General features: G+C 39.4%; 2 protein-coding genes across 15 annotated transcripts in view; one reads left to right on the forward strand and one right to left on the reverse strand.

Moving 5' to 3' along the window:
- Positions 1-639: 639 nt before the first annotated feature.
- On the forward strand, positions 640-49,543 carry LOC105058117 (protein VERNALIZATION 1). Of its 5 annotated transcripts, XM_073249220.1 has the most exons (9): positions 13,465-13,482; positions 13,556-13,605; positions 25,570-25,648; positions 25,757-25,821; positions 25,901-26,000; positions 26,229-26,270; positions 47,284-47,325; positions 47,428-47,555; positions 49,067-49,543. In XM_073249220.1, the coding sequence occupies exons 1-9, from the start codon at positions 13,480-13,482 to the stop codon at positions 49,125-49,127; spliced, it is 570 nt and encodes a 189-aa protein (XP_073105321.1). In that variant the 5' UTR covers positions 13,465-13,479; the 3' UTR covers positions 49,128-49,543. The 5 variants fall into 5 exon arrangements, 4 of the variants coding, with proteins under 4 accessions (XP_073105323.1, XP_010939217.1, XP_073105321.1 ...); XM_010940915.4 differs by lacking the exons at positions 13,465-13,482; positions 13,556-13,605 and adding an exon at positions 644-1,017; XM_073249219.1 differs by lacking the exon at positions 13,465-13,482 and having other exon boundaries at positions 13,520-13,605.
- Positions 49,544-69,767: 20,224 nt separating this feature from the next.
- LOC105058118 (E3 ubiquitin-protein ligase At3g02290) overlaps positions 69,768-72,089 on the reverse strand; it is a 10,290-nt gene continuing 7,968 nt past the window's right edge. For 9 of the 10 annotated variants that reach the window (XR_012137195.1, XR_003802624.2, XR_003802625.2 and 6 more), the window contains one exon: positions 69,768-70,090. Coding sequence is in view for 3 of the 10 variants with exons in the window: in XM_029268380.2 (XP_029124213.1) it covers positions 70,064-70,090 (27 nt within the window). In the remaining 7 variants the exon portion in view is untranslated. The remainder of the gene's footprint in view (positions 70,091-72,089) is intronic. The other variant, XM_073249427.1, reaches the window with a different exon arrangement.

A 72,089-nucleotide genomic window follows, 5' to 3' on the forward strand; every position in this document is an offset into this window, starting at 1 on the left:
TTCATTTTTTAATATATATTGTAAACTTGTTCGATGTATTCTAATAATAAGAGTTTTTGATTTTTATTTTTTTTAAAAAATAAATATTAGATAATAATAGGGTAACAATAATATTGTGAAAATAGCAATAATGATGACGGTAGTGTTATAGAGACGTTGATGGTGATGATAATAAAATACATAAATTTTTATTTAAAAATATTTTTTTTAAATAATAAAAATAAATTTTAAGAAATAAAAAAAAATATGGAATATATATTTTTTTTGTCTCAATTTCCGTGAGTTATTCTCACTTCACCTGGGAAGTGGGACCCAGCGTAATAGCGAGATGGGGGTGGGGGGGACGGGGGGTGTGTGGAGATGGTGCGGCTTTCGTGGTAAGTGGGCGAGAAAAGAGTTGGTGGGGCCCCGGCTCGCGGCATACAAATGAGCGCGCGATGTGGCGCATCCAATCAGTACGGAGGGGGACGTGCGCTCGACTCGGTGGCCGTCGGGGGCGGCAAAGATGACCGCACAGTGTCAGCCAATGGGAATTTGAAAAGTGTCCTTCCGGATTCCACTAACCAATCAAAAATCGACAACGAAATGCCAAAAGCCGAAACAATCCTGCCTCCTCCGATCTAAGCCCCTGCCTCTCCCCTTACCCCGGTTATTTATTTCCCAAACAAGCACACGAGCGCACAGGGGAGAGGGCGAGCGTCTCTGTCCGTCCTCTGCAGTTGCTCGCCCCTCTCCTTATTTCGGACCCCGTCTTTCTCCGCGGGGATAAGAATTTTGGCTTGTTTTCTTTGGATCCATCGATCGATATAACGAGATAGAGAAGGAATCAAGGATGGGGAGAGGGAGGGTGCAGCTGAAGAGGATCGAGAACGAGATAAACAGGCAGGTGACGTTCTCGAAACGCCGGTCGGGGCTGCTGAAGAAGGCGCACGAGATCTCGGTGCTCTGTGACGCCGAGGTCGCCGTCGTCGTCTTCTCTACCAAGGGCAAGCTCTACGAGTACTCCACCGACTCCAGGTACACGTCCCTCGAGATCTTTCCCCCACGACCCATCTCTTCTTGTTTTTTATTCGATGTTGAATGCTAATATTGCTTCCACTTGCCTGCTTCTCGTTCTTGATGTTTTATGTCTGATGATGAGAGAATAGGTACAGAAATGAAGGAAAGAGAAGAATTTTTAGTTGCGATTTTTTTTTTTTTTTTGCTCTTCCGTTTTTGTGTAGAAATTTGAGGCTTTCGAGGAAAATAAGTAATGGATGAAATCTGTTTCTCTTTTAAGGAATCAACGATCAGTTCGATCGCGTTTGATCTTCGTAGTTGATTAAAAAATAAGCAAGAGAAAAAAAAAGTGGGGGGGGGGATGGTAGATTTCTAAGACGTCATTTTCACTTTTTTTTTTAATGAATAATTTCTGCGCTTTGGAAAGAAATAGTAGTCATATATGTAATGATTCTTTAGAGGTGCAAGAAATGATTTATCGGCTATTTATTTTCCTTCTGGTTGCTGGTGATGGTACGATAACTGCTACAGTTCTCCATCTCTATTGGCTCTGTTTTGCTCAGTTAATTTCACATAACGGATATTTTTGGTCAGCTCCTGTTAGCACAGGACGCTAGCCCTGTTGCAGTTCCGAGCAAGTGGAGAAGTCTTGCTTCCTGCTGCTTGTACTTAGGTGAATAGTAGGATAGGCTCTTAATGAAGAGCCATGTGATTTTCAGATGGATTGCTATGGTGTTTTGGTCCTTTGATTCTCGTTTCACAGTTGATACAAGTTCTGATACTTCTCTTCCGGAGGTTGTATTGTTTCTGTATGCGTCTAACTAATGCATGGGGTCTGTATTATTGTTCTCTGTGAACTGTTTCCGCTTTTATATGCTCGTCTGATGATTCAAGATGTCTGGTTCTTGTCTTCTTGATCTTGGACGGTTGGATATGGCGATTGAAGTATTTTTTTTTTTCTTTTTGCTTTCTTGTCCATACTTCTATAAGCATGGTTCAAAGTTGGTGGCTGGAACTTGTTAATGGTGAGGGATATGGTTGTAGAATTATCCTTCATAATAGGCTATTCAGCTCATGACTGTGTTTACTTGTATTGGTGGCTCTGCAGCCAAGAAGTGCTCCTTCGAAACCTCTTAGTTCTTCCTTTACCATTCTTTTATTTTCCTGCTTGTCCTTTTGTCAACTTGCTTCTCGAGTCATTTTCAGATCACTGGGGCTTCATTTCTTGACACCCGCTCACTCCCAAAAATTAGATTTGACATAAGTTAGAGAACGCCTGTCAAAATGAAATCTTTGCAAGTGCATAGAGATCGGCATGTGCCAACTTCACGTACATCTTGCTTTCTAGTTTTATGATTCATGTAGTTTCTTACTGTTGAAATAACTGTTCTCATGACTTCCAATCCGTTCTTGAACCATAGCCTTTTGCGGTCACTACAAAAAATTCAGTATTTTAGAGATGAAATATTTGGTCACAAAATTATTTACTCTAAAAATTTTAGTGACTAATAATATTTCATCTCTAGATGGTCAATAAAGGCCTTGTGGCTAAAAGTTTTAGTGATCAAAACATAAAGTTGCCAAGAAAACTATTACGTTTAGTAACGAAACATAAATGGCCGTTAAAGGTAAATATTAATGATAATTTTATTTGAAACAACAGATTGAGAAATCATCATTAAAAGTTTAAAAATAATGTTGCCTACTACTTAACTGTCATGACAATATTAGTTTCTAATATGAAGCATGATTTATTATATATTTATTTAAATTTTTTTATACATTACACAATATACTTATTTCAAATATATTATGATATTTCATATTTTAATAATTAATTATTTTTAAAAAAATAATCCTCCTTTTTAATGAAAATAAAAATAAATAAATTTATTTTTTTAGTTATAATATTCTTAAAACCTCTTATTTGTTTAAATGTATCAATAATCTTAACACATTTGCATTATCATATATATATATATATATATATATATTAAAGTCCTTTAAAAGTATATAATTCATGATTTTTTTTATTCATGCTTTAAGTAAAAAGTAATATATTTAATACATAATATTTTTAATACTTTATATTATATATTTTATTTAAGTAATTTTAATTCTTTTATATACTTTTAAGGTAAATCAAGTTGGATCATGTTATGCCTCGAACCCAATATTCGGGTCGGATACGTAATGGCCGCACACTCCTTAGAGCAAGCCTTAAAGAATATGCAAGGCTAAAAGTAATTCATTACAGTCTCAACATCTATAATATCTGATTCCAATAATAATTAGTAAAACTTATATAATTACAAATAAAATTTTTTCAATTCTCTGATCAGGTATCATGACACTCTATTTATATATCTGCGAGCACCCACAAATTCAAACCATAGCCAACTATGAGCATTCTGTAACTCTGAGAAGAAAAAAGAAAAATGAAGGGATGTAAGCTTTACAGCCCAGTAAAAATTCTCATATCGCACCAATATAATAATATAATCTGAAAATAAGAATAAGCAATAAAACATAAAATCTCATGTTCAATATCTAGAATACTGCAAACATCTATAAATTATTTATCTTGTCAAAAAAGATGCATCATCATATGTTAATAAGTGAAATACTTTTGTTCAACAATTGTTTCATGTCTTATCTATCATTTCTCTTTTCATTATCACATAATTTTTAACCTTTTTTTTCTGGCTCTGGACTAACCAAGTTTATACCTCAGTCATCATCGAAATCAATTTTCACTTAAAAACCTTTCAAGGCTGTCCCAGGATGAGTTTCTGGCCGGCTGTCCCACGTATGAAAGTCCGTAAGAGGCTGTCCCAGGCATAAGCTCCTGGCGGGCTGTCCCAGACATGAGCTCCTGGCTGGTTGATCCATCTATAAGCCAGTGGGGGCTGTCCTAGGCATAAGCTCCTGACGGACTGTCCTAGGTATAAGCTCCTGATGGACTGTTCCACATGACAAGGCTAGTCAATACTATATCTCTCTTTTCATTTAATCATTATGTATTGATTTCATCAAATCAATTCTGACTTATATTATGATCAATTTAGATATATCATATCCATATAATCATGCCATCAATCTCTGATACATATATATTGACATAACATACTCATGCTCAAAATCAAATAACTGTATCTCAGGTATAATAAATTCATTGATCTCAAATCCGACGATGCAAAATCAATGCAAGACTAACATTTAAATAGCATATATATAATGGTGATCATGTACAGGGATTCTTACCTTTATCAATGACTAATCTAAGTACAGAAATCAATGTTCTTCTTTGATTTATAAATTTTACAAATAAGATATTTCACTCGACATCTTATGCAGACAATCTTATCTCTTCATAACCCTGATCAAATATAAAAATCATATATGGAGAAATTATCGATAATTGATCCTAATAACACAAATCCAGGACCTCTCCTAGGATTAACCAAAATTGAAATTGATCTAGATATCTGGACCCTCCATTGGTCCATAAGACTTCTAGAGAAAGAAAATCCATGAAGAGAAAAAATTCTAGAGAGAAAAAATTCTAGAGATAGAAAATAGAGAGAGAATCTTCGTATCCTTCAAATGAGGCAATCATGGTCGAGATCATCAGAGGTCCTATCAAGATAACTCAATATGGATTAATCATGATCGATGCTATCAATTTTGAATAAGGATCGGACCAGGATTCAATCTATTGTACGAATTTTGGAGCAATCTCAAATCATCATATTATCATCTCAAATTTATCCTAGGATCCATGATGAAATCAGAGAGAGAGAGAATGACCCTAGAGAGATAAAATCCATAGAGAGAGAAAGAAAAGATCTAGAGAGAGAAAATAGAGAGAGAAATTGGAGAGAGAAAGGTAGAGAGAGGAGAGAGGAAAGAGAGAGAGAGGAGGGAGAGGAGAGAGAAAATTCTCTTATTCTTTTTTTTCTATATATTTTTCTTTTTCTTTTTCTTCTTCTTTCTTTTTTTTTCTTTTCTTCTTTCTCTTCCCGATCGAACAGAGGATGGACCAAGGGGGACTCGATGGCTTGGCTCCAATGAGGAGCGGCAGCTTGGTCAGATGTCTGACAGTGACGGTCAACGACGGTGAGGCAAGGGATGGCTGGCGGCAAGGTTCGACCGGTAAGAAATAAAAAAAAATCAAAAAAATAGGGTACCGTCATTTTTTTTATTTTTCGATCATTGGTCGGTCACCTGCGACCAATACCTTCATGAAAGAGAGATAAAGGGACGAGGGTCCTATCCTAGGGGTGAGACACCGCAACCGACGGCGTCGGTGGCCGAAAAAGAAAGGAAGGTGGCCCGATCGAACAGGGGCTCACTCTTTTCATGGATTTTTTGGCGATCCCGATGGCCGGTGAGGGTCTAAAGCCATGGAAAGAAAGGAAAGAGGGAGAAGAAGAAGAATTGAAGCTTTATCTGAGCTTCGGTGGCCTCTCCAACCTTCGATTTCTGACAAACACGAGAAGAGGATGTCGCAACTTCCATGGAGAAAAGAGGAGGAATCGAGCTCAACGATCACCGTGGAAGCTCTTGAGAGAGGGGGGAGGCTTGTTTATAAGGCGTTCTAGAGCTTCAGTGGTCTTAGGACTCTTTTTCGTCCGGGATTCATCAGAGAAGAAGATTTTTCATTTTTTATTTTTTATTTTTTGTATGGGCTTTGGTCTTTTATATAGGCTTGGTCCAAAGCTCAAATGGGCCGGGTGTCACATTCTCCCCTCTTCAAATAATTTCATCCTCGAAATTAAGTTATGTCATTTGAGATACATATTTCAAAGTATACATTCTTCATATCATTCTCAAGCTTTTAATAGTCTGTTTTACATAATATTTGTTTCACAAGATTTTGATATAATAAAATTATGTGAGGTCTCAAACTCATTCTCTTCATACTGATTTTTTTTTTTGAAGAACAATAACATTTTGATCTTGTATTAAAATATCCTAGTTTTTTATCTAATACATTCCACTCAAAGTTCATAATTGTCTCAGACTACCTATGATGTAAAAATAAAAAAAGGTCGAACATTGGACACTCTTCATAATCATCGATTTCTTTCTTCTCTTGACCTTTCAATTAATTTAATAGATAGACTTTCATCTTAAAAAAATATCAATCTTCTATGTCAGTTCGAGTAACAATATTAAATTTAAAAAAATATGAGATCTGTGTCAAGACATTCTAGGTTTGAACTAATAACAGAACTATCAAGCTGTTAATAATAAACTTGAGATATCTAAAATTTTTTGGCATTATCTACAATGAAGCAACCTACTAACAAAAATTATCCGGCTATGATCAGATTAGATCAAAATCAATAGCATTCTTTCATTATCAATAAAATCCTTCCTTATTTGCAACTAATATATTCCATCATAATATCTTTTGAATCAAAAAATTAATATTTTTAATCAATTTAATCCATCATGCTTTTGCTACGTACTCTGATCTTAATTTATCAAATTATATAGGTTTATCAAAAGATAAGAATATCTTTGTATGTTAGATCAATCAAAGATAGATCCAACTTTCAAATTTTTATATAGATCTTAGAGCAAAACTTTTAAGTTTCTTTATTTTTACTATCCCTTGGGCATAGCACATCAAAATACAATCTTGATCCACTTAGAAAAGTAAACTTTTGACTTGAAATTCAATGCAACTTGAAAGATAAAAAAATCAGATCCAAATATGATATTTTGAATAACCAAAGATTTTATCAAGATGTGTATCATATATTCTCATAATAAAATTCAAATATATTTTTCATCTAAATTGAGTCTCATATATGATCTCTTATAGATTCAATACTCAAAAATATTTCTCTCTCATATGATGAAATTTCTTCTTAGACCACATCCTAACTAACTTCTTTTCGATAAATTTAAAATTTGTAATACTCAGATAATTAATATCAGAATCAGAAAAGTTATCATGATCTCCACCCATATGAGTTTAGCATTTCAAAATCGAGTATACCCAACATAACATATCAAGACCTCTCACTTCATTCTAAGGTCAACACTTCTCATACTCAGGTCAATCGTATTAATTGAAATCTAAGATATAACTCATCAATTCTATTATAGATATCATATACCTCTTATATATAAATTTCATCACAGTATTTATTGATTCGAAATTTAAATATTGAATCCTTTCTTTTATGTCTATCATATTCCTTATGATCATAATCTAAGTTCAAATAGCACTAAAGTCACAATTCTGAATAATTATAACCTTAATACCACTTAAGTCATATTCTCTAGTGATCATAACTTAAACTCTAATATCATTTTATCACATTCTCAATGATCATAACCTTAAACTCTGATATTATCTATCATACTCTATTGATTATAATCCTAGAGTTTTGATATCACTTATGTCACAATCCCTAGTGACTTTAAATCTGAGCTCTAGTATTATTCTGTCATATTCTAACCACTTGTATCATAGTCCTCAAATAATCATAATTTAAGCTCTGATATCACTCTGTTATATCCTATTGATCATACATAAAGTTTTAATATCACTTCATAATCTCAGTGATCTTAAACCTAAGCTTTAATATTATTCTATCATATCCTAATTACTTATATCCTAGTTTCCAAATGATCATAACCTAGGCTTTGATACTATTCTGTCACATCCTAATCATTTATATCATAATTCTCAAATGATCATAACCTAAGCTCTAATACCATTCTGTCATGCCCTGAACCTAATATTTAGGTCGGATACATGATGGCCGCACACTCCTTAGAACAAGCCTTAAAGAATATGTAAGGCCAAAAGTAATTCATTACAATCTCAACATCCATAATATCTGATTTCAATAATAATTAGTAAAATTTATATAATTATAAATAATTTTTTTTCAATCCTCTGATCAGGTATCATGATACTCTATCTATATATCTGCTCACCCGCAAATCCAAACCATAGCCAACCATGAGCATTCTGTAACTCTGAGAAGAAAAAAGATAAATGAAAGGATGTGAGCTTTACAGTCCAGTAAAAATTTTTATATTACACCAATATAATAATATAATTTAAAAATAAGAATAAACAATAAAATATAAAATCTTATATTCAATATCCAGAATACTGCAAATATCTATGAATTATCTATCTTGTCAAAAGAGATGCATCACCATATGTTAATAGGTGAAATACTTTTGTTCAACAATTATTTCATGTCTTATCTTTCATTTCTCTTTTCATTATCACATAATTTTTAATCTTTTTTTTCTGACTCTGGACTAACCAAGTCTATACCTCAGTCATCATTCGAATCAATTTTTACTTAAAAGCCTTTCAAGGCTGTCTCAGGATGAGCTCCTGGCTGGTTGTCCTACGTACGAAAGTCCGTGAGAAGTTGTCCCAAACAAGCTCCTGGCGGACTGTCCCATGCATGAGCTCCTGGCCGGCTGATCCACCTATAAGCCAGTGGGGACTGTCCCAGGCATAAGCTCCTGACGGGCTGTCCTAGGCATAAGCTCCTGGTGGGCTATTCCACATGACAAGGCTAGTCCATACCATATCTCTCTTTTTCATTTAATCATTATGTATTGATTTCATCAAATCAATTCCAACTTACATTATGATCAATTTAGATATGTCATATCCATATAATCATGCTATCAATCTCTAATACATATATATTGACATAACATACTCATGCTCAAAATCAAATAACAGTATCTCAGATATAATAAATTCATCGATCTTCAATCTGACGATGGAAAACCAATGATGCAAGACCAACAGTAAAATAGCATATATATAATGGTGATCATGTACAGGAATTCTTACCTTTACCGATGACTGATCCAAGTACAGAAATCAATATTCTTCTTTGATTTATGAATTTTGCAAATAAGATATTTCACTCGACATCTTATGCAGATAATTTTATCTCTTCATGATCCTGATCAAATATAAAAATTATATATGGAGAAATTATCAATAATTGATCCTAATAACACAAATCCAGGACCTCTCCTAGGATTAACCAAAATTGATATTTATCTAAATATCTGGACCCTCCATTGGTCCATAAGACTTTTAGAGAAAGAAAATCTATGAAGAGAGAGAAAATTCTAGAAAGAGAATTTTAGAGATAGAAAATAGAGAGAATCTTTGTATCCTTCAGATGAGGCAATCATGGTCGAGATCATTAGAGGTCCTATCAGGGTGACTCAATATGGATTAAACATGATCGATGTTATCAATTTCGAATAAAGATCGGATCGAAATTCAATCTACTGCACGAATTTTGGAGCAATCTCAGGTGGTCATATTTTTATCTCAAGTTTATCCTAGGATCCATGATGAAATCAGAGAGAGAGAATGACCCTAGAGAGACAAAATCCATAAAGAGAGAGAAAATAGAGAGAGAAAATAGAGAGAGAATTTAGAGAGAGAAATTGGAGAGAGAAAGGTAGAGAGGAGAGAGGAAAGAGAGAGAAAGGAGGGAGAGGAGAGAGAAAAAATTCTCTCATTCTTTTTTTTCTATTTTTCTCTTTTTCTTTTTCTTTTTCTTTTTCTTCTTTCTTTCTTTTTCTTTTCTTCTTTCTCTTCCTGGCCGAACAGAGGATGGACCAAGGGGGACTTGGTGGCTTGGCTTCGGTGAGGGGCGGCGGCTTGGCCGGATGTCCGGCAGTGACGGTCGACGATGGTGAGGCAAGGGATGGCTGGCGGCAAGGTTCGGACAATAAGAAATCAAGAAAAATAAAAAAAATAGGGTACTGCCGTTTTTCTTTTATTTTTCGATCATTGGTCGGTCACCGACGGCCAATACCTTCAGGAAAGAGAGATAAAGGGATGAGGGTCCTATCCTAAGGGTGAGACGCCGCAATCGACGGTGCTGGTGGCCGGAAAAGAAAGGAAGGTGGCCCGGCCGAATAGGAGTTCATCCTCTTCATGGATTTTCTGACGATTCCAATAATCGGTGAGGGTCTAAAGCCATAGGGAGAAAAGAAAGAGGGAGACGAAAAAAAATTGAAGCCTTACCTGAGCTCCGGTGGCCTCTCCGACCTCCGATTTTCGATGAACATGAGAAGAGGATGCCGCGGCTTCCACGGAGAAAAGAGGAGAAATCAAGAACAACGATCGCCGTGGAGGCTCTTGAGGGAAGGGGGAGGCTTGTTTATAGGGGGTCCTAGAGCTCTAGTGTTCTTAGGACTCTTTTCCGTCTGGGATTCATCGGAGAAGAAGACTCCCCACGGTTCTTAAGGGAGGGGGGAGGCTTGTTTATAGGGGGTCCTAGAGCTCCAGTGATCCTAGGACTTTTTTCCGTCCGGGATTCATCAGAGAAGAAGACTCCCATTGGAGTCTTCTTCCCATTTCCTTTTTTTTTTTTGTATGGGCTTTGGTCTTTTATATGGGCTTGGTCCAAGGCCCAAGTGGGCCGGGTGTCCTAGATCAATGGTCCAAATTCTTATCTTAATTGAGTCTCCATACAAGTTTTCATTAATTATATCTTAGACCATTACCTAGTTATGGTGCATTGTCTGCAATCTTGATAATAGATTTCATATTAAAAATTATTTTCTTCTAATTGTTAAACTGTCTCAACTCATGTAACTTGTTTATTAGTTGAAAATAATATATTTAACCTATTAAAAAATTTCAGGCAAAAGCATAAAATATAATCAATTTCATAAAATTTATTATTCCTCCAATAAGTATTAAACATTTTTTTTTCACAAAAGTAGATAAAATATATTATGCACTCTCCTATATTAATGAATTATTTATAATATATTTTAATTACTTGAAAGTTGTATATAAACTATTATGAAATAATTTAGAAGTATCAAATTGAATCCAACCTACACTTTTCCAACATTTACATGATTAGAGTGATTGTGAAATAACTTTTAATAACACTCCTGACTAACCACTGCAATAGATGTTATATATCTTTTGGGCAATAGCGTTAAGCACAGTATATGGATTCATGTTGGTCATGAATGGTGCATTGCTTACAATCTTGATAGTAGATTTCATATTAAAAATTATTTTCTTCTAATTGTTAAACTATCTCGACTCATATAATTTGTTTATTAAATAGATCAAATCAAATTAAATTGAAAATAATATATTTAGTCTATTAAAAATTTCAGATAAAAGCATAATATATAATCAATTTCATGAAATTTATTATCCCTCTAATAAGTATTAAACATTCTTTTTTCACAAAAGTAGATAAAATATATTATGTACCTTCCTTTATTAATGAATTATTTATAATGTCTTTAATTACTTAAAAGTTTCTAATGTATATAAAACTATTATGAAATAAATTAAAAGTCCCAAATCGAATCCAACCTACACTTTTTCAACATTTAACTGATTAGAGTGATCATGAGATAACATTGAGTAACACTTTTGACTTCCCACTATAACAGATGTTATATATCTTTTGGGCAATAGCTTTAAGCATGGTATTTAGATTCATGTTGGTCTGGAAAAACAAACTGGTAAGAGCAAGGACAAAGAAGAAGATTAACTCTAGAATTAGGGTACAAAGAAATGATGAGGATAAAAAAAGAAAACAAATCTAATTTAAAAAAGGCTAATGTACTATAACAAGGTGTGCTCAGGAAAGATCCTTATTGCGAAAACTCAAGGTGATCCAATTGCACTTCTTATTTTGATAAACAATTCATGCAATGGGTATACTGTTGCCACCTTTTATGGTCAAAGAGGTATAATTGGGCTGTGCTTTAAATAAACATATGGGTCAATCTTGATATGTTTTATAAATTTCAGTAGTTTGATGCATTTGAAAAACTCATCAAGTGTCTAATCGAAATCATTTGGTGTTAGATATATCTCATCATGTTTCTAATCTTTGCTTGAATTTTCATGATTTGGATTGGTTTTAACAATATACCAACAAAAAATTAAGGTCCATGCTTTATTTTAGTGATTAGCACATGAATTGTTAAAATGCTATTATATTTTGATTGTTTTGCTGATGATATTGTCGTCTCGCTGTTGATGTATAAGGTTTTAGTGACGATATAATGTATAAGATTTTCTCTCAAGAAGATTGACATGTGTCTTACTTCAGCAAATATTCGAATGGAAGCCACCTCAATTACTCTATCCACGATGTAAAGTTTTATATTATTTTTCAAGCTTTACAACATTGGAAGATGTACCTCCAACAATGTGACTTTTTGTTCTATTCCGACCATGAGGCATTGTCCGTCCTTCAATCATCGCTTTAGTCACCAATATAGAAGATAGGCTATATTTCTTTAAAGGTTCAACTTTGTGATCAAGTGCAAGTCTAGCATGTTGAACCCTATGGCTGCCAACATATTCTATTTAGTAAATTCTGATCTTCCTTTGATCATGGTGATAATCCTAACTTTGTAATCCCAAATTATTTCATGAGAAAGATCATCCAAGTACTGCACTCTGAAGGTGCTAGAAGGACAACCCAGCAACCCAACATTCTTAGATGTTGCAAGCTGAGTTGATGGTCTCCCTTTCTTTGTTAGATAAACACAAGGCTTTGAACTTTTATGTTGTACATATGAGATCAATATCTCTAGCTCCAAAGTGGTTTCCAATAGATGGTATCACGTCATTTATTGTCCAGTATGAAACATATCCACTGTGCATATGTAAAGTAGACTATTTTGATGATTGTGAAAATTGCTACTTCAATCCATCATTGAATACTACACATAATAGCAACCATATGAGTGTGATATCCAATCTTACTCGTAGTTGTGAACAACTTTTTAGTGTCCAGAACAATCCCTCCCTGCAGAATAAAAATCCATCCACTTGGTCATTCTACCAATAGTGACACTTTTGAACTATTTTCTCGTTCATACATGTCACAACCCTCTAACTTTGATGTCCATATATAGAAGATATACTCATGATATGTCTTAAAATAATATGTCTAATATACCCAATAGCTTTCGGGGCATTACACTATTTTTAACAATCAAACCTTTTGTGGATTGGTTCTCTCAATTCCTTTTCTTATGCCATATTGAAGGCCTATTCTTCTATTTATTAATATGATTTTCATCATTTATTTTTGTTTAAACTTGATTATTTTCTTAGATCAAACATAGATTGCCCAAATATATATATATATATATATATATATATATATATATATATATATATATATATATATATATATATATATATATATTCATTTATGAGCAACTGTTGACATATCAGTTTGTCCATGACACCTAATTTTCTTTCATTCTTCCCTTTGAATGTTAACATGTTTTCCTCATATTTGTTTTGCACATATCCCTTTGATCACCTATTTCATCATTTATTCTTCTTTAAGGGACTATTCTCTTAATGTTTTCTCTTTTTTGAGGCAATTTTACCATAACCTGAGATGTTTTGTTAGCAGGTGTTTGGCCTTCTAAATTTCATGAATCCTATATATGGTATGCTCTTACCTATTATTCGCTCATTTTCTCCTCGCTATTATGACATCGGATGGCTCTATCTTATTTTCAGTCAAAAAGTCTGATTATACCATGGTCTGTTATTCCATCCTGTATTATCCGGTATGTGGGATATCATATTGTACCAATTTCGTACTAATATATTGTCTCGTTTCGTATCGAACCACATACCGATATTGTAATAAGATGGTACTGATATGGAATCTAGTACGGAGATGGTGAATTTTGGATTATACTATCCTCTTATTTTCTTCAAATTCTTCTCATGTTTACCTTTTGTTACTAGTTTATTTTGTTTTCCCTTTTCCTCTATGCATACTTTGCCAACTTATCAGTATAAGTTCTTTCATAAATTATTTTTTTTTACAACATTTGATCCATCTGCTTTTTGTCAAAAATTTTAATGTTAAAAGTTTTCTAAGTCAAAAACTTTTAAAGCTCTTTGATCTAGCCATAGGCATAAGATTCTCATATCTTAAAAGTCAAAGCATTTGTTTGTTGTTAAATTTCCATGATTTCGTCAAATGTCATTCTTGGACATGGCTTATGAGTTTGTAAAGTTTCATAAATTATTTGTGGAGGGAAATTAATGAGTGCTGAATGAAATTTGATCTTTTCTCATGTTTGCTTTTGATGCACTTGATCTAGAAGGATCACCGGACCCGCTATAGATCCCTCTTGTCACTTTAGTTAGATCTAGAAAGGATCTAGCAGCATAACCTGCAACATCTAGAACTCCATCATGAACTAGAACTTTAAGAAGTTGTAACATTCCAATATAGGAGGAATTTAGTGATGTGATAGAGATAAAGTTGGATAAATTGAGATCTAACTCTATGATAAATTTTATCTCCATATAAAATTTTTAATATTTAGGAAAACTTCTTTCTCTTTTAACTAGAAAAGGAATCTGACTTAGATTTTGAAAGGGTAAACCTTAGTAGTATAAAAAAGGCTTTGTACAACGAATTTGTGCTTATTGATTGGAAGAAAGTAAATGGAGTTTTACCTACTTTTCACCTAATTCCTCTTTTACTGAAAAGAAGAATTCAGCATGGATTTGGAAAATTGAATCTCACTAACAATTTTTGAGGAATGAAGAAAAGCTTGGAGCCCTTTCACCACTTTAATATTTTGTTATTGGAGTCTAGTTTAAAGAGGTTTGAGTTGCATAGCTTGAAGGTCCTATTGGATCAAGTTGGTATTGGAGTCTAGTTTTCTATCACTATATAGCCTTAGTGTATAGTTCAAACTCACATGCAGTAAAAGCAAATGAGAGAAAAGCTTTCAATAGTCAAGGTAAACCAAAGAATAAAAGTAAGGACGGCATCTACCTTGGCAAATGATTTTGTGAAAAATCATTTCAGCCAACTGGAGAATATCACTCAACTCACAAAGCTCATGACCCAACTGATGCCTACAACTATAGAACCTAGTAATCCTTTCACAAAGCCTTCTCCAGCATCTGGTGATGACAATGATTCTTTCAATAAAGGGGAGTATTGGTCTACGACTTTAGTATAGCAAGGGCAAAATTTTTCCAAAAGGGGGAGTCCTGATCTAGGAGGATCATCAAACATGCTATAGATCACTCTAGTCATTTTGGATAGGTCTAGATTGGGTTTAGGAGCAAAATTGACCTCATCCAAAGCTTGATCATTAAGGTTTTAGAAAGGTATAACTTCCTAAACCTCGAGGATTTAAATGACATGATAAGAGAAAAGTTAATATAGGAGTTGAAAACTCGTTTTAAGATCAGGTTTGTCCAAATGTAGAATTTTTTTACTATCTTCTACCTTGAGGAATCCGACCTAGATTCTGAATTGGTGAATTTCACTAATACAAAACGAGGCCTTATGAAGTTTACTTTCTACCCAATTTTCCTTTTCATCTAAAAGAGAAATTCAATCCAGATTTGGAGACTTAAACCTCACTAATATAAATAGAGAACCTATTTAATAGTTATGAGGAATAAGAAAAAGCAAAATGATCTAGAGCATTATTTGTAGCATTATTATTTTATTATTATTTTTGTGAGGTTCAAGTTGAGTGGATTGAAGGAGCCGCTCCCTACTCTCTCTCAATGGATCATCATCCGTATCTTTATATGCCTTGCTCTATGAAGATAATTCAAAATATCATTCTGTGAATATTAACTGCTATCATGCATCCAATTTCAACTTAATTTAGATGCTTATGGATTGGCACTTGATGCCATACGTGATCAATCTTTGTAAATTGACTTTTGTAAAATATCATTTTTTTGTAGATTCTAGATTATCATAGTGTGAAGAATCATGGAGGATGATTTCAATTTAACAGTTATTCCTAGTGCTTATCTCTATGATGGTTTCTGATTATATTTAAGGAGCCATTCAATTAAACTTGACTAGTGATGTCATATGTTTAAGCTTAGAATCTTGAGAGACCATGATTCCAAGTAACTACAATACTTGAGTAAATCAAGTTGCCATGAATCAACTAGCTGTGAATTTCATTATGATGAAAAAAGAGGAATAAACTAGACAATAAATTTTCTATAAATGATGATAATATGGAAATTAAGATATGACCAAGGTTTCAAATACTATTGGAATGGGATAGTATAAATGGTACCATATCATTTTATCAAGTTATTGCACCAATGCAAAATGTTTGGTAACTAGTACCATACCATTTAGCAAGCAAAAGATATATGGTCTAGTATTGATATTTGAAACCTCAAATATGATCTTCTAGATGCATTTGACTATGATCTTCCTAAAATAAGTGATTCAACTACCACGTAGCTTTGCATAGGAGTTTGGAAAAGGGTTACAACTTTTAGAAATGGTTGGGCTGAACCAATACTCTCAAGCCTGGACCATCCAGTTGAACATACTTTGGCTTGGTTTTGTACCATCACTTAGCAGGATTCTTTATGGTATACATCATGAAACTAACATCAAAAGAGATCTCCTTTATTTATTACTTCTATTGTTCATGCATCTAGGATTTTTATTCGAGCACAAGGAGGGCAAGGGCCTACCCATGTTTCTTTAAGAGAATCAAATCAAACTATTTAGAGAGGGGTAGTTTAGAAGAAGAAAGATGACATAAGATTGAAAAGGGAGATGGAATGCAGAAAATAAGAAGCAAGAATTTGTTATTTACGTTGATGAGGATTGAAGGATTAAATCCATTCCTTAGGTTTTGGATTGATCATAGTTATTCTTCAAAAGGTCCACATGTCAAGTTGCCAGCTAGTGAGGGAGATAAGGCTATTGTAATTCTCAACTAATGCAGGAAGTATTGTCACACTAAATAGTAGATAACTAATAAATTTGCATCAATTTTGGCCCTGATAGGCATAGAAGGATGGCCTCAGTTAATTTCTCTTAGAAGGTAGTCTATAGTTAAGATTTTGTCAGGAGAGCAAGCTACATGACGATGATAGTCTTAATGGGAGGTGGGGCTTTTCTACAACTTGTAAGCCAAAGCACTTCTAATTCCCATGTTGTTGAGAAAAGTATGGTAGAGTTTGATAGCGAAAATTAGACTAGGTATCATTTTCAACTACAAGCATCATCATTTTTTGAAAGATAATATACCTCCAAGAAAGTGTGGAAGTTGTTGAAGCTATTTGGAAAGGATTGCTTGGTACTTCTTTTGAAGAGGGAAAGCATGGAGGGATTAAAGCACTTTTCTAGTGGTGACATTTTTATTGTTGTATATCTGGGAGAGATTGGAAAAAAGTGAGAGAAAGGAGAAGGCAACACCACAGTTATCCTTGCAAAACAATAATTAATCCCCATATTCAGCTCAAGATAGACACTATATGAGAGGTTGTCATTGCAATGTAGGACGCCTTTCTAGAAGGGTGAGGCAACTTTCAAGATAGATCCTATGTTGAAGTAACTCCTAGTGAAGTGTTTTCTGAAGATAGTCTCCGTTTCCATCTACTTCATTCATGTTTCATGGATCCTTAAACCCCAGGCCTCCTTTAGTATTTAAACAACTAAATTTCCAATTAACTAAGCAATAACCTCCCATAGTTGAGTGATAGGGTCATTAAAAGGAACATACAATAGTTTCCATTTGTCTAGTGACCTAAGAAGGTAGATAGAAAATGTACATGAAAGAAAGCTAGGTTAACCATTACAAGGCAGCCTCCAACCATTCGGACTTCTAAGATGGGCATCTAATCTTGATTGCATAGGATGCTTTGAGATTTTTAATCTTGTATACAAGTTTCTTTCTTCAACCTTGGCTTATTAGAGGTCATATCATTGGTAGGCTTGGATGGGCATGGTTGAGTTATTCTGGGTGTTTTTACCAAATGTTGAGTGATTTCATGACTAATAGGCATTAAAAATTGCATCATGCTAATGCTATCTAGACATTAAAAGTATAAATTATCTTGACATAGGCCATGATGATTGCTGAAGTAATGATCTAGGACCTTATTTAAAAAAGGTTAGCCATAAGCTATGAATCGAGATACTTAGCCCTTCCTAAATATCCAAGACCTCCTCAATGCACTATCTATACAGGATAAAGCACATGCCCACATGGGTCTTCATTGAAAGATGTGATGAGTCCTTGCTTGGCATATATAGAAAGTATGAAACAGGATTGTTTTTTTTTTCTAATGATCACTATAAGTATATAGGTTAAATGCATAATAGGATATAAGTACACCTGCTAGGAGACAACTAGGCTGTAAAAGCATATGGCTATTTGAGAATTACTATCCCAACCGCTTCAGTCTATGGGCCTATATAAAGCTTTGTCTAGCTTTTAATATGTAATATTACAAGAAAAGCTTGTCCTATAAGCTTTCTCTCTTTCACTTGCACTCTTCTTGGAGAAAAACAACCCCCTATTTTGAGTGCCTCTCTCTTTTCTCTTAGCATATATGAGGTTTGGATGCCTTACCTTGGAGCCACCTCATTTTATAGAGGGGAGTAGGGGTGCAAATGGGTTGGATCAAATCATATCAGGAGTGACCCCAACATGACTCTATTCCTTGATTAGATCTTAATGTTGGATCCAGACCCAACCCAATAGAAAATCTGATCAAGTCAGGTTGGGCCACAGCCAAAATTTTTGATATAATGGATCTTTTGGGTCAGATCAGATCCATGTATAACTCAGATTCAACTTAAAAAATTTGGATCCAGATCGGATCTAGGTCATGTCAAATACTTATACTTCTCATTCAATTGATTCATAGTTAAAATTAGTCAAGCTACTACAATGAAGAGTATGAATGTAAAAATATTATGAAGTCATTAGACCTATGTAAAGGAGCAATTCTTAACCTCCTAATCACTTTGAAAATTATCAAATTTCTCTTTTAAAAGAGGTCATTCTGCTTATGACTTTATATATTGTTGTAGATAATGCAGTATTCGATAATAAATTAAATTCAAATGACTGGTGTTCTACCATTGAGATGCAACATTTACAATCAATTAGAAACGAGGCTTCTTGAGATTCATTATTAGCTATAGCTTGGACTCCCTTTACCTTGCTTTTCTCCACCTTGCTTTCTTGTACCATGATCTCTTCATCATTTGCTTTAGTGTCAAAGTTCAACAATCAATAATAAAAATGTATTAATTACCTCAAACCAACTACTATTAATCATACAAAATAGACCATAAACAATATTGCCCTCAAAACAAATTAGGATATAAAACTAATTTTAAACCTATATTTATGTTAAAAATATTGCTCATACAAGTTTAAATCATAACTTAGAGGCTAAAATAGGTTCGAGTCCTAACAGCACACTAAGTTTAGATTTGGTTTAGGTCGAGTTATAGAGTAGAAGATCCAAAATTGATCCAGAAATCAAATGGGTTGGGTTGGGTTGGGTCAAAATTTAGTAAATCTAGACCTGACTCAGCCCACAGGTCTTTTATAGTGGGTTGGATTGGATTTAAGTAGGGTTGGTCAGCTTGGTTCATGGGTCAATCTGACCCATTTGCATCCTTAGAGTGGAGCGCCCCTTCGTGGAGGTGGCATCCTAACTTGGATGCCCCTCTTTGGCACTAGATAGACTCCAAGTCCAAGAGAGAGAAGGTAAGGGGAGATGTCCATTGGGGCCGCCGCCTTCTTGATAAGTGTGCATGCTTTTCACCCTTCGGGGATGCCCTACACGGAAGGGGTGCCAACCTTGGGATTGCTACCTCCCAAGGTTCACCATCTTGGTACCATAATCCTATGCTATCATTCTATTACAATGTTGATATACAGTATGGTACAAGACAATAAGGCATATTAAATGTTGCTATGGTACGAGATGGTGTACTAGTTTAAAACCAATAGAGTATGGTACATCTATTAAGGTATGGTACGGTACCAACTAGTATGACAAATCTTTTCGATTCCTCTTTTAGATGTGCCATATCTAGGGTGCCCCAAATGGCAGAGGCAGTGACCATTTATTCTACTTGGTTGCCCTTCATTGAGTCATATCTAAGTTGATTAATATTGATCCAAGTCTAGTCCTACTTGAGCTGATGGATCCAAGTCTAGTCTTGACCTGATCTAGCCTAATCTTTGTAAACAAATAAATTTTTAGATCAGTCTCTTTTCTAATTAAATAGGATCTTTCTTAATCCAATCTTTGGTGAAACAGTCAACTAGAATCATAGTCTAGTGCATCACGATCGATACATAGGTTTGACTACTAATTTATAGATCTCCAGAGTATAGCATGATGTCCTGTTCTTTATGTCAAGAGATCACTTGCAAGCTCATGCAGCTTGTTCACATCTCTATCCCCCGATGGTGCTTTGTAAAGGAATACCAATATTGATTATTCAATGTGATGGTATAGTTGAGTATTAGTGCAAGCTCTAACCTTAGCGAAGGAGCAACTCTATGATATTAGTGTCTATCTTAATGGCCTTATGTGAACATAGTTTGCATACTTAGAAATATTCAGTCGTCCTTATGAAAAGCACTTTACCCACTTGGATAAACCTTTGGAGTATCTATGGCTCTTTTCTAGCTCGATGGCCAACATATACCCTATGTCATATGTGACTATATGGATGGGAGATAGCCATGACTTCTCAATCAATCTTAATGTTAAATACACAAATGGCTACTAGGGCATATCTCTACTTCCAACATTCACATACTTTTCCTATGTAACTCCTAGCATCCTCGGAAAAGACATGGGTCAACTAGAAACAAACATACCACGAATGAGCTCATGGTCGGTCCCCAAGGAGCTCGTGCTACAATACCTTGTCCATATAGGTCAGCTTTAAACCATTTTCATTTTCCATGTCTCCAAAAACCCATTTAATACCAGCTTTAAATAGGTTGTGTAATCACTTGATTAACTTATTCTGCAGCATGTCTTTATTTGCCTTGTAACCCTATTTGTCTTATAGGTTGTCTGGTGTTGGTGTTGCTAAGAGATATCATTTGAATGTCCTCTTTCTAGGCTTGTCCAGGGTCCTATGCAGGATGACAAATTCAATAATCTTCTATTTTCCTCCTTTTTGACATTCCTCTGACATGTATTTGTATTTGAGTTTTAAGACCCATATGTAACTTATTGAGTAATCTTTCATGAGCTTGTTAAATATTTGATTTATTAGATCAGTATGACATTACAGAAGGGCTTCATTTGTTGCATGCAAATCATTTTTTCTCTTCTATATCCTTAATGTGCATCTCTTATAATAACTTTTTACTTATATTAAATGTGGGTTGCTGGCTTTCTACAATAAGGCACATGTAGACGTTACACCAAACAGCATATATCTTGATACAAAGAGATGTTAGGATTTGACGTCTCGAGATTCGATCCACACTGAGCCCACAGCGAGGTCCAAGACTACGAACGGAGTCCAACAAGCCTAAGATCAGTCCAAACAGAGTCTAGATGGAGAAGATACACGTGAAAGAAGTCTAAAGCAGTTGGCACGGCCCACAGGACGGTGGAGGCCGGCAGGCGCACGACCTAGGCCCCGTGTGTAGGCGCGCGGGCTGGCCCAGTGCGACAACCGTGGGTGAGCGTGTGGAAGTGCGATTTATCATGGTTCACCACGGACCATGGTCTATGGGGTGCTCTGTGGACCGGCCGATCAATTCTCAACCATTTCTCATGGTCTACAGTGGATCGATGGGCGTTTTTGCATGGTTTCTCATGGTCTACGAGGGTTTTCATGGATTGAACGCACGATCAAATGGTGCGGGCATGATTCTAGGCTTGATTGAGCGGTCCAGATGCTGATCAGGGCATACAACACATGCTGAGGCATGATTGAACAGCCCAGTGGTGGGCAATTGCGATCCAACGATGAAATGGCTTGCTATGTGCTATCAAGAGTCCGATTCACGTAGGAATCGATCTGAGGCCTTTAAAGGCACCTGTGGATGAACAGAGATCGTGGTATGTGAGCAGTCGGCGATGAACCCAGACGAGCAGCAGCTGTAAGCAGAGTCCGATAGCAGGCAGCAGATCCTGGAGGGGCGCCGACAGAGCAGAGGCAAGGGTGCTTTAGGCAGACTGTCAGGCAGCGAACATCGATCGTTTTAGAGATTCAAGAGGTCTTCCTAGAGAAAGCTTTTGTGAAGGAGAGCTTTCTCTGCGAGAGAGATTGGATGTACGAGGATTGAGGGTGTGATCTCTTGTAATTTTTTCTTTTTCATAGTGAAGCTTGCATACCTCATGGAGACGAGCTTTTTGGCTGATCTACGTGTTTGATTGTATTTCTATTTTGTTTCTTCTTTTTTTCTACTGTGACGCATGGTATCGAAAAGGTCCTGTGGTGGTGGTGGTGTCCTGGCCAGACATCCCCAACAAGTGGTATCAAAGCGAGACGATACCAGGGCGCAGGTTGCGGCAGTGATGATCAAGATTGAAGATGGAGAAAATAGACTCAATCAAGGTGAAGATCAATAGGTTTGATGGAAAAAATAATTTTTTCTTATGGCAAGCAAGGGTGAAGAACATTCTTATCCAGCAAAGGTTGATCGATACTCTCTTGTGCGAGGAGAAGTTGACTATCATAGAGGTGCAGGATTAGAGGCGACTCCAGATGCAAGTGGTGTGTACGATCCGCTTGTACCTAGCACATGAGGTGGTGATACATATATTTGGTGAGACTTCCTCAACGGCGATATAGTAGAAGCTCGAGGAGTTGTACATGATGAAGTCTCTTACTAACACTTTCTCTGGAGGTAGTTCTACCAGCTGCGAATGACTAAGGGACAGAGCATGCAGAAGCATCTCAACCACTTTCAGAAGATCCTCACCGACCTCAATGTTGGTGAAAAGTTGAGGAGAAGATCAGATGCTGGTCTTACTAGCATCGTTTCTCTTTCGTATGAGTCCTTGATGATTATTCTTCTAGTGGAGAAAAGCACCATCAAGATGGATGAGGTCACTGCGGTGATTCTTCAGAATGAGATTTTCAAGAGGGAGAACCTGGCTTCGAGCTCAGGTGGCAGCTCAGTTTGACAGTTTCTGGAGTAGGAGATGACAGACGGAGCGTCAAGAGATCGCGACAAGGACGGTCCAGATTCAAGACAAGAGACTTAAGCAAGATCAGATATTACCAGTATGACGAGTTGGGACATCTAGCCAGAGATTACTCTCAACTGAGGGATCAGACGAGGGCTACTATAGCGACGACCAGTAGCGAGTCAAAGGATGATGTTCTGGAGATATCTGACGAGGTATCTACTTCTTTCTAGCAGTAGATTTTAGAATTTGCATGCACCTATTATATATGTTGCAGAGAGCAGTTTGACTCCCTGGAGAGCAGTGAGGGTACTATTTATCTGTCGGATGGATCGAACTGTACGATCAGAGGCATCGAAACGATCAGTTGGAAGAAATATGATGGTGCAGTGAGGAGATTGGGGGAGGTCGATACATATCTGATTTCAGACAGGATCTTATCTCACTAAGTAGACTAGATTCGAGAGGCTACAGGATGGTAATTGATGGAGAAATTTTGAAAGTGTTGCACAGTGATAGGATTATTCTAGAGGAAAAGAAGAGAACGAGAAGACACTACTATTTGATAGAGAGCCCAATGCGAGATGGAGCCTTAGGAGCCAAGAGGAGTCCAGAGTGAGATGGAGCTCCAGATGGAGGTGGATCGGACATAAGATGCGAGACTCGAAAGGATGAGAGACGATATCGCAGGGTGAGATTCTTATTGTCATAGAAGGATATCTCGAGCAGGTCTCAGGTCAGGAGCACAACGTACGACGGAGATGGGATCGAACGGCTTAGCTGGACTCTCATGTTTGTCCATCCATGATCAGCAGATGATTGCCCCAGGACAAGGAGGTGAGGAGATTCAGAAGCTCTCAGAGTTAGGAGGAGGTCGAATATCGAGTCGAGGTGGAGATTATTAAGTTTTGACACATCAAGATTCGATCCACACTCCACAGCGAGATCCAGGACGATGAACAAAGTCCAATAAACCCAAGATCAGCCTAAACAGAGTCCAGATGGAGAAGATACATGCGAGAGAAATCCAGAATAGATGGCACGGCCCATGAGATGGTGGAGGCCGGCGGGCGTGCGGCCCAGGCCCAGCGACTAGCGCGCAGGCACGCGGGCCGGCCCAGCTCGATGTGCGCGGGTGAGCGCATGGGAGCATGGTGTACCATGATCCACCATGGACCGCAGTCTATGGGGCACTCTATGGACCGACGGATCGATTCTCAATCGTTTCTCGTGATTTATGGTGGACCGACGGATGTTTTCATTTGGTTTCTCACGATCTATGGAGTTTTTCGTGGATCGGACACGTGATCGGATGGTGTAGGTGTGATATTGGGCTTGATCGAGCGGTTCAGATGCTGATCAGGGCGTACAACACATGCTAAGGCATAGTCAAACGGCCCAATGAGCAAGCGATCGTGATCCGATGGTGAAATGGCTTGCTGTGTGCTACCAGGAGGTCGGATTCACGTAAGAATCGATCTGAGGCCTTTAAAAGCACTTGTGGACAAACAGAGATCGTGGTATGTGCGCAGCCGGCGGTGAACCCAGACGAGCAGTAGCCGTGAGCAAATTTCGATAGCAGACAGTAGATCCTGGAGGGGCACCGACAGAGAGCAGAGGCAGGGGTGCTTCAGGCAGACTGTGAGGCAGCGGACAACGATCGTTTTAGAGGTTCAGGGGGTCTTCCTTGAGAGAGAGTTTTTGCGAGGAAGAGCTTCCTATACGCGAGAGATTGGGTGTACGAGGGTTAAGGGTGTGATCTCTTATTGTAATTTTCTCTTTTTCATAGTGAAGCTTGCATATCCCGTGGAGGCGAGCCTTTTGGTTGATCCACGTATTTAATTGTGTTTTTGTTTTGTTTCTTCTTTCTTCCTGCTGCGATGCATGGTATCGAAAAGGTCCTGTGGTAGTGGTGGTATTCTGGCCAGACATCCCCAACAAGAGACACATACATAGGCTGCAGTGCTAAACTCTCCTGAGCAAGAAGGACCATAATTTTGATTTTCTATTGTGGTGCATCTTTGACTTCCACTGTTCTTCACTTTTTCTTGCCCGCACCACTGCAACATAATGAAGACAGAAGCAATATATACATTTGATTGTTGATGGAAAGAAGGCAGCGAAAAAGTGATTGCTGTTTTAAGCATTAAACTTAATGTTGGTTTTTAGTAGTTGGGTAAGTCGTCAAGAAAATATAACGACACCAAAAAATGTATGGCTCGCTTCTAGAATGGAAGAGCTATATTCTTTTTCTATCATCATGGAGAACCATCAGCAGAGACATATAACCAGCTGCAGCAGTGTGCTTTTGTGGCTATTTCATGTTTAATCCTTAATTTGTATAGTTTCCTTTTTCTTGTTAGCTTGGTCCTTGGGTAAGTTTAACAGTAAACTTACATCTTTGATGATTGGATCTTATTCATGGTAGCATTTCAAATGTCAGTCTTGTTAACAAAATGATGTCTACGGTGCATCTAACTGTACATGCAAGAATGGATAAGAATTTTCAGACACTTCATGAACTGAATCCACATCTTTAAATCTGTAGCAAGATAATAGAAAAAGTGAAATGCTGATTTTCCTCCTAACAGCATGGAAAAGATTCTTGAACGTTACCGGCAATATTCAAATGCGGAAAAAGCTCTTGCACAAGGAGATCCTTGGCCACAGGTATGAGATATAAGATTGAGTGGACTTGAGAGCTCATCTTAATGCTTCATTCCTCCTCACCCATCAAATTTGCAAGATATCTAACATCATCGTGAATTTTCTAAATAGGGAAGCTGGTTACATGAATTTGGTGAACTGAAATCTAAGGTTGAGGCTCTACAAAAATGTCAAAGGTATTGAAATGGTTTTCATAAACGTAGTTACCTCTCACACAAAGACGTGACATGGGCTTCCATATTGTGATACGTTCAGGCATCTGATGGGAGAACAACTTGACTCCTTAGCGCTTAAAGAACTTCAACAACTGGAGCAACGGCTTGAGAGTGCTTTGAGACATATAAGATCGAGAAAGGTAAATCAACCTTCCTCATTTTTCCAATCCTACTATAACAAACGCATAAGCTTTTCTATAAATACTGCTTCCTTCTATTATGCCCTTTCAGCTGCTACCATGGCAACAGGTAAAATTTCCATTGCATGCATTACATATCTTAATAAAGGGGAGTGCTTTGTGCCTTTACCGATGGTGTTTTACATTATGAATATTTGCTAATGCTATCAGAGCTCCTTTCTTTTGCAGAACCAACTTCTATTTGATTCAATTGCTGAGCTTCGGAGAAAGGCAAGTTCCACTATCCATGCTTTCATATGATTTTGGTTTCATGAAATTTTACATAAATATTAAACTTCTTTTAGCAGTCCACTTCCCATTTCTTTGCACAATATTACCTTCCATTGTTGAGTTACATTGCAAATTAATTTTTTTATGCTTCTATGTGTTTTCTTCATGGTCAGAATAATTAAGAATCAATTAATCACAAACTGCGAATAACAATAAGCAGTTTAAATCAATATGCTACGGTTAACAATAGATAGAGCTTATTGCACAAGTTCTTAAAACTTGGATTTTTCATTATGCCACTTGATTCAGTGAGACAATGATTGCACTTCTTAATTTTTGAGTATGACCAGTCAAAACTTCAATTTTATTTTCCTCTATCACATTAAATGCTCTTGCACAATATTCTAATGCTAATATATTCATAAACTTTGATGCTTATTTAAATGGATATTTAATATAACTCCCCTCACTATTAAATGTTTTACTAAGCATATAACCCGAGTTATGCGCAGGGTGTAATTTTTATGAATATGGTTAGCACTTTAAGAAGGCAAAGTCTCGTTAAATATATTAATAGAATACCTTAACAAACTCTTTTTTATATAAACTTAATAAATTTATAGCTTTCCGAAGTGTTTATTTATGTATTTATTTGGTGAGGATGAGTCTTGGCTCCCAGATTAGATCATCTTTATTTATTTATTGGATACCATAGATGAGCTAAGTTTCTCTAGAATTTTGTGTGACAAACTAACAATCAAATATTAGTTTGTACCACATTATAGTTGCATGCATCCTATATTGCACCCCAGCAATTACGCAATGTATTTCAAAATTGCAGTTGGTGTGCTCATTAATAGTGTGGAGGCATCATTAACTTGGTAAATCAATTGCATCAAATGATCTAGATCACAACTTCAATAATTATGTACAGTGGTGATATATTCTTAGCCATGACCAACATAGCTTCACTCCGAAGGGGTGAACCCTACACTTAATACATGAGCACGATGCAACATTAGACCAACAACGACGTTCAAATGCACTGATGTGATTTGGCTGTTAGTGCCCGTTCAATCAAATGGCAGGCGTTAGATGGTATCCTAAATGGATCCCTGCACTAGCTGTCCGATGGCCTATATGCAACGTCCTTCCAAATCTAATCTCATCAAAAAATTGGACTCAAACCCTTGATCAAATTAGTTTGGACGTAGCGGCCCTGCACCAACCGTCTAATCATGATCTAACAGTGCTCGTTCGATGAGAACTAATAAATGTGATAACATTTGATTAAAACATTTTATCTCTTGATTGCATAATTAAGTTTCAATATTATGAAACAGTCGCAACAAAAACCACACGTCCTTCTTGGTAAGGAGATGGGGCTGTTATTGCTATCCAAACGCTATTAGTTTAATGACTACAAAAAATTAATTGTGTAGGGATGGGAGGGCTGTTGGACTAATTAAGTATGGATATAATGCACTTATACATGTGGCAGCTGATCATTCTTGCAGAAGAAATGGAAGAAGTTTGCAAATATATTAATATATTTGTTTCTTGCCCATCTTATACATTAGATCCGGGAATAAAATTATTCAGATATTCTTGAATAAGTGTTTGAAAGAGAATAATTACTTTATTGTAAAATTGATAATTGGATGAAATTTTTTAATGTAAAATACATCTTTCTTAGTCTTGTTGAATATTTATGGCACTTAAATTGGAGGCCTCTTCGCCCAAGACCCTCCATCTCTCTTTCTAGGCATGAATGTTTCTCCTGGGCATATGCGTTTCTCTTCCGATTCTGTGCAACATTAAATAGGATGCATAGATGGTGAAACGATAGATTGTGTGCCTTCATTTTAATATATTTATATGTGTGTGTGTCTATGTGTGTATATATATATATGTATATGTATACGTATGTATGTATATATGTATGCATGTATGTGTGTGTGTGTGTGTGTATATATATATGTATATATGTATATATATATTAGATTATAAAATTGGTGGAGCTATCGAATTTCATTATTGGAGCCTTTTTCTAAGAATTTAATCTATTTATCTTTTCTAAGATCCAAAGAAAAAAACACTTAAGTAGCCTTGCCTATTACCATGATCTTTCATGCAATTATCAATTTTATCTTTTGGTCAACCAGTTTTCATCCAGCATTTGATGTTTAGTGTTGGGTTTTGGATCTGGTTGGGCTACCTATAAAGGGCTAGCCCGACCAAGATCATCTAAACTCTAAATATTAGAGGGAATAATTGGGAGTAGAGAAGAAACTAGCAGGTAGTTTTTCCTTCTTCCTCCCTCATTCGCATCCAAAATCTCTCTTATGTAATCTTTAAGTATTTCAAAGAAAAAACAATAAGATATACTCTAGTTCACCTTATTCTTGCATCAAAAGTACTTGCATGATGTATTTTTTTGTGCGCTTTCCATTACATTTGCACATATGATTTAGAGTGCCTTCCATTAGTGGCAAAACATGTAATTCAACCCATCATATTCTATGAGTATTTTTTTTCGCATTTTCGAGGTAACTCACAAAATCGAGATTTTATCAAGTTTTTTTTTTATTATTGGTGTAGGAGCCTAATGGTTGAATTTGTAATCTATTTTTGACTTATAATATGCAATTGAAGTCTCATTGTTGGCTGTTGTATCGGTTCTCTCTTATTTTGCAAATCTGCGTATCTTAAAACCTAGTTAATGGCAACTTTTTACATGCCTAGTGTTAGGCCAAGATTTTGTAGGGGTATGTACTCCCATTGGTGTTATTTAAGAATATGGAAAATCTTGTATCCTAACATTCATTGTAGTGGAAGATTTTACAATCTCTAGATTAAAAGGCAAATTTTTTTATTTAATATATCTTTTTACATAATATTTTTTATGTTCGAGCCTTGGTATCATTAGAAAGCTCTAAGAATAATCTTTCTATTATATGCATTTTTTGGAGCCCTGTAGTGAATGTCATGAACTTTGAAATTTTGTTTTAAAACTTTAGAGGATGATCCCATGCGCCCCATGAGATCGCGCATCGACGAGTGCCTGCCCCCGTTTTGTCACGCATCTTGCACGGTCTGTTGACCACACATGACTAAATAAGAAATTTTTTTTGAACCACGCATCAATGTGCACATCCCCGTGTTCTAGCCCACCCGCATGTGATAGTGTGGCCTAGTGTAGCTGGGTGCCGTGGGTCCGCAGGACAGCATGCCCTAGCGCAGCTGCGGGCTGTGCATCTATGGGACAGTGCACCCAGCGCAGCTAGGCACCACGCACCTATATCCCGTGTGCACTAGCACGTCTAAGCGTTGTGCGTTCGCATGGCAAATGCGCACTAGTGTATCCTTGGCCATGCAACAATTTTTTATTTTAATTCTTTCAAAAACAAAAAAGCAAAATAGGTTTAAACAACCATTTTTGATTAAAAGGGAAAAACGAGAAAATATTTTTATAAGAAAAAAAAATTGTTACTAAATGTAATAATGTTAGTATAACTACAACATGCATTATATATGTTGGGTGCATTAAACCAACCTCAAGACATGTGGCATCATCATATGAGATCAAAGAAATATCAATCTTAAAGAGTCAGATTCCAGCAGACCAATTTATCGGTTAGGAGATTCAGTTTGGTATTTTACCTATATGAATGAAGGACATCCTTGTATTTTGTCCGGATGACGTCTCAGCTGACAAGAAAATATTCAAATTGGATATTTACCGACCTAAACCCCGATGCCTCCTATATTCAGGATGATTATTATGATGTCTCTATCTCGCCCTGACCACATATCGAAGAGAACTATTATAGTGACAGACATAGTCGTTCTGCGAACACCCCTCGTGGTTTTTGTAATCCAGCCATAGCTGGTCACGATCTCAGGTCCAGCTCATATACACAGCTGTATGCTAACTCACTTATAAATAGCTCTCTAATCATCAAACAAACTTCTCTCACAGCCTAACAAACTCTGGAATGGTCTCCCCATCCCCTCTATAAATAGAGGATCAGGGATCCTCTATAGGTAGGTTCTGCTTTCTGAAACTAGGAGAGACTCTGTCGGTAGAAAATTAAACCAGAACCTTGGCTCCTAAGTTCTCTTCCTGTTCCACTCAATTTCTCTTACTCTTTCACTCTTTTCCACCCTTGTTCTCAAGGCTCGAACGGACTTAAGCATCAAAGGGTCAAGAACCGGAGGATCCCCATCCGATTTTTTGATTGATTTTGTAGATTGAAGGAATTTTCATCGGATCGCAAGGATCATTCCAGCCCAACCTCACTCGATTCGAGTCGTTCTACTTCATATTTTGAGTCTTACAGCAACATATTGATACTAAGAGGGCCTTTCTGCTTTCTTTTGTAAAAAAGGTGATCAAGGTATGGACTCAGCATCCCTCTCCCTCCGCTCCAGAAGGAGCACCTGAGGGGCCACCACAACAATCAATTACTGTTGATCCTCAACAATTTAGCTTCTTTGTTCAGCAAGTTTAAGCCCAACCAGCAACTATTCAACAGTTTCAAAAAGAGGAGCAACAATCGAAAGAAGCTCCTCCTTCGAATGCTTTACCTCAGCACAGCTCTCAACCAACCCATCAAGATAAACACTACATTGATGAGGCTCACAGTAAGTATTCTAAAAGTTTAAAGAGGGGACGACCTAGAGCACAAAGTCCTAGATCTTGACAAACGTCTAATGGAGCTCCAGATAGGAGGTCGATCTTAGAATAAGGATAGCTTCAATCTTCAATCTTTTTTCTCTAATGAGATCTTGAATGAATCAGTTTCAAATCGGTTCAAGATGCCTGCTATCGAGTCTTTTGATGGTTCTATTGATCCAATGGATCATATCGAGGGTTATAGGGCCCTTATGGCTTTGCAAGAAGCTTCCGATGCTCTATTGTGCATCGCTTTTCCTACAACCCTCAAGAAGGCAGTGAGGGTGTGATTTTCTGGACTATCACAAGGATCTATCTCTTCTTTTGAGCAGCTTGGGAGACTATTCGTCACTTATTTTAGTAATAACATACCTCATTTGAGGCATGTAGATAGTTTTTTTTCTGTTTTTTGCAACAGGAAGGAGAGGATCTCCGAAAGTACGTGGCTTGTTTCAACACGGCCATTCTGAAAGTAAAGAATTTCAATAAATCAATTACCATGTCTGCTTTGAAAAGAAAACTCCAAAGCAATCGTATGATTTTTTCTCTGAATAAGAACTTTTCGGATACCTACGACGAGATGCTTGATCGGGTGCATAAGTACGCCCAGACTGACAAAGAGGAGGCTATCTTAAGGCAATCAAGGAAGGATAAAAATGAAAAACGGCCAAGGGAGAATGAGGAGATACGGTAGACTGAAAATTCAAATCGATCCCAAAAAAACCCAAAGTCAAGAAGCCCACCTCAATGCTTTGATTCTTATGCCCCTCTGTCTGCTCTTCGAGCTTAGATTCTGATGTAAATTGAAGGAGAAAAATATCTCCGAAGGCTTGGTCCTTTGAAGTTCCCTCTAGAGAAGAGAAGCGAAAATATTACCACTTCTACAGAGATCATGGCCATGACATCGAGAAATGCAGGCAGCTGCAAGATGAGATAGAAACCTTGATGCATCGGGATTACCTCAGCAGATATGTCAGGTTGGCCAAAATCAGAGAATATTGGTTTCCAACAGAAGGAACTTCTTATGACCATAACCGACCAACTGTTGGTATTATCAATATGATATCCAGCATCCTACCTAGCACTGATGACCCATCTCCCAAGAAGCAGAGAATTGAAGATATTATTTTATTTTTTAAAAATAATGTAAAGGAGATTCAAATCCTTCATAATAATGCTGTTGTCGTCTCTATGATGATAGCAAAATATGATGTAAAAATAGTTCTTATTGATAATGGAAGATCTGCTTATGTATTTTCTATGATGCTTTTTCAAAAATAAATCCGATCGGACAGCTCAGACGGGTTGATACTTTCCTCATCGAGTTCTCAAAAAATTCAGTGGCGGTTGAGGAAGAAATTATCTTGCCGGTTACAGCAGAACAGGAATCAAGACAGTTAATGGTGCTGCTCACTTTTCTAATGGTCAAAGTTTCATCTACTTATAATGCTATTCTAGATCGATTTGGTCTCAACACTCTCAAGGCCATTATTTTTATTTACCATCTGCTGGTATGTTTTCCGACTAAGGAAGGAGTTGGTAAAATATGTAGCGACCAGATGGTGGCTTGACAGTATTTTATGATTTCTGCTAAGATAAAATAATCGGTGGAAACTGTGCCAGTTGATATTTCGAATGCATTGGATGAGGTCAAAAAAATTCGAAGTGAACCGATAGAAAAGCTTGAAGCCATTTCTTTGGGAGATGTCCGAGAAAAATGGTCCAGATCGGTGTAAACCTCAAGCCTGGCTTAAGGGTTAAAATGATTAAGTTGAGCAAATGCTGACATCTTTGTTTGGTCGACCTTGATATCCCTGGCATCTCTGCTGATGTGATTATTCATGAACTAAATATGGATCTAAATTTCAGACTGGTTCAATAGAAGAAAAAAAGTTGTCCTGGAAAGACAAAGCCATCGATGAGAAAGTGACATGCTTTTAAAAGCAAAATTCATCAAGAAAGCTCATTACCCAAAATGAATAGCTAATGTTGTTATGGTCAAGAAGGTCAATGGCAAATGGAGGATATGCATCGATTATAAAGATTTTAATAAAGCTTGTCTGAAGGATAGTTTTTTTCTACCGAGGATTGATCAGCTTGTAGATGTTACATTTGGTCACAAGCTAAGCTTTATGGATGCTTTCTTAGGCTATAATCAAATTTAAATAGCTCTAAAAAATGAAAAAAATACTATTTTTATTATTGAAAAAAGATTGTATTGTTACAAAATGATGCTTTTTGGTCTTAAAAATATAGGTGCTACATTCCAGCATTTCGTCAACAAAGTTTTCAAGCAACAAATTGATCAGAATATGGAGGTCTGTATTGATGTCATGATAGTAAAGAGCATCGAAGAGGATCGGTATATTACTGACCTGAAGGAAGCATTTGGAGAACTTAGGAGGCATTAGATGAAGTTAAATCTTAACAAATGTGCCTTCGGAGTTGGCTCAGGTAAGTTTTTTGATTTTCTCATTAATCAAAGAGGAATAGAAGCTAATCCTGAAAAGATTCGAGCATTATTGAAAATAAAATATCCGACCTCTATCAAAGAAATCCAGCAGCTCATCGGACGGGTGGCAGTCCTCAGTCGATTTATTTCTAGATCGGCTAAAAGATGCCTTGTATTTTTTAAAATATTAAAAAATATCAAAAATTTCAACTGGACAGAAGAATGCCAGACTGCTTTTTTGAAGATCTTAAGAAGTATCTTGGCTCTCCACATCTTTCTAAGTCAGTCGAAGGTGAAAAACTATACATGTATATTTTCATCTCATTTTATGCAGTCAGCTCGATTCTTATCCGAAAAGAAATGGACATTCAAAGGCCTATCTATTACACCAGCAAACTGTTACGAGATGTAGAGATTCGGTATAAAAAAATTAAAAAGATGATATATGCTTTGATCATGGCAGTCCGGAACTCAGGCCTTTCAAGCTCATACTGTTACAATATTGACAAACCAGTCGCTTAGAACAATATTACAAAGAGTTGATACTTTAGGTCAGATCGCCAAATAGGCTATTGAACTCAGTGAATTCGATATCCACTACCGATCTCAAACTGCAGTCAAAGGTCAGGTACTAGCTGATTTTGTTGTAGAGTGCACTGTCCCAGATGATGGGTCAATCCTGACAAGTCCTAAAAGTGATAATTTATTCTGGATCCTACATGTAGATGGAGCCTTAAATTCTTAGAGAAGTGGCACTGTTTTAATTCTAGCTAGTCCTGAAGGATTCGTAATTGAGTAGGTCCTAAGGTTCAATTTTTACATTTTTAATAATGGTGCTGAATATGAAGCCTTAACGGTAGGTCTGAAAATGGCAAGAGCTCGGAGTCTGAAAATTAAAGATTTTTATAGACTCGCAACTTATCGTCGGTCAAGTCCGGGGTCACTTTGAAGCCAAGAATTCTACGATGGCTCGTTATCTGCAGAATGTCAAAAAACTATCTGAAAATTTTGAAGAGATTGAAGTACTCCAAATTTTCAGATCGAAAAATGTTCGGACTGACGCTCTACCACAGCTCGCTATTTTGAGTTTTTTCGAACTGAATCAGAAAGTACTAATTGAATAGTTGGATAGGCCTAGTATTGAGATGTTCTCGATAGTTCAGATCGATCATGAGCCGAGTTGGATTGATCTCCTTGTAGATTACATATCAAAGGAGTTCTGCCCGATGATCCAACCAAGGCCAGAAATATTAAAAAACAAGCTCCATGGGATATTCTTCAAGTACACCATTTATATAAGAAATCTTATTCTCTTCTACTTTGATGCTTGACATCATCTGAAATTGACTATGCATTTCGAGAAGTACATGAGGGGACATGTGAAAACTATCCGGAGGGTAGGTCACTTGCTTATAAAGTAATCCGATAAGGTTACTATTAGCCAACTATTCAAAAAGATGCAGCTGATCTTGTCAACAAGTGCGACCAATACCAAAGACATGCTAACATCTAACATTTACCTGCTACTGAGCTTATTTCTATTATCGTCCCTTGGCCTTTTGCAATATGAGGGATGGATATATTGGGGCCTTTTCTAGTAGCGGCAGGCCAAAAAAAATTTTCGATGGTGGTCATTGATTATTTCACAAAATGAGTAAAGACAGAACCTTTAGCCCAAATCACAGAGAAAAAGATGCAAGATTTTGTTTGAAAATCTATAATATGCCGATTTGGTTTACCTTGAATCATCACTGATAATGGTCGGTAGTTTGACAACCCCAAGTTTAATGAATTCTGTTCCAAATTTTATATTGATCATCGACTTACTTTTGTTAGACATCTGCAGTTAAATGATGAGGTTGAAGTAACTAATAGAACAATTCTTCAGGGTTTGAAGACAAGGCTCACTGATGCAGAAGGGTTATGGATTGAAGAGCTATAGAGTGTACTATGGGCATATCGAACCACATCGGATTTCGATAAGAAAAACTTCTTTCAGGCTCATCTATGGGATTGAAGCTATGACTCCAGTTGAGATTGGCCTATTATCTGATAGAGTCAGAAATTTTTATGAGGCAATCAAGTTTTACTGATTGAAGATCGATTTGGATCTTCTTAATAAAGTGAGAGAACAAGCCCATATTAGAATGGCAATCTATAAGTAGAGAATTGCTAAGTATTACAATATCTGGGTGAAATCGAAGTTATTTCAGAAGGGTGATATCGTCTTAAGACGAGCTGAAGTTTCAAAACCTACTGAGCAAGGTAAACTAGCTCTCAATTGAAAAGGATCTTATCGAATCACTGATGTAATTCATCCAGAGGCTTATAGAATTGAGAATTTAGATGGGTCTATTATTCTCCTCACTTGAAATTTTAAAAATCTCAGAAAATATTATCAATGAAAATTCTCTAACGAGCTCTTTCTTGTATGTCATGTTCTCCCATTTATCGAGATTCGGTTTTTAAACTGGTAGAGCCCCGAAGGGCATATATATAAATCCAAATTTCAGTCCGGTAAAGCCTCGAAGGGCATATATATCAATCTGGATTTCAGTTCGGTAAAGCTCCGAAGAGCATATATATCAATCCAGATTTCAGTCCGATAAAATTTTTAAGGGCATACATATCAATCCATATTTCGATTTGATAGAGCCCCGAAAGGCATATATATCAATCTGAATTTTAGACCGATAAAGCTCCGAAGGGCATATATATCAATTTAGATTTCGGTCTGATAAAGCTCCGAAGGGCAGACATATCCGAATTTCGATCTGATAAAGCCCCGAAGGGCATATATATCAATCTGGAATTTAATTCAGTAAAGTCCCAAAGGGTATACATATTAATCCGGATTTCAATCCGATAAAGCCCCGAAGGGCATGTATATCCATCCGGATTCTAGTCTGGTAAAGTCCCTTAGGGCATATATATCAATCCAAATTTCAGTCCGATAAAGCCTCGAAAGGGCATGAATGTTAATTCTGATTTCTTCGGATTTCACTCCAGTAGAGCCCAGAAGGGCATGAATAATTCAGATTTTGGTCCGGTAGAGCCCCGAAAGGCATGAATGCTGATTTAGGTTTCAGTCAGGTGTGGCCCTGGGAGATGAGGATGTTATTTCAGATTTCAGTCCAGCACAACCCCGAAGGGCTTGATCCCCCCATCAACTGATGAGTCTTATACCAAACACGAGACCGAAAGGATCTTACATCGATTTTGAACCGATAAGATATTATATTGATCTCTGGAGCGAGATTGTCTTTGGGTTTCCTTGAAAATATCGATCTCTGGATCGAATCTTCAACTTGATTCGTTCGAGGTTATACCAATAAAGGTACATCCGAACCATGACTTTCAATTAATTGATGACAGGTAAATTTAAGGTTACCAATTTTCGATTCTGTTGAATTATAAAGATATATGTAATTATTTTATCCTGGCAAGCAATGAAATTTACTAGAATACACGAGCCAAATCATGATGCTTGAAAAATATTTCTTACATTGATGTGAAAGAAAAATGCAAAAGTGAAAGCCCATATCGGGTTTACATGTTTCAAAAAAAAAAAAGAAGAAGAAGACCTGTATCTATTCAATACACCTCAAAAGAAAGAAAAATCTCTATCGAATAATTATCGGTGCATTGGAATTCTTCTTGATCAATTCCTTTTTGGTTTGCTCCGATCTCTGAGCAACATCAGCTGTAGTAGGCTCTGCAGTTGTAGTAAACTCTGATTTCTTGTCGGCCTTGAGAACCTCAGTCTTTACTGGAGACACCGTAGATATATAGGCTCTATGGCAATGGCCTAAGTTCTATTCATCTCGATAAGAGATCGACCAGACTCTTTAGCTGGCTCCACCACTTCAGGAGACGACTCGAGATCCCTCTTTACGCCCTTCTCGACGGCTACCTTCGAAGTGATCTTGGAGATATCTACCTTAGGATATAATTTTTTGATTAAATTACGGCACTGACTTAAGGCATAATCATATGTGCCATCAGAGATCTCTGATACTTCTTTTTCGAACTCCTCGGAGGCCTTGTATAATTCTACCACCTTGGTCGTCTTGTCCTGCTCCTGTTTAACTTTTCAAGGCCTTGATAGCCTTCTCATGAGCCTCATTGGCTTTCTTCATCTCTGTAAGCCTCGGCTCCAGTTTTTTATTCTTCTCGACGATAGTGTGCAAATCAAAAATCTTCTTCTTTTGATCATTGATTTTTTGCTGAAGGTCCAATAGATTCTAATTCTTTTCCTCCATTGCCTTCAGCTTCTCTTCAAGTTGATGTTTGAGTCTCGCAATGAGTTCAAATTTTTTTTTCTTCTCCTCCTGAAGAATGATCAGAATGGCATCCATGGTCTCTTTATTTTTCAACAAATAGGCTATGTTCTCATACATGACCTTGAAATCGATGGTGACTTGCAAGACAAAGGTTCAGATTGGTCATTCATCGAAATAAAAAAAAGAAAGAAAAAAAAAGAAAAAGAAACAAAGAAAAGAAAGAAAAACTCACATGCATGAGCTGTTCGAAGCCGTGGTTGGCGATCTCCTCTGGTTTGTTTTTTCGATGTGCTTCTAGATCAATGGTCCGCATCACTGATTCAAGAAGATTGTGGTCCCATTGGGGCTGCTCCAAAAATGACATTCACGTCACGGCATCTCTCTCGATCGAGCTTGACAGGGCTGTGGAAGTTGCAGTCGGTTTGCATCCTGTCTCTTTGGAAGGAGGCGCAGGTCGGGCATTGTTATTTTTGATCCTCATCAAAGTGGGTTGGTGAGGTGGGGGTTCCAGTGATAAGGCCTGGAGAGAATTTTGTGGTCCTCGAAAAGCTTTACTTCTCTCCGAGTTAGCTAGAGAAGGGGTCGCTGAAGAAGATCGAGACAACGCCTGAGCAGGATGTTCCACGCCTTTGACTCTCTTTGGTGTGGGGGCTGCAGGAGATGGCTTTGATTGATCCTTTCTCTTTCTATCCTCCATCCTCTTTGGATTGAACTTATTTCTGTATTAGACATTTCAGAATAATGAAAATGGGAAAGAAAGGATAAAATTGAAAAGTAAACACTTCGATCTTACTTTGAACAGAGTACAGACTGATACCAGCATCATACAATGCTTGATCATTTATCAGAGGATAGCTTGGGTGTTTTAGTGGTAGTCAAGATTGAATGAGCCATCTCATCTCTGAAAAAAATTTCATCGTTGGAATTATGCTTCGTGTCCGGACGTGCCCAGAAAGTCCTAAAATCTCATGGAATAGGAGTCCGGATGAAGAAAAAATGGTCTTTCCAATCGTAAATTGAAGAGAGAAGACTAGGTCCAAACTTACGATTTTTTCAAGATGAAAAGTATCATCAGTCTTTCTCACTTGGATGTCTTTTCAAAAGGGACTAAAGACCTAAACAGAGAGATTCTAAGATCTATGTGAAGAAAATTACACATGATTATGAATACTATGATCATTCTAATTACGTTTGAAGTTATCTGGGCGGGGTGGACCCTATAAAAATAAAAAATATTACCAAAAAAGTGATGCAGTGGAAATCACAGACTGGATCGAAGGGACTCATCATAGAAAGCTATACAACTCTCGGGAGGTTCAGAAATCAGACCTTCTGGATCTGACACTATCATCTCATACTCGTCGGGTATATCATATTTTTTTCTAAGGATTTTGAGATTCTCCTCGATCAAAATAGATCTCTCTATTTTTGGACCGAGGTAGTCTGTGAGACCACGCACAGGAGATTCTATGCTATAATCCAGAATCCCCTCACCTATGGAACCGATTTCAGGATCCTTCTGGGTAGATTTTTTACCTCAATAGCCAATAAAGGCTAGGTCGACCTAATTTGTAAGTCATCGATGGTCTCTTTCTCTTTTCTACCTCTCTTGGACATATTTCTCGAAAAAAAATGTGAAGGAGAAATGAAACGAATTGAAAAAGAAAGAAAGGCTACCCTACGGCTGAAAGAGAACAAATGAGAGAGGATCGATACTTAAAAGAGACAAGTGAAATCCTCCCGAGAGATGAAGAATGAACTCCTTTCCTACCACTCCGGTGAAGCTTTTCGTTGTTTTTGATGGCCATTCAATGCAGAGAAGTCTCTGAAAATAATCTGGCAGCATCTTCGCATGGTAACGGCAGCATCTTCGTACGGTAGCAGCAGAAATGAACAGTGATCGAGGGGTAAAAATCTTTTATAGGCGAACCGATGGCCTGGATTAACTGACCTCCTTGTTGATTTGTGACATCTGGTGTTGATCCGACACTCGAGCAAATGACGGTTAGGCATATCTCCCTCCAAATTTAGCCACGACAGACCAATCCCTGTCCAAGCTGATAAGCCAATCAGGTGTTGACAAATGATGCATTTTTATTTGATATTTTCAAACCATCCGTCCAAGCAATGATGATAGAAGATTTGGCGGATCATTTTTTGAAAGGTTAAGTCTCTTTATTTTCAACCAAGTAATTAATTTTGACGCTCTCGAGGTGTGGCATATTTATTTCAAGTGGCGACAACACTAGTCCAAAAAATTTTGAGGTAAAATATGGAGATAAGATCTCTTGATCGATAAAAATCGAGTCAAAAAGCAAGAACAGATAAGATCTGATTGGTCAAAAATTGAGTCAAAAGTCAAATGTGGAGATAAATCTCTCGATCGGTGAAGATCGGATCGAAAATTTAAGTATGGAGATAAGATCTTCTGATCGATAAAAATCGGATCAAAAATTCAAACATAGAGATAAGATTTTTTGATCGATGAAAAATCGAGCCAAAAGTCAAATGTGGAGATAAAATCTTCCGATCAGTGAAGATCGGACCAAAAATTCAAGTACGAAGATAAGATCTCTTGATCGATAAAAATCGAACCAAAAATTCAGGCATAAAGATAAGATCTTCTGGTCAGTGAAAGACTGAGTCAAAAGGCAAATACAAAAATGAGATCTCCTGATCGGTAAGAAATCAGATCAAAAATTTTAATTCGAAAATAAGATATCCTGACTGGTAAACTCCGGTCTCTATGGCAAACACCTTCCAAATTGATAAAAATCCAACCTTATGAAGATACTTTTACTTCCTAGTCTGATCAGAAAATTATCACCTCGAATATAGAAAATAGAGGGCAAAATATTGATGCATTAAACCAACCTCAAGACACGTGGCATCATTATATGAGATCAAAGAGATATCAATCTCAAAGTACTAAATTCCAGCAGACCAATTTACCGGTTAGTCGATTCAGCTCGGTATTTTACCAACCTGAATAAAAGACATCTTTGTATTCTGTCCGGATGACGTCTCAGCTGACAAGAAAATATTCAGGTTGGATATTTATCGATCTAAATCTCGATGCCTCTTATATCCGGGATGACTATTATGACGTCTCTATCTCACCCGGTCATATATCGAAGAGAACTATTATAGTGACGGACTTAATCATTCTGTAAACGCCCCCCGCAGTTTTTACAACCCAGCCACAACTGGCCATGATTTCATATCCAAGCTCATATGCACAGCTGTATGTCAGCTCACAGATGGCTCTCTAACCGTCTAATATACTCCTCTAACAGTCTAACAAACTTTGGAACGGCCTCCCCATCTCCTCTATAAATAGAGGGTCAGGGATCCTCCATAGGTAGGTTATGCTCTTTGAAACTAGAAAAAATTCTGTTGGTAGGAAATTAAGTCAGAACCTTGGCTCCCACCTAGCCCTCTTCATGTTCCACTCAATCTCTCTTACTCTTCCACTCTTTTCTATCCTTATTCTCAAGGCTCGAACTGATTTAAGCATCGGACGGTTCGGAACCAGAGGATCCTTATTCAGCTTCTTGACTGGTTTTGCAGATTGGAGGAATTTTCATTGGATTGCAAGGATCATTCCAACCCAATCTCACTCGATTTGAGTCGCTCTACTCCAGATTTTGAGCCTTGCAACAAAAATATATATTAATTCTTTTTCTCTCATGTGTATATAATGAATAATGGGCGACGGAATACAATATTATTTATGAAGAATTCAAAAATGATAAGATAAACCTTAAATATACTATGCAAATGCATATAAGAATATTGCATAATTTAATAAGATCTCTTAGATGTTATGGAATCAATTTCTCTATTTGGGAACAGATTATTACTCTGCTTAACTCAGTGCTAGCAGAATGGAAAACTGTAGTATGAAAAAATATAGAAAATGAGAAGTTAAATCTTTGAATAAAAAGTAAATAACATTATATTTTATCTCAATTTATAAATATTTTCTTGCATCTTCAATTGTTGTAATGTCAATTTTACATTTTCCAATTTGCTCAATATAGGATAGAGCCCGCCGCTAGTGCACATGTGGCAAATTATTTAGAGTTGATCGCTGATATGGATTTTTTGTATCATTTTAAAATGGGACCAGATTTAAAAGATCAAAATATCTAAACCCTATCTTCTCCCTCAACCAGTCTCCCTAAGATTACCATACAACCCATGCCGGTGAACCCACGGCCATCATCGCTGTTGCTCCCATCCACTGCTTGCCGTCGTCCCTACCCTTATCCTCATCTTCCCCTCTCTCTTTAGATTCTTTTGCCCCTCTTTCCTCTCTCCCTTTACTTCCTCTATTTCCAAACCTTGGGTGAAGAAAATGAAAAGTAGGGGTGTAAATGAGCCTTGCTTTTCACGAGCTATTCGAGCTCAACTCGAGTCTGAACTTAACTCGATTCAGTTATTATTGAGCTTTAGTCAAGCTCGAATAGTTTTTCGAATCGAGCTCGAGTAGTAAGATACTCGATTCAAAAGCTCACGAGTTTACTCGAGTTTATATATATATTTAATAATATTATTTTTATTTATAATATATATATTAATACGTATATTATTAATAGGCTAAGGCTCGATTTTGAGCTTAGCTTGATTGATATTTCAGTTGATCTCGAGTTTTACCTATCTTTCATCGAGCCGAGCTTGACTTTAGGATATTAAGACTCGATCGATCTCGAGCCAAGTATTTTGAGTCGAGTCAAGCTCGAGCTTTCAGCTATTTAACTCGGTTTAGCTCAATTGCATCCTTAATGAAGAGCACTATCAAGAGTTTTTGGTTCTTGCTTGAGGAGTAAGATCTTAGAAAAGTGCTGCTTTCTATGGTTTTTTTGCTATTGTATTACTGTTGGAGCTTTTACACTGTCCTCTAGATTTTGAGCAAGAGATTAGGTTTCCAAGGAGCTAGACTGGAGAAGTAGGGGGTTTTAGGAAAAATGAGGATTTGGTGATTCTAGATACATAGGGATTAGAAATCTTTAGCAATCTATTATAATCTTTGGTCTGGTATTTATCTTGGTAGGTGTTGGAGATGAAGGAGATGAGACTATTGAGTTAGATCTCTTTGCTCTTTTCTCTTGCTTTTAACACCTTCTTAGTTGATGTTTCTTTTGCTGCATTCACCCCTACCAACAGCACCTTGCTTGTGGTTCCTCCTAAAATGCCTCGATCCGAGGCCAGGTCTTTGTTCCTGATTCACAGCAGTCCATTTGTTCTAAAAACTTCTGGAGATGGTACCTTTTCCACCTCCACTTTTTCTCTTCCATCACCCATATATCAGTCCCTTCATGTCTTCTTTGAATTGGACTATAACAAGTTTGATATCCGGCAAAATGGATGGCATTGGATCCGTCTCTATTTCTATCCTCTACCAATTCTAGCCATGATTTGAGCTCAGCCCTATTGATGGTCATCATGGATGAGTTTGTTCTCATGTGATTTCACTTCCAAGGATTCCAACTTTACATATCTGTTCAAGGAGTATTCGGTGAATGTGACTTCCGATGGGCTTATTTTGATTAAACTAATTCCATGTTGAGATCAAACAACATCCTATATATCTCTTCTTGTTGGGGATGTCCTTTGTCATCAGCTAAAATCCTACGGCCCTCCATTTATTTCAATTAGGCTCCAACTTGTAGTTTCCACTCTCCTATCCCTCATTGCTCATCTTGCCTTCACAACACCTTCCTACCTGCCCATTGCAGCATGTACATTGGCGAGATGCACATGCCTCCCACAATGGTGTGGCGCCAACTCGATCACATGCATGCCAACCAACTCTCTTCCCTAGCTCAGTATGCCCATGCATTAGGCACCCATTGAGCAGAGCCCCCATATGTCCCTGTTGGGCTCGATAGGCATGCACTAGCTCAATCTTTCAGCTTCAACAGTCCTCCCGACATGGCTTAATAGATCGACGAAATATCCATAATGTTCAATCATGGGAGACAAACCATAAACCCTACTCATGCCTAAGTCACCCTCAGGAAAGAACAAGTTGGGAGTTATAATTGGAATAGTTGTGGGACCTGTAGTTGCTATTGGGTTAATGGTATTGAACTATTGCTGTTTCATGGCTCATAGATCAAAAACTAGCTCTGAAAAGAGAGCAAAAATAAAAAAAAAAAAAAACTCTCAATAGTGTTATTCATCTTTTTCACTCAAGTTTTGGAAAGAAAGAAAAAAGAGAGGAGAGAGAGAGGAGGAAAGAGAGAGAAAGAAAAGAAGACAGAGAGGAGGAGAGGATAGGGGTGGGGGGGGGATGGGGGTAGTAGTGGCGATGGCCGAGGGACACCTGCAGGGTTGTGTGGCTGTCTTTGTGAGAAGGGTTAAGGGAGGAGATAGGTTTAAGGTTAGGGCATGGGTAGTTTGGTCTTTTAACTATTTCAGTTCCACGTGATATTCTATACCATTTTAAAATAACCCAACACATTCACATCAGCTAACTTTAAATAATTTGCCGTGTATGTGTCGGCTATCTAACTCTAAATTGAGCGATCAGTCATATCGACATTACAACAAATTGAAAAATATAGGTCTGACGTTATAGCAATGAAAGATATAAAGGGATATTTGCAAATTAAGATAAAGTGTAGGGTATTATTTATTTTTATCCAAAATCTTTCTACAACATAGCATATGAGCTTGAGTTGGCTAAGGAGCACCTGCATATTATCTTAGATTAGGCAAAACATGATATTATTTCAGTTTCCAAATCTTTGCAGTACAAGACACTTGGGCTATTGCAGAAGCGATAAGGATCCTTGGGATCCATGGCCAGACAGAGAGAGACAAAATCATACTAGAATAGTTTGTTTTCAACATAGAGAATCGATTGTCATATCAAGAGTATAGAAGACTTAGTAAAAATTATATTTTGGAATAATACTTTATTTGGTTTGATTGTAAAGCATATGCCTCAAAAATTTGTTTGTTAAACCTCTTACACTTGTAAATAGTCTCTTGTCCATATAACTTTTTATGAACTTAATTTGTAGTCTATTAATGCCATGTTGTATATTTTAGCTTACATATGTTTATTGTTTGTTGTTATAACATGTTAAATATATTATTGAGTGGGAATTCTAAGGTTGATAGAATGCAAAGAAAGTTCTTATCTAGAAGTTAAAATTTTTGAGCTAATTGTTCTAAGTCAATGATGACTAGACATTTGAACATGGAAGATGATCAAAAGTATAGCACACTTTCAATTATGTCTTATGTTAGATTATCATTAGTTTAGTTTGTTTTTGCTTAAAAGTATAATATATGTGTATATGATATTTGATATTTCTTTGTGTGCTAGTATTTATTGTGTGTACTGTGTCTTTATATGGATGTAATGAATACAGCAGCTGTATCTAAGAATATCATGGTTGAGTTGAACAAGAGTGATAAGTTGAATGGTGACAAATATGACATTTGGCATCGAAAAGTTCAATAAATCCTTGAAGCATAAGAGGTTTTGGAGATATTTAACCATACCATGGTTGAGCTTGAGTAGGATACTTCTGCTCAATATAAGAGAGATCATGAGGCTTGTTTGGTCTAGAAGAAGAACATTATTGCTTGTATCAAGTTGCTGAGTAGTATATAGGATGATCTCATATGTGAGTTCGAGTATGACATTGCTCAGAAAATATGGCTTGCTGTGAAAGAGAAGTATGGAGTACTTTAGCTTACTAAGTTGAGGAGACTAACTATCAAGTTTGACTCCTATAAGAAGTGCCTAGATAATATTATGAAGCAGAATCTTAGGGAGATATTAAACATGATAAGAGAGTTGAAGGCAGCTAGATTATGGAGCAGCATCTTAGGGAGATGTTAAACATGATAAGGGAGTTGAAGGCAGCTGGCCACATCTTCACTGATGAGCAATATATTCAGGTTGTAATTAGACCTTTACCAAAAGCTGGGAGCATATGATAATTATTATGACGTGCAATGATGATGTAAAACTTTTGATGGCATAGTGTATCAATAGCAGTTGGAAGATGAGTGCCTTGAGACAGATAAATCTTTTGGGCTAGCTTATGTGGTTGAATCTAGCTCACACAAAGCTTTTGGCTTCAAGCACCCAAATTTGGAAAGGCAAGCATCCAAATTTGGTAAGGCTAACCAGCACGAGAGGTAGGCATGGCGGTAAAAAGAGGATAAGACCAAGATATGCCACAACAATTGTCACAAGTAGAGTCTTGTGAATGCACTAAACCGAAGAAACAATATTCTTACTTATTATAGTAGTAGAAGAAGGTTCACAAAAGAGTTCAATCTGCAAAAACCAGGAGTTTCATTGTTCACAAAAGCATTCCATCTGCAAAAACCAGGAGTTTCATTGTTGAACACAAGTCAAAAACTGCAAACATGTGTCATTAATAATTCATATATAGGATGAGAATCTTTTAACATCAATAGTTTTGAACTTATGAGACCATTATCAGTTTCAAGTTAAAAATAAAATAAAATAAAATAAAAAATAAAACTATATATTCAGTCTCAGAGTTCTACCATGAACACCTAAAATATTGAAGAGATTGAACTTTTGAATTTCAAATTTTATGAGGCTATATAAGATGAGTTCCAACCCATGAAACTCTAGTACGACTGACATTATCTGTTCAATCTCCTAGTCAGATATGAAACTCTTAAAGTTTTGGAACTTCAAAACTAATGAAACTCTCATTAGACTCATTTAAGATTTCTTTTCTTCCTTTTTCAATTTTATGGTTCTAGTCCTGAACTAGTAATTTACCTAGTCTTATGTAAAACATATTAAGTTCTCAGCTAAGAGAGTTCTTCATCAGTTGTTTTAACTCTTTTTTGGACTTTTAGATACACCAGGGTCGCATTACCTGAAATCATCGAGTCCTAATTCCAATATGTTTTAGAGTTTGGAAATCCAAGTGTCTATTTGAATTTTGTAAGTTGATATTCTTAAACGTGTGGAGATTTGAAACCACTAACTCTATAATTAGAGCCTCAGAATTGAGATTCTAGAATAAATCACTGAAGGTTATTCAAAGGAATTTCAAACATGAAAACTGCCAAGAGTTCCAATTTATGGCTAAACACATTAACACATAAAACTTAGAAATGTGTAACTTCATGATTAAAATTTCGTTGTTTTTAGAGTTCAAGAAAATATCACGATTTAAATGTGTATTTAGACATTATACGAGTTCTAGGGTTTTGTTGACATTCAAATGCTTGGGATTGTAATCAAGTCCGATCAACATTCAAATCTCCCGGCATCTCTACCATCTCCCTCTCCTTCCCTCCCTCTCTCTCTCTCTCTCTCTCTCTCTCTCTCTTCCACTCTTCAATTCTTCCCCTCCCCCACTTTCTTTGCCATGTCAGTTCAGATTTGGTATGAAACGATATGGTGTACCAAACCATACCGCCGGCCAATCGGTATCAGTTTTGGTACGGTGAATCTTGCTTTGAAATATAAAGTTCCTGTAAGCCTCATGAATAGTTTGACAAAGCAATGAATTTGATAATTTTTTTTTCGTTTTCTTTTTTTTCTCTCCCATTAGGCAATCTGACTGTTAGTCTCTCGCACAGGAGAAGTCATTGCAAGAGCAGAATTGCATACTGGAGAAAAGGGTCAGATGTCATCCGTCGGGTCCTACATGTTAATGTTTTTCTTTCATAACATAACCATGCTCGCAAGTTCTGATATCAGATTTCCATACTGTCTTCAAGCAGATCGTGGAGAGTAGTGCCAGGGCTCAGAACGAACATCCACACTGCGAACGACAAAGCCAACCTCGGACAAGCTCTTCGTCACCACTTCCCTTCCTAGTAACTGACTCTTTCCCCACCCTACACGTCAGGTACACTTTCTTCAACCAAGTTCCCAATTTTAAAGACGGAAAGTGTTCACTGCTGATATCAGCACGATTATTCTTGCACTGCTCCCGCACAAGCTTGCCATAAAAGATCATCATGACTTGTAATAGCCACCAGCATAAGGGATGTCGCATTGCTCCAACACTGCCTATTTGTTTACATAGTTTTTACCTTGCGCAGTGACCGTAAGATGGGAACACAGATTTTTTTTTTTTTTTTTTTAAATGTATATACTAGATTTTCTTTTGAGTAATGGCTTGATAAGTAAACCAATCAGTTTCCCTTAAAATTATGTATATCAGCTGCTAGAAGTATTTTATTGTTTTTATAGGCAGGATAAGGATGTTTGTTAGGAAATATTGGTTTCCACAACCAACACCACCCCCCCCCCCCCCCCACCCCCTGCCCTTTCCCTCTCTCGTTTTTTAAGACATCCATCTGATATTTGGCATATAGTTCTGTTCAGACGTTCTATTGCCATGAATTTGCTAGGAATTTGCACTCTTGCATGTGTCATGTGATGACCATTTTGAAAGATGTCTTTCATATTTTTCTGACCTGTCTTTGATATTGTTACTGGTGGGAAATTGATCTTGCTGCTAAATTGTTGATGATGTTGCCTGGTTCTTTTGATATACATGAGGAAGTGACTTTTTGTTTTACAAATATTCTCAATAATGAAACTAATGTATACAACAAATGCTGCGTTGAACTTTGGAGCTCTAAAATCCAATAAACGCAATCGCTTGTGAGTACAACTGATGTATGTTTATTTTAAGCGATATCCATGATTTGAACCTTGGAACTCATCTAATGCAAGCCCTCGGGGAAGAGATGCCAATCAACTAAGGCAACAGTTTTTGGTCATTGATGTATGTTACTATGTTTGTTGTTATTATGATGGTAGATGGTTGGAACCAATTCACGATATCTTGTACGTAGACTTTCAATATTGAAATTAAAAAAAAAAAAAGGTATTCTGTTATGATCTGCATGTAAATTTGGGTGTGTATGTAAAATGCAGTTTGAGAGATTCCTTGATATTCCCTTTTTTTATTAATATTATTTCACAAATGGTGGCAAATAAACCGTCCTAACATGGTAGTAAAACAACATAAAACTGCTTGAGATATGGCGGAAATAAAATGCAGGAGCTACATAAAATTTTCAAGGAAAACGGCAAACCTCTCAGAAGAAAATCACTCCAAAAATAAGATTACATGCACAAACAACAAAAAAAATGCTAAAATCCGTAGCGGGTCATCTAAACATTTACCTGGTGACAAAAATGCTGAAATCTTCTTCTGGTAGAATATCCATCCCATGCTTCTTGATTCCCTTTTTTTTTCTTTTTTTTCTTTTTTGACCCCGAAACAACAAAAAGGAAAAATTGCCTTGTCCTCGGATGCTCACAAATTCTAATAAAAGCATCAACACTGATGGAATATATTGAATGCAATTTAAGTTGATGCTTTCTTTTTCCTTCCAAGTGCAGATCGAATCAAGCTAGAGGCACTAGTTTGCCTGCATGGATGCTTCGCCACGTGAGTGGGTAGATCACTCTCTTAACGTTCAGAAATTTCTAGTACTGCATCTCAGGAATGGTGATGTCTGTCATGGGTCAGACCTCTCCGTTCCATCCCGTTCTGCAGATATCTCTATGGTATGATGGTGTGAGTCCTTCCAGCTATAGAAGCCAAGTCTAAATCCTACACAAGCTATTCTTGGATTAGAATCAGCTCCACTGTTTATCCTTATGTGATATAATATGAGTTGGCTTTGGAGCTCAAAGCTTGATTATGCTATCTATGTATAATATTTATGAAACGTTAATCCATGTTGTTTCATATATAGTGTTTGCCAGAATAAGTAGAGTGTAGAAATCACTGCTGTTATTAGAATGTAAGAATGTAGAGAAAACTATTATGTCAAAATATGCAAGGAATGTGAGTTTTTTTCCTCTGTTCTCCCATGTTGCAGCTGAACTGTGCTTCGATCCAATAATTTCCATGATTTTCCTGGATTAGTCTGAAACTTAATATTATGATCTGCATGATCCAGTCTCTACCCAATAGCTTGTGCTTTTTGAATTGTGAGTTCGTGATGCATTAACTTGTAACTCGTGGAGTGAGTATGCTGTAGCCACCCCAAAAGAAGCTTTATATATTAAGATTAGGGTCACCAATCTTGTTGCCATTGACTAATACTTTGACAGCAGATTGGACATGGATGAAATCTCCCACTTCTACGTAGCGTGCTTGTTCCCCAATTCACAGGGGAGAAGATAGTTCAGAAAAGCATCAGAAACCCTCCACCATAAATCCAACCTTTGTGGTTGGCAGCCTAACCCTGTTCCAAATGATACTGAGTACACCTAAACATGGAGCGAAGTCTCCACACTTGGCAGAAATTTCATTTTATTACCTGGGAGGTAGTATAAGCTGTCAGCTGATGCCACAAACAAAGATTTGAACAATAATTTCTTTCACAAGGCAACAATTCCATGACGCTAGCGGAACAGATTACTAAAATTGTTAAATAAGATGGCACATGGAAAGTGTTAATATATTTTGTAGATCATTTCAGAATTATTTCCAATCTACACCGTCCATGGAATTGTCAGATTGTTTGTTTGTTCTGCCACCTGCTCCTTATAAACTAATGGAGGAGGACAATGATAGATTGATAACCCCAGTTACAGCTTTAAAGATTGAAGATGTTGTGTTGCAGCTTGCTTCTGATAAGGCGTCTAGGCCTGATAGGTTTCCACCATTATTTTATAAAGCTTTTTGGCTGATCATCAGAGATCACATTATCGCAGGAGTTGAGGATGTCTTGCTTCAGGTATGATGCTAGACTCTTGGAAGCTAACATATATCACCCTAATTCTCAAGAAAATCAGTCCCATTGAATTTAAGGATTTAGGCCAATTAGCTCGCATAATACTTTGTAAAAACCAGTGGCCAAGATTTTGGTCAATCGAATGAAGGTATTTATGTCTAAACTAGTGACAAAAGAGCAAGATGCCTTCATTCCCGATCATATGCAGGTATCATAACATCTTTATGGACCAAGCAATTTTTCATTTAATGGAAACAACCTCAAGAATGAATGCTCTTATGACCAATAAGGTAGACATGGAGGGAGATTATGATCAGATGAAATGGAGATATCTATTTGCTGTTCTTAAGCATTTTGGCTTCCACTACAAGGTTGTTGACTGGATTACTGCCTGCGTGCGCAATCCGATATTTGTTGCGTTGACTAATGGCTCTCCATCAAATAAGTTTGTCTATACTGGGTCTTTATCAAGGTTGTCTTCTACCCCCTTTCTATTCGTTTTATGCTCTGATATGCTATCCAGAGCTCTACAGGTTGCTGCAAATAGTGGATACGTGCGAACCTTTTTGTCGAAATGAGATGGTCCTCTGATCTCACATTTGATGTTTGCAGATGACCTACTATTGATTGCAAGGACAACGAGATCAAATGTCATTACTTTGAGGCAAATTATGTCTTCTCCTTGCTATCAATCTGGCCAGCTTGTGAAAATTGAAAAATCTTTAATTTTTTCAGCCCTAAGATGATTGGTGACTTGTAGAGAGACATTTCAGATATGTTACAGGTCCAAATGAACTCAGGATTCTTGACTACCTTGGCATTCCGGTTTCAGGTAAACTTTTGAAGGTATCCGACCTTATGAAAAAGCTGAATGGTAAGCTAGATGGATGGAAATAGAGTCTTATCTCAGATGAGGTGGCTTACTTTGCTCCAAGCTATTCTAGCTTCAACGCAAAGTTTGTTGTCTCAATACCAGACCCCATACTAATGAAATCCCACTATAGTATAAGTACGCAGTATGGTATGGTACTGAGTGTATTCGGCAGTTCGGCTTGGTATGGAATTTCATACTTCAACCTCTTTATATTTGGTTGCTAATTGTGCCATGCCATCCATTGTTATTGACAAAATTCAGCATATTTTCAGATCCTTTTTGTGGGGACATGAGATTGGTCAGAGGGGCATTCATTTGGTTTCCTGGGAAACTCTATATACTGTAAAGAATCATGGAGGTCCTGCATTCACGACTTGATGATCAGGTTTCTCGTAGAGCTTCCCTAGCTAGAGCTACTGCTAATACTATTCTAAAGCCGGACTCCTTGTGGGCTAGGTTGTTTCTAAGTATGCTTTCAGTGGCTCTTAGGAGACTGCTGTTGGGGATATCTGGTCAGGACACCATCTCCTAAGATCTTTTCAATACTGCACATCACAGCAGAAAGAAAAAAGAAATAAAATAGAAACAATCAAATACATGAATTAATCAAAAAAGAACTCGCCTCCACAGAGCACGTAAGTTTCACTATGAGAAAAGAGAAAAAAATTACAAGAGAAGATCACACCTTCAATCTTCGTACACCCAATCTCTCCCTCATAGGAAGCTCTCTCTAGGAAGACCCCCCTGAACCCCTGAAGCGACCGCTGTTCACTGTCCAACAGTTTGCATGAAGCCCCTACTCCTGCTCCTGTCGGTGCCTTGCTTCTGTTCTCTGGGTTCTTTGCCAAACAAAGCCGCACACACACCTCCTTTTCCATGAACAGGACCTTTTAAAGGCTTAAAACCGTGAAAGAATAGGATACAGACTCTCACGGCACCTAAAAAATCTTCCAAAATCCTCGGATCGTGATCGGCAATGCCCCAGGCCGTCTGATCGCAATGTGGTCCACGAAAAAATCACGTAGACCGCGAGAATCGAGGGGAAACGGCTCCCGGTCCATGGTGAATTGCGAGAAACCGAGGAGAAACACCCGCTCGATTCATGCGGGTTCCCGATGGATCGTCGGTCCATGCACTCCACGTGGATCGCGTGAAGAGAAATGCGCGGGCCACACCCGCGCACACCCATGTGGGCCTGGGCCACGCTCCACGCATGCGCATGACCACGCGTTCGCGTGCTGGGCTGCTTGCTCGTGGCCTGGTCGTGTGCTGCCGCACGTGGCCGCGCCACTGCTGCCTCCCCCACCCGCCACCGGCAGCCATCGGCCTCCACCGCTCTAGATTTTGTGCCAACTTCAATCGAGTGTATCTTGTTCATTCGGATTCCGTTTGAGGTGATCTTGAGCTCGCTAGACTTCGTTCGTCGTCGTGAATCTCGCTGTAGACTCAATGTGGATTGAATCTTGAGGTATCAAATCCTAATAATCTCCGCTTCGACTCGACATTCGACCTCCTCCTAACTTTGAGAGCTTGTGGATCTCCTCGTCCCTATGTCCTGAGGCAATCTCTTGCTGATCATAGATGGACAAATATGGGAGTCGAGTCAGGCCGCTCGATCCCATCTCCGTCGTATGCTGTGCTCCTCCTGATCTGAGACTTGCTCGGGGTATTATTCTATGGTAATAGGAATCTCACCTTGCGATATCACCTCTCATCCTCCCGAGTCTCGCGTCTCGTGCCCAATCTACCTCCATCTTGAGCTTCACCTCGCTCTAGATTCCTCTTGACTCCTGAAGCTCCATCTTGCACTGGGCCCCCGTCAGATAATAATATCCTCTCATCTTCTTTTTCTCTTTCAGAATAATCCTATCGCCGTGCAATACCTTCAGGATTCCTCCACTAGCTACTATTCTGTAGCCTCTCAAATTCAGTCTGCTCAATGAGATAAGATTTCGTCTGAAATCAGATATGTATTGGACCTCCTCCAATCTCCTCACTGCACTATCATGTGTCCTCCAGCTGACCATCCTGATGTCTCTGATCACACAGCTCGATCTATCCGACAGATAAACAGTATTCTCACTATTTTTCAGGAAGTCAAACTGCTCCTCTCTACAACATACATGATAAATGTATGCAGAATCTAAAATTCACTGTCGGAAAGAAGTAGATATCTCGTCAGATATTTCCAAGGCATCACCCTCTGAATCGCTACTAACCGTCGCTATAGTAGCCATCATCCGATCCCTGAGTTGAGAGTAATCTCTGGCTAGATGCCCCAACTCGTCATATCGATAATATCTGATCTTGCTCAAGTCCCTCATCCTGGACTTGGACCATCCTCATTGCGATCTTCTGTCACTCCGTCTACCACCTTCTGCTCCTTCAAAAACTACCAAAGCTGAGCTGTCGTCACCTGAGTTCGAAGCTGGGTTCTCCTTCTTGAGAATCTTGTTCTAGAGAATTACCGCGGTGGCTTCATCCATCTTGATGGTACTCTTCTCCACTAAAAGAGCAGTTACCAAAGACTCATACAAAGAAGAAAGCGATGCTAGCAAGACTAGCACCCTGGTCTTCTCCTCAACTTTCTTGTCAACGTTGAGGAGGTCGGTGAGGATCTTCTGGAAGTAGCTGAGATGCTTCTATACGCTCTGTCCCTCAGTCATCCGTAACTGGTAGAACTGCCTCCAAAGAAAAAGAGTATTGGTGAGAGATTTCGCTAGGTACAATTCCTCGAGCTTCGACCACAGTAGCGTCGGAGAAGTCTCACCAAGTACATGGATTACCATCTCATTCATTAGGTACATACGGATGGTACTCACTACCTGTATTTGGAGCCACCTCCAATCCTGCACCTCTATGGTGGTCGGCTTCTCTTTGGATAAGAGAGTATTGATCAACTCTTGGTGGATGAGCACGTCCTTCATCCTTCCCGCCATAGAAGAAATTGCTCTTTCCATCAAACTTGTTGATCTTCATCTTGATTGATCCTATCTTCTCCATCTTCAATCTTGCTCACCACTACTGTAATCTACATTCTGGTACCGCCTCGCTCTGATATCACTTGTTGGAGATGTTTGGCCAGGACACCACCTTCCAAGACCTTTTCGATACCGTGCGTCGCAGTAAGAAGAAAGAAGGAATAAAACAAAAACAATCAAATACATAGATCAGTCAAAAAAAGACTCGCCTCCATGGGGCATGCAAGCTTCACTATAAGAAAAGAGAAAAAAATTATAAGAGATCACATCCTCAACCCTCGTTCATCCAATCTCTCTCTCACAGGGAGCTCTCTCTTACAAAAGCTCTCTCTCTAAGAAGACTCCTTTGAACCCCTGAAACGATCGCTGTCCGCTGTCCAACAGTCTATCTGAAGCCCCTACTCTTGCTCCTATCGGTGCCTCGCTTCTGTTCTCTGAGTTCTCTGCCGAACAAAGCCACACACACATCCCCTGTTTCGTCAATAGGGCCTTTTAAAGGCTTAAAACTGCGAAAAAATAGGATACAGACTCTCATAGCATCGAAAAAACCTCCCAGAACCCTCGGATCGTGACTGACAGCGCCCTAGGCCATCCGATCGCGACGTGGTCCACAAAAAAACCCCGTAGACCATGAGAATCGAGGGAAAACGGCTCCCAGTCCACAGTGGACTGTGAGAAACTGAGGGAAAACGTCCGCTTGGTTCATGCAGGTCCCCGGTGGACCGTCGGTTCACACGCTACGCATGGACCGCATGAAGAGAAACATGTGGGCCGCACCCACGCGCACCGGCGGCCTCCGCCACTCTGGATTTCGTGCCAATTTCAATCGAGCGTATCTCGTTCATCCGAACTCCATTTGAGGTGATCTTGGGCTCGTTGGACTTCATTCGTCGTCGCGGATCTCACTGTGGCTCAATGTGGATCAAATCTCGAGATATCAAATCCTAACAACTACAGATGTACAAGAAAATGTTCAGCTATTTAGAAAGCTATTTCTTGTTCTGCCTTAGGCATTCAATTTACAATTCAATTATAGATAGGAGATGGAAACATTATTAAACATTCTAAATAATACTTTGTTATCTAATGTTCCTTGATCAGAAGGTCAATTCCTATATGTTGCGGTCTTGTTCCGATGGGTAGTCGGTAGTCAATCTGAAACTGACTAGGAGTTGCACTTGTCTGTTGGTGGCGGAATTGCCAAAGAATGACATGTCATTGACAGAGAAGGTACACATAGTCAAGATCAAGATGAAGGATGATGCGAGAATTTATAGTGAGATGGTGCTGGGCTCTGCTTAATGCTAAAAAAGAAAGATCTGCAAAATAAGTTTCGTCGGAGATGGCTCTGACAGAGACTCTCCGATGGTCAAATCAGTGAAATGGCTCTAGAGAAAAGAGTGACAGAGTCTTTAAGTTTTGAGATAGTACATCTATGCATGCCTGGAGGGGTCTTCGCTTACCTCTATTTATAGAAGGAGCAAAATGAATGATGAAAGGACATGAGATTATGTCGTTCATATCCTATCATACATTGTCGTTGGTGCCATGTGGGCATCTTAAATGCCGATGGCGAGCGTGGCTTCTATTCAGCGCACTCATGGCGACGGACGCTACCAAGTGTGGGGCATAATAAATGATCCTATGGGCGCATTTAATGAGATCGTAGTATCTCATCAAGGCATGCAGCTAGCCGATCAAGATATAATGTTTGAGTGACATGATCTTGATGTGGCCTGTCAGAGTCATATGATGGCCATGTTCGGTGCTCTGTTAGTCAGTAGAGACTCTGTGTTGTCGGAGTCGGTAGGATGGAATCATCGAGGTGCCTTGTCTTCGATTGATGTAGTTGGCTATTAACTGATTATTAAGTCGGTTACAGGCCGAACGCCCCAGGGGGAATAGCAGCCATGGAAGGCATATTAATTTTAGTTGGGATGGTCCTGACTAGGAGCAATCGATCTTTAGTTGACTGGATGTCAGCGACGATGCCTGACGTCTATCCTGCCGGAGGGGGGGACTTTGTATATCCAAGTCAGATTTATTGTCGGTTAGTTGGTGCAGTTTTCTTAGTTGGCTCAGAGTTGAGAAGACAGGATAGTCGGCTAAGTGACGGGATCTACCCCCACACTATCTGTTAGTGCAGAATTCCACCGATGCTGGAGAAGCTGGAGTCGAGGGGAACACGGCCATCGCCGCCGGGACCTGCAAGGAAAGTCTAAACCAGAGTTGGGAGAATTCTGCACCAATAGAATTGGCGCTAGAAGGAGGGCCTGTGTCTTCGCAAGACCCTTGTTCTTAAAGGAGTACTCAATGAGACTGTCTCCGGTCATCTTTTTCGACATCCTCTTCTTCTTCTCCGGTCAGATCTCAACTTGATACCTCCCCAAAAGACATCCACCAGACGATCTACGGCCTCCATGGTCAGATCTCAGCAAGATCCGCCAGCTCCGACCTCATCTCCAGTTTCTCAGGCTCCTCCTCCTCCGGCAACGGCAGTCAGTATGGAGTAGTTCGACCTGCTGGTTCAGCAGGTCAGGGGCCTCACCGAAGCGGTGCAGACCATACAGCAGCAGCAGCAGCTACAGACATCTGTGCGGCTGAAAAGAGTATCGCCAGAGTTTCAGAATCTGATGATCGGGCGGCCCACTTGGGCCAGTCGCCCTGTATCCCCTGAAAATGGAAAGCAAAGGGCGGAGAGCCCTCTGTCTGATCATGATTCCACCCCCGGAGGGTCCCTACCTCCGTTATGTCAGAAGACCCTCGAGATTTGTGATCGAGAAGATCTCCTGAATCAAATGTTCCAAGAGATGAACCTACGGATCGAAGAGCTCAGCCATGTTCTCCCTACTTACGGTGAGAATATCTGTACTGACTCTTCTTTTTCTCAAAGGATTATGCAGGAATCAATCCTGTTGAACTTCAAGCTCCCCCAATTTGAGAGCTACGACGGGACCTCAGATCCGATGGACCATCTGGAGGCCTTTCGGATAATGATGCTGCTCCATGGCGTGCCAGATGCCATCCTGTGCCGAGCTTTCTCATCTATCTTGAAGAGAGCAACAAGAAATTGGTACTCGACACTGAAGCCGGGTACTATCTTTTTCTTTGATCAAATGAGCCACCAGTTTGCGGCTCATTTCGTCAGTAGCTGACGTCCCTGGAGAGGTTCCGAGTCCCTCATCAACATCAAGCAAAAGGAGGGAGAATTCATCCGAACTTATGTCAACCGTTTTAACGCCGCCGTATTGGAGGTCCAGAACTTGGACCAATCAGTTGCAATGGCCGTCCTGAAGAGTGGTCTTCAAAAAAATGACCTTCTGTCTTCCCTGAAAAAGAAGATCCCAGGGACTTCGCTGATTTGCTGGCTCAGGCCGAAGGATATGCCCTAGCAGAGGAAGCCTTCAAGCTGAAGGACGAGAAGGCCGCGAAGGAGCGACAGACGGGTGACTCCAGCAAGTCCGCAGCTGAAAAAGGGCCGAGTGAAGCTCGACCATGTTCTCGAACTCTCCTCGGACACAAGCATGTCCGAACACCCCCCCGAGCTCGTAGGCAGAGAAGTCCGAACCACAGAGTTTGGTGGAGCTCTCCTCCAAGAAGATTCTACAGCTACGCCCCTCTCAATGCTCCAAAAACTCAAGTGCTGATGGAGATCAGGGAGCAGCTGCCAAAGCCCGAAAGGATACGCATATATCTCGAGAAGCGCAATCCTAACAAGTTCTGCCTCTATCATCATGACCACGACCACGACATGGAGGAGTGTATTCAGCTTCGAGATGAGATCGAGGAGCTCATCAGACGGGGTCGGCTTAATAGATTCATCCTACGCCGGTCTGAAGGTAGGAAAGATCGGCCGAGGGCCCTACCACAACCAAAGCCACCAAGGAGGGAAGAATAGTCTGAAGATCAGCCTCCAATCGGGATCATCAACACCATCTCTGGAGTACTCCGACGGGGAGTAGCTAGTGGATCGACCGGACTGTCCAAGCGGCAGAGGACTGAAGAATCTATAATCTTTACTGAAGAAGATGCCCAGATGATTCAATTTCCACATAATGATGCGGTTGTAGTTTTTTTAAATATTGCTGACTATGATGTACGCCGTATTCTTGTTGATAATGAAAGCTCGATCGATATTTTGTTTTACGATGCATTCTCAAAAATATCCATCTGGATGATCGATTAGGACCGATAAGCTCCCCATTGGTAGGATTCACTGGTGATGCTGTGCCAGTGGAAAGAGTAATAACTTTGATCGTAGTTGCAGGTCGGTACCCAAAACAATCTAGAGCGCAAGTGAATTTCCTGGTAGTAAGGGCGCCGTCTACCTATAACGTAATATTCGGCCGACCTGGCCTCAACGCCCTCCGAGCTGTGGTATCGACCAACCATTTGAAATTAAAATTTTCTACAAGCCAAGGGGTCGGAGAGGTCAGAGGAGATCAAGTCCTGGCAAGACACTGCTACAACATAGCCTTACAAAGAAATGATCAGTCTGATCCCTATCCGGTTGATGGATTAGACACCCGCGATGATCTTGCTGAAGAACGGGGTGAGCCAATTGAAGATCTTGTCTCAATTCCTTTGAACGATAGGGATGAAGAGTACGTGGTGAAGATCGACTCCCGCCTGGGAGAAGAGGTATGGACACAGCTCATCAATTTTCTACAAAAGAATACGGATGTTTTCATTTGGATTCCGACAGACATGCCGGAGATTGATGCGGAAGTCATGGAACACCGTCTAGCTGTTGATCTCAAACATCGGCCGATGAAGAAAAAAATCCAAGATCATGCATCGGAAAGGCAGAAAGCAATAGCTGAGAAAGTTGATAAACTTCTGAAAGTCGGATTCATCAGAGAAGTCAACTATCCGAACTGGGTCTCCAATGTGGTTCTCGTCAAGAAGGCGAACGGCAAGTGGAGGATGTGTATAGACTTCAAAAAGCTGAACAAAGCTTGCCTGAAGGGCAATTACCCTCTGTCCAGAATTGACCAATTAGTGGATGCAACCTCGGGCCACGAGCTTCTCACTTTCATGGATGCATTCTCCGGCTACAATCAAATCAGGATGGCACCAGAGGATGAAGAAAAGACTGCTTTTATCACTGACCGTGGTCTTTACTGTTATAGGGTCATACCTTTTGGCCTAAAAAATGCAGGGGTGACCTATCAACGGCTGGTGAACAAGATCTTCAAAGAGCAGATCGGCCGCAACATGGAGGTCTACGTGGACGACATGCTTGTAAAAAATAATTTCTCAATGAACCACATCGCCGACCTTGAGGAGACCTTCAGCACCCTCCGAAAATACAAGATGAAGCTGAATCCAACCAAGTGCACTTTTGGAGTAACCTCAGAAAAATTCTTGAGCTTTATGGTATCGGGGTGCGGGATCGAAGCAAATCTGAAAAAAATTCATACCATCCAAGAAATGATCGCCCCGAAGTCAATAAAGAAAGTTCAGCGCCTTACTGGGAGAGTAGCAGCTCTGAATCGCTTCGTCTCAAGGTCGGCCGAACGGTGCCTACCTTTTTTTCAGACTCTCAAGCAGCCGAAGAACTTCTGTTGGACCAATAAATGTCAGCGAGCATTCGAAGAATTGAAGAACTATCTCAGCTCACCTCCGCTATTGGCAAAGCCCGAACCTGGAAAAGAGTTGTTTCTGTACCTGACGGTTTTCCCTATGGCTCTCGCAGCAGTTCTGGTTAAGGAAGAAGCAAAAATTCAACGATCGATCTACTACATAAGTCGAGTATTGAGAGACGCCGAAATCAAGTATACTAAGTTAGAGAAACTAACTTACGTCCTATTGATTGCAGCCCGAAGGCTCCGACCTTACATTCAAGGGCACACCATAACACTGCTCACCGACCAGCCGATTAAGGCTGTTCTGCATCGAGCGGATGCTTCCGGAAGGATAGCGAAATAGACGGTCGAGCTCACAAAATTCGACATCAACTATCGACCTCGATCGACGATAAAAGCTCAGATATTAGCAAACTTCATAATAGAATGCACTATCCCGGAAGAAGCCAAACTTGAATGAGATGAAGTTGACAACCCAGGAACCGCAGCTTGTAATGGAGATCAGCCATGAACCCAGCTGGATTGACCCACTGGTTGCATACCTCAAAGATGGGGTTCTTCCTCATGATGCAAAAGAAGCTCGAAAGCTTAGAAACTAGGCCTCCCGATATATCCTTTATAAGGGCAAACTGTACAAGAGGTCATACTCTTTGCCCCTCCTGAAATATCTTCGGTCTTCTGAAGCCTACTTTGCCTTGTGGGAGGTACATGAAGGAGTTTGCGGAAGTCACCTGGGAGCCAGATCTTTATCCCACAAACTGCTCCGACAAGGTTATTACTGGCCTACAATGTACCACGACTCCATTGAATATGTTAGAAAGTATAATCGGTGTCAGAAATATGCGAATATCCAAAGATAGCCCGCCTCTGAATTTACACCCTTGAGTGCCCCATGGCTGTTTACACAATGGGGGATGGATATTCTTGGATCTTTTTTCATGACGTTCGGGCAGCGAAAGTTCCTCCTGGTGGTAATTGACTACTTTACCAAGTGGGTCGAAGCCGAACCTTTGGCGAAAATCACAGAAGCTAAAGTGCAGGACTTCGTCTGGAAGTCAATCGTTTGTAGGTTCGGCTTACCCAGAACTCTCATTACTGATAATGGACGATAATTTGTTGGAGCAAGATTTGCTGAATTTTGTGAGGACTTAAACATCTCCCATAACTTCACATCAGTAGCCCATCCGCAGGCAAATGACGAAGCCGAAATAACCAACAGGACTCTGTTGCAAGGAATCAAGGTGAGACTTGAAAAAGCAAAGAAAACTTGGGCAAACGAGCTTTATCATGTGTTATGGGCATACCGAACTACCCAAAGACTGCCTACGGAGGAGACCCCCTTTGCCTTAGCCTTCGAAACAGAAGCCGTTATCCCGATTGAACTCAAACTTCCATCGGCGCGAGTCGTGGTATTCGATGAGCAGCGCAACTCACAGGATCTCAAAGCCAACCTCGACTTGTTAGAAGAAAAGCAGGAGACCGCTCAAGTTCGAATGGCAGCCTACAAGTAGAAAGCAGCCCGCTACTACAACTCCCGGATCAAGAGCAAAGCCTTCAGAGCGGGGGACTTAGTACTTCGGCGAGCCGCTGTTTCACAACCTCAGAATCAAAAAAATTTTATCCCAAACTGGGAAGGCCCGTATGAGGTTAGGGAGATAGTCCGGCATGGAACATACTATTTAAAAGAGCTCGGAGCAGCGGATCTTCTGCGACCATGGAATTCAAAAAATTTATAAATGTATTACCGATAACTTTACCTTAAATAAAAGTTTCATATTCGCATATCTTTTCTTTTGGCATGAGCTTATAACGACAGGGAGTAGCTCCTTTAGACAATCGAAACTAAGCGTGTCAGGAACAAGAGGAGAACCTCATCCCGACATGAACGAAGGCCCAGTTATTAAGAGATCGGATGGGAGGAGAGGCCCTCGCAATGGCCCTTATGCACCCCCACAGCTATGATTAGGAATAGGAGGAGAACCTCGTCCTAGCATGAGCAAAGTCGAAGGCCCGATTTTTAAAAGATCGGATGGGGGGAGAGGCCCTTGCAACGGCCTTTATGCGCCTCCACAGCCATGATTAGGAATAGGAGGAGAACCTCGTCCTAACATGAGCAAAGTCGAAGGTCCGGTTATAAAGAGACCGGATGGAGGGAGAGGCCCTCGCAACGGTCCTTATGCACCCCCACAGCCATGATTAGGATTAGGAGAAGAACTTCATCCTAACATGAGCAAAATCGAAGGTCCGATTATTAAGAGACCGGATGGGGGGAGAGACCCTCACAACGGCCCTTATGTGCCCCCACAGCCATGTTAGGAACAGGAGGAGAACCTCGTCCTAATATGAGCAAAGTCGAAGATCCAGTTATTAAGAGCCGGATGGGGGGAGAGGCCCTCGCAACGGTCCTTATGTGCCCACAGTCCTGTTAGGAACAGGAGAAAAATCTCATCCTAACATGAGCTGAAATTGACTGTGTCGGGAACAGAAAATGAAGACCTGAACGTTTAAGACCGGATGAGGAGAAAAGCCTCCTCAATGGCTCCTCTACACCCCTACAACTCCGTTAGGAGCAGAGAGAAAACCCTCGTCCAAACGTTAAAAAAAAAAAAAAGAGGGAGAGAAAAAGGAAAAGCGACGAGCTATGTCAGAGATAAGAGAAAAACGAACTACATCTAAGACACAAGGGACCTTGTCTCAACGAGGAAGAAAACTCTTGTCAAAAATCCTCAGTCTCTAAGGGGGAACCCAACACTAGCAGGAGAAAATAGACTTCCTCAAAGTAACGAGAAGTTCAAGCTCCAAGCTCGAACACCGGTAGAAAGCGTCAAATTCGAATGGCCTCGAAAAGACCTTCGGTCATGAACAAAAAGGATGAATCAACCGGCGATGATCAAGAACCTTCAAACAACGTCGATATTGAATAAGACAAAAGATAAGAGAAGCTCGGTAAACGACAACTCAGAGCAAGAATAGATAAGGTAATGAGAAAATTCTTTTTCATTTCATTAGTAAAGAGTGCATTACAAAAGCCTTTGAAGGACAAAAAAAAAATAATAAGAAAAGAAAAAATACATGGAACAAAAGGTAAAAGAAGCTCTAAAGAAGCTCGGCTTCTTTAGACTTCAGACTCTCGGTTCCAGCCATTATCAGGGATTGCTTTAAGTTCTCAACTTCTTTTTTCAGTTCTTTCTTTCTTAGCAGCATCTCCCGATATATTTGGTGAAATCGTCGGCTTTTGCCCTTCGATTTTCGAAGCCTCTTCCTCAGAACTTCGGACTCCACTTCTGCATCCTTGACCACCTGCTGCTCATAGGTCAGCTGAATTTTCAGCCGCCGCAGTTCGGCCTTCTCCTTCCCAAGGGCTACGGACAGTTCTTCCATGGTCCCCCTCAAGGATCGGAGCTTGTCGGAGCCTTGAACCGAAATGGCCTGGGCTCTTTCGGACAACTACTTCTGAAGGTGAGCAACCTCATCGGTCGCCGTCTTGAGCCTCCTTCTGTAGTTGTCTATTTGCCTGCACCAACCGACTCGATAAGTATTGTAATTCATCTTGACATCCTGTAGCTGCTTCTGGAGGTCGAAAAATTTTTTCGACCAGTCCTAGCCGTAGTCAGCTTGAGTTGGAAGCCAGGACGAGCTCCCTTTCAATCAACTGATCTTCTCCCGTGCGGCCGCCAACTCGACCTCGAGGGAGCTGATCTTGGAAGCTTGAGTCTAAGATCGGTCGCTGGTGCATTTCTGGAGTTCCTCAAGCTCCTTCTCGAAGTTGGCCTTCTTCCGGCTGTACTCCATGAAGTCTTTTTTGTGGAGGTTCCGAAGGCGAGTAACCTCCACGATGGCTTCTGAATGGCTCTTCCTCAGCCTATGAAGTTCGTCATCCATCTTTTTTGATTTCTTCGTTAGATGACGAACTTTTCTTCTCAGATCCCGGATCATAGACTTCAAAGGAATCCCCTGTGGTAGGGGAAGAGCTTCGGCAGGGCACTGTTGTCGGAAAATAAGAGAGTCACAATGCAAATCATTGCAAAAAAAAAAGTAGAAGAAGAAAAAGGAGCTCTCTGTAAAGAGGAATCCGATTTCATGGATTGAATAATTCTTAAGTACAAGAGAAAGAGAAAAAAAGTTGTAACAAAGGAACAGTACAAAATTAGAGGTCTCGGATCTTTGGAGCAAAAGTGGAGGAGCTCGGTGCCCCCGAAAGGTTGGTCACAGCAGCTACGGCAGTTGAAGAGGTCCCGATTGGAGGGAGACTGGCAGCAGCTTCGGAAGGTCCGGCTTCATCGTCGGACGCTTCATCCAGAAAGTTGAGGTCGAGTTCGGAAAACTTTCCGACCGCCTTCTCCTGGCAAAGCTCGAAGCCTTTGATAAAGGCGGCCTGGCCAAACTTGATATTCAGATCCCTCATCTCGAAGGAGGTCTTGAACTCCTCCACTGCTTGGGCCCTTGCTTCTGAGACTAGGGTCAGGATCTGCTCCTTCAGCTTGGAGACCTCGGCCTCTGCCTTCCTTCTTTCCTCCTCCAAAGCAGCCTTCAGATCCGTTGAAGTTTGTTCCTCCTTCTGGAACGCCTCTTGGAGACTCGTGACTTCGACGACCTTCTCCTTAAGATGGACAACCTCAGCCTGACGACCTTCCTCTGTCTGGGCTGCTTCTTTCTTTGCATTTTTCATCGCTCGATGTTGGCGATGAGTTGGTGTCCAATTTGCAAGAGCGGCCAGGAAGTCAATATGAAAACTAAGGAATGAACTAAGTGAAGAAGCGAAATGAAGAAAAAAGTAAATCGGCCTACCTCAAAAAAGGATCCCAAAGAGTCCCAAACCCGTTGTTCAGGATCTGCATGGACGATCCTGTGGACGATCTCGGGCAAAATGCACCCGTCGACCAACCTTTTTATTAAATCCCTATTGTTGAAGGGATTCTCCCCCAGATCCTCTTCGGAGCCGTTGGATCCTTCGATGGTAGCCCTGCTGCTGCTGAGCTTGCGGGCCACCGTCTTCTTCCTTCTCTTCCTTTCGGCCCCCGGTGCCTCCTCGGGATGAAACTCTGGAGCGGGAACCTCGGCCGGAGGGCTTCTTGAAGAAGCTCGGGGGACTGCAGACTCGACGTCGGAGGGGGCATCAACGACAATGGCCGTCTGGGCAAGCACGATCGAGCTTGTCTCCTCTACCTTCGCCTTCTTCGCCGACCCAGAAGTTGCGGCGCCTTTCCTCTTGTGGGCCTTGAGACCCTTGGCTAATATCTGAGCTGCATCTGCGTCTATATCTGCAATGAAAAAAGATCGGCACAGCTTAGAAACAGAATAAGAGAAAGAGGAAGCAGCGAATGACTTGAGAAAGAAAAAATACCGGTAGGGTTGAGAGGGCTCAAGCCGACATTGAATAAAAGTTGCTCCTTCAGAAGGTCGGGGAAGAGAGGAGCTGGATAAGTCTTAAGTTTATTGGAGGCTTCAAGATCATCCTTTCCCAGGCTAGAAGCCTGACGGACGGAGTCCCTCAGGGAGCCCCAGGGGGCAACCCCAGCATCAGGGTCGGGCATCGGACGTAGAAGTACCTCTCCTTCCAGTTGTGGATAGAAGAGGGGGCACCTTTCAGCAACCCCTTTTTACCGAACTGGGGGGAGAAGTACCACCAGTCCTTTACCGAAGGGTGACGCTTAAAGGTATAAAAGTTTCTAAACAAGGGAAGAGTTGGTTGGACTTCAGCTAAATGACAGAGAGAAAGAAATCATATCAGAAACCTAAAGGAGTTCGGTGCTACAGAAACTAGAAAAATATTTAAAAAGCGAAAAAGAGCAACAACAAAAGGTGGGAGTGGAAGTCGAAGCCCGGCATGGAAGGCTTCCTGGTATAAACAAAAGCGGCCAGGGGGAGGGGCGCTAGCTCGGTCAGTTGGCTCGAGAAACTCAAGCTCATACTCCAGAGGAATTCTGTACTGAATCCTAATCAGCGAGAGTTCGTCCGAGGTCAAAGAACTGGGAATGGTGTCTGGTTCAAAGATCGGACGAGGTTTGATCCTAAGTACGGGTTCATATACAGTATTAGGATTTTGGGGGGCTGGAGCTGATGAACTTCTAGAACCGCTAGAGGAAGAAGTGTTGGAGGATATTTTAAATCAAATGAAAATCTCGAAAAAATTAGAAAAATTAGGAAACAAGGCGCTCGCGGAGAAACTGAATGGGCGGAATGCAGATGAAGAAAAATGAAAGAACAGAAAGAAAAAGAAGGGTTCTGAAACTAACCTAGGCTGGTCCGAGAGGTGCAGGAGCACAGCAAAGGCGATGGAGGTCGACCTGAAGGACGTCTAAGATCGAGAGGGACGTCGGAGGAGGACGAAGCTCTCGAGGAAGAAGAGGGGACCGAAGAAAAATCTCAGGCAAGGTGAAGCCCCTGAAGGAGGGGGACGGGTTTAAATAGACCTCAGGGTCCGGCGCAATAATGATTGCAGATCTCCTTTGGCTGACCTACAACCGCCGCGTGTTTCACTCGTCGTGGCAGACGGCTGACAACTGACAGAATCATTATTGCACCGTACTTGGGGTGATGCTCCAGCGAAAATTTTGAAAAAATCTTTTCGGATCACCTCAATTTAAAAAGACTCTAACACCGGCGCGCCAAACGCTAAAATATCTGAAAACAATCGAGTACGAAAATCAAAGGGGGCAACTTCGGCTGTGAAAATTTCTTTGTACTTCCTTCATTCGAAACCCGAACTCGAAAGTAGGGAGACTAGTGTTGGGTATAAAATAACCCCAGCCAAAGTTCGTAAGAGGCCAACCCTCTCAGGACTCTTCCGGCTTCCGACCTTGTACGACGTCTTTCTGAACTCCCCCGGTCGTCCGAGCTTCCACAGTACCATCCGGACTCCTCCAGCAGTCGACCTTCCACAGTGTCCTCCAAATTCCTCCAACGGATGAACTTCAATCGTACCCTCTGGACTTCTCCAATAATGAGCTCCTTCAGTCGTCATCGGACTGCTCCAAATGCTCTCTGAGCTTCACTATCAGCCGATTTTCTACAATGATCGACTACTCTCCGAATCTCTTCCAAATTTCCTCCCATCACGATCGACTTTACTCCGAGCTTCTTTCGGACTTCGTTAATGTCCGGGCTTCTCCAACAGCAGGACTTCTATAGTAACCAGACTCCATCCAAGTTTCTACAGTGGTCGACCGCCTTCCAAATTTCATCCGAGCTTCTACAATAAGCGAATTCCGTCCGAACTTCTATTGCAAGCGGACTTCAACCGAGCTTCTACAATAAGCGATCTCCATCCGGGCTTCCACGGCAATCGGTCTCCATCTGAGTTTCTACAGTAAGCGGCCTCCTTTCGGACTTCTGCAAGAACTGGACTCCATCCGAACTTCTACAGCGGATGGATTCCAAACGAACTTCTACAACCAACAGAGCTCCAGCAGCCGGATTTCTACAGTGACCGACTGTCTCCAGTGTCTTCCGTACCTTTCCCGCCATCAACCTTCAACATCGCCAACCGGACTTCAACGGTGCCAACCAAACCCCTCCAACGGACAAATTCCCTCTGGACCCCTCCAGCGATCGTCCTTCCATAGTGTCCTCCAGACTCCTCCATTGGACGAAATTTCACAACGCCTTCCGGCCTCTTCTATCGGTCAATCTTCTATAGCGCCTTCCGAATTTTACTATCGGTCGATCTTCTGTCGGATTCCTCATGCAACCGGACCTCTCCAGCGGACAGTCTTCAGACAAGCTTCTACATCAGACAAATTCTAGACGGACTTCTCTAGCAATCGGACTCCAGTCGGATTTCTCCAATAGAGAGTTTTCATCCGGGCTTCTACAGCAGATGACTTCCGTCTGCAGCATCAACGTCTAAGGCACCCAACAACAATTAACCCGTCAGCAACTTCGAAAACATCCGAGCTTCTCTTAGATTGCTGAGACAGAGAGCTATTCCGCTCCACCAGACGTCCCAACCGAGCTTCAGCCGTCCGATCCGAACTCTCTGGCAAGTCGCGACAACGGACACCACTCCACTCTCTGTAACAAACTCCACGTGGTCCCGAACGGCCCACTACCAAATAGTTACAGACGTTGCTATCAATCGGTTACGCTCTCCCGTTTATAAAAGAGACCTCCTAGATACGTTCTCCTCTAAGCTCTAAGCACTATCTCTAAACTTTGCTAAAATCCTGTTCGAGTGCTCCATTTCTGTTGAAGCAGAGTACTGACTTGGGTGTCGAAGGGTCTTGTCGGAGCATCCCCAACTTCGATTTAGACTTTCCTTACAGATCCTGACGGCGGCCGTGATCCCCTCGACTCGTCTGAGCATATCTCCAACCGGTGTACAAGTTGTGGCTCTTGCAATATTCCTCTACTTCATGAGATCTCTAGCACGGAGATGGTTGCTGAAATTTCTTCTCTTGCTATTCCAAGATTCAGATGCGAAGATCCATTAACTTGGCATAAAGCTGGTTCCCGCAAATTGAAGGCTTAAGAGGTCTATAACAGATTGATAGCGGAGTTTCATTTGGATAGTGTTGATTCAAAGGTCTTCTCTTCTATTTGGAGATTGCGGGTTGCCCCAAGGACCAGGCTATTTTAGTGGAAAATCGCATGGCATAAATTACCATATAAGTTATCTTATTGCGCATAAATTACCATATAACCACCTGTGATGTGACTTTGATGAGGTTATGGATCATGTTCTATCATTATGCCGTATTTATTAGAGAGACCTGGGATTATATCTCTGCCATGACTTCGGTTTCTGTCCATTTTGGTTTCCTTTGATTTGATGTTGGACTATCTTTTAGAAAGAGATTCAATCCCTCTAAAGAGTATTGTTGCTTATTGTGGTTGGATGCCATGGAGGCGCAACGACAACTGTGTTTCGATTAAGTGTTTCAAGCCCAAGACTAGTTGCTCATCAATCCATTCATCTAGCCCTCGCTTCGGTCCTCCAAGGTACTGGGACAACTGCAACTTCAGTAGCTTCCCTTTCTCTCCTTTACAAGTTCATTGGGTGGGATTTTGGAGATTAATTTTGATGGCTCACTTATAGATAATCAAGCTGCTGCTGGGTTACCACTATGGTCATCTCCTTTATGCTGGTTCTAGACGTTTTCCAGCCACCTCTGCCCTGATGACTGAATTAAAAGCAGCCTGGAAGATTTTATAGTTGCAGTGTTCTATTTGAAGTACAACAGACCATTGCTTGAAGGTGACTCCATCGTAGGTATTGATTGGAACATGGAGAGGTCTCCTTCAACGCCATCAAATCCACTTCTTCTTGATATTCTTCATACATCTAGGACGCCATCAAATCCACTTCTTCTTGATATTCTTCATACATCTAGGGCATTGGATTCCTTTGCTGCAAATGATGCCTTTAGAGAGACCAATTTCCTTGCAAACTAGATCCACAAAAAAATAAAAAATAAAAAATAAAATAGAAAAATGGAGTCCCCCTGCAAACTGGCTGGCAAGGAGAGATTTTAATTGTGACATCCCTGCAAGTGCTACCATTCACCCGAAGTAGGATTTGTTGCTTCAATTTGATGGTATCAGTCTTAGTCATGTACGTCTTTGTTGATATTATTGTTTCGCTTTTACCAATCTCATTCCTCCCCCAACACGCGCACACCAAAAAAAAAAAACACGTTAATAACATCATCCCGGGTTCTGATTTGCTGCTTGGATGCTGTTCAAGACTTCAAGTAAAAACTTGGACACGTGACTTGGACATAAATGATCATCTAAGGTACACTAAGTAATTAGATTGTTCAGAAATTGATTAAATATTTAAAACTTATTGTTCACATCATGCAACCTACTCGTAAAATACTCATTTTAAATATTTAACGCTATTATCTTTCATGGAGGTAACGGATATTAAAAATACCACCCATAAAACTTCTTTCTGTATAATAATGTATATGCTGCACATGCTTCAATATGCATGCAGATATATTGAAAGAAAAAAAGCATCCCAATGCAGTGAACACCACATGATGACTTCCATCTGTCATTTGAATCTATTAAAAGTGTGGTGAAGAGCAGCCTTCATTTTTTTTTTTTTTTTTTTTGTTTTGGTGAAATGGTGAAGAGCTTACTTTGCAATATAAATATACACAACCTTTGGAGTATGACAGGATTCATCTGTACATTTACAGACTCAGATACAAGCTTATCCTCCAAGTCACCTGTGGAAGAAATGGAAATTGACCATGACATCACGCTGTTTCATCAAACACCATCATCTGTCAAAAGACATCAGTGCATAAATATATACTAAAATGAGCAACCAACAACATAACAGGATGACAGAATGAAATTGCATGAAACAACAATATGTACCGTCACTCGTTAATGAAAAAATAATTTTGAGACATTTCATATCAATCATTGGAAAGCTTTGTTAAATGCTGGATTACTGAATTCTTTTCCGCTTTCTTATTCATTGCCAACTCAAAACCATATTGAACATGAATCAATAAATTTGAAGCTAACCACTTCTAAAGATTTCCAATTTATTAACTATATATCCACAAAGATCATTTTTCTAGTGAACATCAGACCACATGGATGCGACACCCTTGCAATGTAGAAAGTACTAATCATAATGCCCAGCTTACATGGCCCATCATCAATCATAGTCAACCAACTAGGCAAACATCTTTGTGGTACAAATTGTCTAATCAACGTTTAGCAAAACCCAAGAACATGTTCACAGTGATCTTTTAACTCTTTTGAGTCCAGACATTTGTCTTTGCAATGGAATATGGACAACAAAAGAATACTTGAATAAATGGATGATGCATTATGTAATCTCTAAAGTTTCTATGACGAGTCTGTACAGATTCAAGGGAACGTCAGGTTCTTTCCAGGATATCACATAGGAGAAAGAAGAAACTTTCCACTTGTCTATCATGACAGTAGTGTCATTTGGTACTAGAGCTCAGCCTTCAACAATTAACCTATCAAAAGGTTAGGTCCCAAGTCTTGAGGCTTCCTTCTACGTGAATTCAATCTCCACTCAACAACAAGACCCCAACGACTCTGATCTTTATCTAGATTCATTTACTTTCCATATAGAAGAACTCAACATCTTACGAAGTCACGATCATTTATAGGATTTATCATCATTTTCATTATTTAATTTGAGAATAATAATAATGTGGAGGATGAATAAAGAGTTTTTTTTCCCTTTTTTGGGGTCATGAATAAAGATCAGCAGTTTAAGGGACTTCTAACCAAACCTGCTATAGTAATCCACATTTGATTGTCATTGACAACAAGCATGTCAGTATTTTTGATCTTCAAGAGACAATGGAAAAATATTATTTCCTCAAGCATCGATCATTTGAATACAGTATAGGATGTTCCAAATTTAAGGATTTCTGTGTCATCTGGGGTTCTATGCTACATGATGCCAGTGGGAAAATGACATCTGTCACAGAATTGAGGATCTCAACATTATCAATCTAAAGTTTTAAAGAACACAAAATCTTCCTATTAATGAAACTTTCATAGATCTAATCATTCTGAAAGCACATTTAATTCTATTGGCATGTTGGATAACTTGAGCTAATCTGACCGAGAATGCTAATGGAAATCACCCACTAGAGAGTACAATGGTAAAGCCATAAAGGTCTTTGTCCGCATAGTCATCCAGCAGCAAGTAGTACAATATTGAAAAACATTTATGTGCCACTAACAAATTATCCAGTTATGAGAAAATGGGTGCTCAAAAATTCATGAATGCATGCACATATGCCCACATATATGATTGCATAGAGCCTTAAAAAAAAAATGCAGATCTAACTTCAAATGGAGCTCGGCATTGATGGAGCTTCTGAGACCTATTAAGCCAACTACATATAGATATAACTGGGATCTTATAATCTAAATGTAGGTGAAAAATATCTTGAAGAGTAGACATGTATAATATTTATAATGCAATCATCCTGATTATAATAAGATTCCGCATTTTCTATTTAAACTTGAGCTTCGCCAAGCCAGGAATTTTATTTAATCAGAAAAAAATGTTGGAAACAAAAATATGATTACTATGAGCGCTAGTAGAAAGATACTGTTTCATCAATGTATATCTGCCTTGGATGCAGAAAAGAACAGGATTTAAAAGTTCAACGCACATTGCTAATAGGCAAGTAGATCTATAAGGAATAAAAATTATGTTGAAAAATACTGCCTGTTTTCCATGACAATGCATACAATTGGTCACATTGTATTTTACAA

Source organism: Elaeis guineensis, chromosome 15 (assembly GCF_000442705.2).
Source record: "Elaeis guineensis isolate ETL-2024a chromosome 15, EG11, whole genome shotgun sequence".
NCBI lineage: Eukaryota > Viridiplantae > Streptophyta > Magnoliopsida > Arecales > Arecaceae > Elaeis > Elaeis guineensis.

Coding starts and splice junctions, on each gene's coding strand:
- LOC105058117 (XM_010940915.4), top strand. CDS start 833: ATGGGGAGAGGGAGGGTGCAGCTGAAGAGGATCGAGAACGAGATAAAC. Junction 25,822..25,900: donor GCTCTACAAAAATGTCAAAG/GTATTGAAATGG, acceptor TGATACGTTCAG/GCATCTGATGGGAGAACAAC. Junction 26,001..26,228: donor GACATATAAGATCGAGAAAG/GTAAATCAACCT, acceptor TTTCTTTTGCAG/AACCAACTTCTATTTGATTC.